Source organism: Eublepharis macularius, chromosome 12, assembly GCF_028583425.1.
Source record: "Eublepharis macularius isolate TG4126 chromosome 12, MPM_Emac_v1.0, whole genome shotgun sequence".
Taxonomy (NCBI): domain Eukaryota; kingdom Metazoa; phylum Chordata; class Lepidosauria; order Squamata; family Eublepharidae; genus Eublepharis; species Eublepharis macularius.
Window position 1 is genome coordinate 44,391,392 of NC_072801.1, and position 72,089 is coordinate 44,463,480.

General features: G+C 44.8%; 1 protein-coding gene across 2 annotated transcripts; it reads right to left on the bottom strand.

Annotated features, from left to right (window-relative positions):
* Positions 1 to 1,490: 1,490 nt before the first annotated feature.
* On the bottom strand, positions 1,491 to 13,698 carry PHB1 (prohibitin 1). 2 transcript variants are annotated; one of them, XM_054995602.1, is made up of 7 exons: positions 13,629 to 13,698; positions 11,302 to 11,447; positions 10,094 to 10,255; positions 8,461 to 8,603; positions 7,934 to 8,050; positions 4,048 to 4,143; positions 1,491 to 2,598 (listed from the first exon to the last, which is right to left on the bottom strand). In XM_054995602.1, the coding sequence occupies exons 2-7, from the start codon at positions 11,387 to 11,389 to the stop codon at positions 2,386 to 2,388; spliced, it is 819 nt and encodes a 272-aa protein (XP_054851577.1). In that variant the 5' UTR covers positions 11,390 to 11,447; positions 13,629 to 13,698; the 3' UTR covers positions 1,491 to 2,385. The 2 variants fall into 2 exon arrangements, with proteins under 2 accessions (XP_054851577.1, XP_054851578.1); XM_054995603.1 differs by having other exon boundaries at positions 13,616 to 13,687.
* Between the last annotated feature and the right edge of the window lie 58,391 nt (positions 13,699 to 72,089).

Consider the following 72,089-nt stretch of genomic DNA (forward strand, 5'->3'; position numbering starts at 1 on the left):
AATCTTTTTGCCACTCAGGCATTTTTAATTGCTGAACAGGAACAAAAACAAGCACGTTGCTTGAGTTAATGACAGTGTTGTGTGTGTATTTTCAGTACGCTTCTAGTTATCAGTGTCCCACGATTCCACTGGAGACAGAGAAAGACAGCAGTTTTCCCTCTTCCTTAACTACACTGCAGCCTTCAAGCCCGCATAGCTGCAGCTGTCCTACAATCATGGAAATAAACTTTGGAGCAGAAAACATCTCCAGGGAGAAGAGGCGTGGGGAAAAAAATCAATGGCCCTCATGTTCATAGGATGCAAGCTATAGGGCTCCATAAATGAAAATAGCCAGCAAGGATAATGAGAAAAGAACTTTTGAGAGTAGTACAGTTATCTCCAAATGAAATAGAAACTACTATGGTTACAGCATCTACCCAATGTCAGGCATAAGAGCTAAGCAGGAAGCATTCTCTACCACTGAATACAAGATGTTGCAGAGATCAGGTCAGATAGGCTATGTACTTGGAAGTCAACACCTGGGAAGCTTGCTCCAGAAAAAACAAACACTAAGATACTTTGTTTTCAACTGGGCTTTAGGACAGAATCAGTAATAACTTCACACTGGTTCAGTTCATATTAAATGCCAAGTAGTGGTGTAGAATTACACGAGCTTGTCCATTCCTCCCTGTGGTTCACTTCTACTCTCCCAGTTGCAGCAAACCACATTTTGTGGTTACATTATAACTTGAAAGCTATGGCTTGAGCTTGCCTTCCTAACATAATTGAAGCTCAAACCAATTTCCAGTTACAACTTGATGGGCAAGTCCAACACACTGTGCATCCATTCAGATAAAAAGATCAAACTTTGGTGAAAAAAAGGAACCACAATTTGCATGCTGGAAGGAAAGCAAGTGTGAGCCAGAAATTCAGACTTGATGGCTATGGTGTGGTTTGGCCATTGAGTAATAACTTGAGCCTCACACACACAAAAAACCCCACAAGGACAGAACTAACCAAGCCAGCCCATACTGTAAGAAATATGGGAGTTCTTTAGGTATTGTGATCCACTCTTTAAAGCACTTTAAATACTTCTTAAGCATCACTGCCTTCAAATAGAACTTCACCAAAAAGTCAAAAGCGGACAATACCTGCTGTGTAAATAATAAATACAAAAAATCTAGAATATGGTCAGTGTAATTGCATTTGAAGACCATGTGGCATAGGGAAAAAAGTGAACCTAGTTTCAAGGTTTACAGTGAAATCCAAACTTCTAAGTCAATGTGCTTAGAAGGGTGTAACTCTGCTTAGAATGGCTCTATTAGAGCTGGTGAGAGTTTCAGTGGTCAAGACATAAGCCTTCTTCTCATCTTAGCTTCTGATGCAAAATGCATGTCTGCGAACGTTCTCCAAGAATCCCAACCTCCTTCCTCTCATCTGACAGATGTAATTTCCACTAAAAAAACATTTACATTCATTAATAGTATAATTCTATAATAAATACAAAATCACAGTGTTAAGGGGGGATATTTTATTTGTTCATTTATCAAAGGTTAATACAATCTCCGTTTTTTGTATCTTCATTTCTAAGTGAACTTTTAAAGGTTTTTTTTTAAAAAAAAAACTTTATGAATGCTGTTGGCATCAGATTACCAGCAGAATAAACCTCTTGTACCTCTCTCAAGACCAGGAACTCCAGACTTATGAAACAAAAATTAGTCCTTTCCAGCAATGTGGGTGAGGCACAGTGAGGTGAGGGATGTCTGTCCCAGAGAAAGGAGAGACTTGTGGAAGAAACAGCAAAGCAGGAATTCCTCACATAGAACTGCCTTAGTCTCATCCTTATTCAACACAGAGCTGAAAACGGTATTAACCACCAGCCCTTTTGCCATTCAAAGGGGTGTCGTAATTAGAGCGAGAACTTCTTGAGCTGCTAAGAGAGACTGGTATGATGGTGAATTTGGCAGGAAAGCGGTGACACACTGGCTAGGGAAAAGCTCTCAAATTCTTTCCTGTCAACTGTGGGCCAGAGACGACCCAGTGCTGAATCACTTGAACCACAGTTCAGTTACCTTAAAATGAACTGGGTTTACAAAGCCTTGCTCACATTGGCCTTTTCTTGTTAGAATCCCATATGATAGACGATGCCCCCTCTCTTAGCCTACCAACTCCACCTCAGTCCTTTATAACTTCTGTTCTGAGTACTGATCTGGTAAAAGATACTCCATGGAGAGGGGAGAGAGAGGAATATCGATTGCCTTTATTAAATTAAGTGATTTTCTATTCAATTTCCATTTCATGTGTTTTCATCAACCCCAAATTGAGAAGCTTCAATGATTACTTGTGGCCAATCTTACTTTCAAAGGAACAATAGAAAAAAGGGTGGGAAAGGAACGCAGAGGGACCTTATTGGGGTAGCTGGAGAAGCATAGAATGTCCTGAAGGCAGGTAGGTGATATTGCGGGACCGTGAGAGCTGGTAAGCGATGTCTTCAGCTGCCTCGAGCTTGCGCAATTCAATAAGGCCGTCGCCTGCAGTGGCCAGTGAGTTTGCAATCAGCTCTGCTGCCTTCGAGTCCCCCTCAGCTGAGATGATTGCTGCTTTCTTCTGCTGCTCCGCCTGCAGAGAAAAATAGGTGGAAATGGAAACTGAGCTTGGCTGAAAAGAATGTGGCCAGTCAACAGAGCATCAACCTGTACTCCTCACCTCCACAGCCCAACAGCTCAGGTTCTAGGATCATGGAAAAGGACGCACACCCCTCAGAATCTAGAGGTACTGCAGTTTTACTTGTGAGAGAGTAAGTTTCAACCTTCGTGGCAAAGTAGTTAAAGGAGGGGGAGGGATAATGAAGGTTTTCTGAGAACCAATAGCATCTTTGACCCAATCTCCATGTGTGGAATAACCCCCATGAGAATTGTGCTGCTGCTTGCCATGCATATCCTTGCCAGAAATTCTTGGTGTGATGTGTTAAGGGAAATGTTAACATTTTGCTTAACATTCAACATAAAAAGTGATTACATAAATAATCACTTTTTATATCATTTGTGGACTTGAAGAAATCTTGCACAAACCTTGAAAGTAACTCTCTCTCCTCCCCCATGCAGCCGTCTCTCTCTCCCCATATACATGTATGCATGCCAATAGTAAGCAGCCTTTTAGTCTTCATAAAAGTTAAAAGAACACACTAATATTATGACACAAATAATACATTGTATTAGCTACGTTGGACTGACTGAAATCTGGCTCCTCCTGCCTTCACGTAACATCCCGTACTGTGACTAAGGAATGCAACCGTCCATTAACAGCCTCTATTGAAGAATATTATAAACATTTAAAATAAAAGTTGTTAACAAACTGGGCCTCCAAAGAACAAAATTCCACAATGTCATTCCACTACCGGGAATGACAGAATCCAGACCAGGACCCGACTAAGAGACTGCGGAGATAGCACAACAGCTAGGATCTGAAACCCTAAGCCCAGTCCCACCTGAGCCAGGTTGCTTAGTCCAGTGGTTCTCAACCAGTGGCATGCTCACCACTGGTGGGGACACAGGTTTTCAGAGCAATTACAAAGAACCTGCTTTCTCTTTCAATTCCCCATGTCCACCTACAGGAAAAATGTGCCAACTACTGCCAACCTTGCCTACCAGGGATTTTCTGAGATTTGGAGTCTCAGTTTTTCTCCTAACACCCTGGTTCTTCCTGCCAACTACCAAGTGTCTTTGATGTGTCACTTCCTCCAATCCTGCCTGCCAGGGATTAGCCACTTCGCTTCTGCAATTTTATATAACCTTATGTCTCGGGAAAAGCGGCCTTTTCGTTTTCTAACAGGGTGGGACCCAGATTCTTTGATAGAATGATTGTGGGACATAAGATATAGAAGGCTGAGCACCAGTAGCCTAGCCCATTTAAAACTTATTATGAGGGTAAATGCCAAAGACATCTTTGTACACTGTAGAAGGGTATGCTAGGGAAGCGATGAATTTCGGAGAATCGTGAAGTAATTGGTGCACTGGATACGTATTTGACATGCTTACTCAGGTCAAGTAGGAAAGACTGCATTCTCACCTTTTCCACAATGAACCTGGCCCGTTCTGCTTCTTGTTGGGCTACTTGTTTCATTTCTACTGCTTCCGTGAACTCCTTCCCAAAGGTTAGATGTGTCTTAAGAGGGGAAGAGGAACAAAAAAAAAGTTACAATAAAGGAATACTATCAACATCACATCAAAAGATGGAGAAACACAATCCATGTTACAAGTGCAGTTGCACCCCTGGAGCCACACACTGACAGGCAGGTCTTATTTATGCATCTGAGGCATGCAACGTGCACAGATGTGGATTTGGAATGCACTTTTATTTTTCCAAGACATTTGCAGAAGTGAACATGTTTGCTCACAAACACAATTAACTTACAGCAAATAACTCGGGACTCATTTCAAGACTGGGTGAGTAAACTCTTTTTGATAATTTTACTTCAAAATGTCTCAGACATTGCCTGAGGAACCTTCCATTAACCCACTATACTTCAAATGTCGCTTTAGACAAAATTTCAGCGACATCTTGTTTCTAAGCCCCAAATTTGCCCTCACAATCTAATACAGTATTACTGGAGGTAAAAAGGTAAAAGTAGTCCCCTGTGCAAGCACTGGGTCATTACTGACCCATGGGGGATGTCGCATCACGACGTTTTCTTGGCAGTCTTTTTGTTTTGGGGTGGTTTGCCTTTGCCTTCCCGTCATCTACACTTTACACCCAGGAAACTGGGTCCTCATTTTACCAACCTCAGAAGGATGGAAGGCTGAGTCAACCTTGAGCTGGCTACCTGAACCCGGCTTCTGCCAGGATCGAACACTGGTTGTGAGCAGAGCTTGGGCTGCTGTACTGCAGCTTACCACTCTGTGCCATTTATAATTTATGTGCTGGAGGTACATAAATTATAAATGGGAGCTTGGTGATTTTTTTTAAAAAAATGCACTGCCCTGTAAGAGGTTTGGGGCCACTGAGTTTACCAAATGATGGCTAAGGCTGTGGCCCAGCTGGATCCTTTAATAAGAAAGAGGGGATTCTGACATGAATTCTTCATGATGAAGGCTCAAACAGCTAGTGTTTATTGGTTACAGCCAAATCAAGATGTCTTTGATTTATCTCAGATTTGTATTCTAGACAGCTTGACCAAGACACGTTCATGACACATGGATTGGGGTGAGTGTGTGAAAGAAACTGCTATAGCCTAGTGGTTAAACGGTAGGGCTGTGAATCAGCACTTGGCTGACTGAGCTCAGTAGATAGCTTTGGCTAAGCCACTCCTCTTTGCCCCAGCTGTATTATGGGAATAATAATACATAATACATTGGCTTTGTTCACCACTCTGAATGAGGAACTAGTCTGCCTAGAAGAGTGCTATATAGCACAGTTATAATTGTTATTTTTATATTCAACAACTGTGGTTGCTTGCTAGATCTCATCATTCTTTGGACAAAAAACAGTGCAAAACCACAGTTGAGCTCTGAAAAAGGAAACATACTGCAATATGGATTTCTTTTTAAAGAATTACCAGCCAAAGAGATGAATCCAGCCAGCTTTTTCACTCACTTTTACCCAATTCTCCTCTTTACGACCATGTCCACCTCACACGGGCCTTTTGTTTGTGCAAGTCCTATGATTCCCAGTATAGCCTATTTGGCAGCCAAAGGGGATTCCTCCCCCTCCCCTGGATCCAACCCCAATGCTGCACTGTCCTCTCCATGGTGGAAACAAACTTGGAAGAACTCCCAGCACCTGAGAGCCCTGGTTCCTAATCCTTAGACTCTGGTAGCTTTAGTAAAGAGTCCAGTAGCACCTTTAAGACTAACAAATTTTACTGTAGCAGTAAAGTACAGTAAAGTTGGTTACTCTTAAAGGTGCTACAGGACTCTTTACTATTTTGCTACTACAGACTAACACGGCAAACTCTTCTGGATCTATGATAGCTTTAGAGCTCTGATTAAGACTGTTACCCAGGAATTTGAAACATGAAGGCAGCTTTGGGGAGGGGACTTTGCTCTCCACAATTTTTCATCATAACCAGCCGAGGGAACCCTTTAACTGTCCCCTTCCCAATCCTGTTCCGGGCATACTGTCAAAACCTCAGTGGCTGCCTATAAACTGAATCTTACTATTGCTTTAGTCAGACACAACCCTTTGGAGGGTTTCTCATAGCTATAAGGTTTGCCTTTTGCCCAGGGTACTAAATTTTATTTGCATCCTACTTTTCTATCACAAAGTTTTTAAAAGATTTTACAACACTTGAAGCATCTGAGCAATTCCCTCCTACCCCCCATATTAGTCCTCACCGATGAATAAATGTTGTTACCCCCATGGCATGCCAGGATTCTACAGCAGGTTATGATTCTCTTGCAGGCAGGTTGCCAGGGAAGGAGGAAGAACTGGCTGAGGTGGGGGAGAGGAGGCTCAATTGCAAATGTGGTTTGCTTCTGCATAACATGCAAAATGGCTGTGAAATATACCCTGTTGCTCAGTAACACTAAGGAGTTATAAACACGTTCAGTGTGAACTGACTGAGAATCCTGCATTTTATGCTTGGTGTGGGGAGTAGCATGGATACTTAGCAAGAGTGTCCTGAAAGCAGAGGACGTTTAGAAGTAGGTCTCACTCCCAAAAGCTTGGGAACCACTACTGTAGTTCCTTCTCCCCAAGACTTTTAACATCTTGAGCGCCAAGCAGGGATGGTCCAGCTCCAACTCTGCCTCTGATGGTGGCACCCGACATGTGCATAAAGAGCTTCCAGTTTTCAACCACTGCACTATAAAACCCTAGGAACCACTGTTACGTTACCAGGAGTTTCACAGTGAGAACCTTGGCATCTGTGGAAACTAAGGAATCTCTGAACATGTCCTGGGACTGAATTTGTATTGCAGGAATTTTTATCTGTCAACAAGGTGACTTTATGAGCCTGTACCCACTTTTGGAATTTTGAGGAGTGGGCACCACCCCAAAATGGCTGCTATGGGGGGCTGGGGCACAAAACGGGAGGAACCAAGGCAAAATCATCCTAAGAGGGAGCAGCTGTTTCAGAATGCGTGCTCTTTACAGATACAGAAATAATGCCTCCTGGTACTTCCAAAGCACTTTCTGCTTCAGCGAGGTGGAAGAATGCCAGGATTGATCCTTTGTTTCGGGGAACAAGGAAGGGGGTTCCCGGAAACTCACTGATGGGTGCCTTGGAACCCATAGGCACTACATTCTTACTGCCTTAAGAGAACCACTACACTTGAAAGACTTAAAAATATGTGCCAGAGGTTGTACAATATACACAAAATCAGAGGGTGGACTGAAAGGGACACACACATACAGAGGAGTGCTACAAGGGAAGGGATTACTCTTTTACTTCATTTATATCTCACTTCTTCCCCAATGGGGACCCAAAGTGGCTTACAACATTCTCCTTCCTCCATTTTGTTTTCACAACAATCACCCTGTGAAGTAGACTATGCTGAGATTGTGTGACTGGTTCGAGGTCACCCAGCAAACTCCCATGGCAAAGTAGGGATTCAAAACATGGACAGGCCCTCTAGCCGATACATTATGCTCGCTGCTATAAAGATTCTGTAAGATAAACAACCTATAAAAGGATTTTTAAAAGGGCATCCTACTCCAAGGGCAGCCTCCCAGGGGATATAACAATTTGACAGGGTGAGAGCAGAATGGAACAGGACCGCTAAACAAAAACATGACGTGTATTTGCATAACTGTTTTGGAAAAGAAAGACAACCAAGAATCTAGGAGATTCCGAGTTGCTCCACCGACTCCTGCTGCTTCAGTGCTCCTGCCTGCTCCGTTTGGGCCGGCTTGCTGCACGCTCTGCCAAACTGGGCACGCTCATTAACCCTTTCTTCCTCCTCACTTCTAATCCATTTCCTTTCAGCAAAGCTTCTGCAACCAGGAAGTCCCTTACCAAGGAAACGTCATCAAGGATAAGACCAAATGTTGCCGCTCTTTCTGTGAGGTCTTCGCTCACTTGTCTGGAAACCAGCTCCCTCTGTGTGATCAGCTCCCCAGCGTCAAAACGAGCCTGACACAAAGAAAATTGCAAAGACACACAAAAATAAACCACGGGGCTCCCACATCAAGACTGCACACAAGCCCAAAGGCACAGCAGCAAAACTTGAGTTTGGAGCATCTCATGGACATCGTTCTGGTCTGAATTAGGGCAGTTTTTCAAATTAACATTTGGGTGGGAGGTGTCTACTTCCAGAAGTGGTTTGGATTTGGTTCAGCAATGCCCCTTTCCTGCTCTGATGCAAGGTCTCTCAGCACATTATCATGGCGGGATTTGAACCTGGATCTCTCAGACCCTAGTCTAATACTTGACCCACTACACCACATTGACTCAGGTTAGCAGTGCCTGAGCTGCATGGAATCCTGTCCATTTCCATTCCACTGTCTGCCTCTTATGAGCCACGGCTGTCACCTGCCTCTTACCACCACAGACTTGAGGATTTCGGTTGTAATGGAAGGCAACACTCGTTCATCATAATCTTCACCAATGGTGGTGTAAATCCGAGGAAGCTGTGCAGCCACCGGCCTAAACAGGATCCGCAGTGTGATGTTCACGTTCTGTAGATCTATTAGAGAGGCAGGGAAGAGTTAGGGCAGGACTGTGCTTCTCAGGTTAAGGAGTAAGCAGCTCCAACTTGTCTCAAGTGATGCAGAGAAAAAATGAGGAAAAATTTGGCCATGGAATGGGAGAAAGGATTTCCTGGGTGATGCTTCCTTCAGAGGACGAGCATATCTGATCAGGCTTAAGACTTTTGTTCCCCACTCTCAGCAAAGTCAAATTCAAGCAGCCATCAGAACGAGAAAAGGGCACTTGGGAGAAGCATTCTGGACCCCTTGTTTTACCCTTTGTGCCTTACACAAATCCTTTCCATGTTGACTCACTTGCTGAGAAGACCCATCTGCAATGGAGCCCATGTGCATCTCAAAGGATTCTGGGACACTGCAAGGCACACTGGCGAGGTGCAAGAACTGCAAGTGTAAATGTTCCTAACACTCCCCAGCTATGGACTGGTGCAGCGGGCTGCAAGTGATGTCTTAAGGCAGTCTTATTGTGACTAATCTTCTCAATAACAGACCCCTGATGAGTACACAAGGAGACCCACAATTTGAAAATTAAAGCCCAGACTTTAGTTTTTAAACCCTTCAGCTGCTGTCAATCACATCTCTTCTCTCAGTGATAGCTTTGCTAAGCAAAAGACTGTGATTAACTCCCCTATTCTTTCCCACCCAGGGAGACACTTCCTCTAATGGCAAGTGTTTGCACCTCCAGAAGGCAGCTTTCCACACACACTGAGCAGGTTTCCAGATTTGCAAAAAACCTTGGCCAGCTCGGTGCATGAACACTTGCACATCCAGCCAACAGCACTTCTCAATAACCACTTGGAGGCTGAGCATCGCTGCTCAAAATGGTGTGTGTGGCTGAACAACTAGGAGGTTTATAGTTATTACTTCTGTTAACAGACCTTCAAAGGCACAGCTTGTCAGTTTTAAATTTCTCTTTCCCCAATATCCCACATTTAAGAAAAATTTCTCTTTCTCCACATGTAAGGATACTTGTTCCCCTCACTCTGTTCCAACTTCTGACGAGCCTCCTAGGACTCTGTGTGCATGTAACCATTTTTACCCTGTCTTCCTGTGTGTATGTGCATGCATTTTCCCCGTTTAATAGAAGTTTGTTCTTTGAATTTAAAGCCCCAGTCTCGTTTGTTAAATTGAAAGGGACCCCCTAAAAATTGATGAAAAAGATTCTGCAGTTACCAACCTCTCACATGGCCATCTTCCTTGCTTGCTAATCCCCCCACAAATTCTCTTACTTGCAAGGAGACCCATTCAGCTAACACACATCCCATATTTTTTTAAAATGCGCCTTTAATGGCTCAGGTCTTTTAACAGTGTTCACTGATATTGTTGCTTTCATGGCATCGATTATGGTAGCATTCCACCTCGAGCAGGTCTCTGCAGAGGCAGCACAGAAATGCCCTAAGTAAGAAATAAATAAATGCAAGTTCTAAGGACATAAAATGAACTGGACCCTGCCACTGCCCCGAGCACTCACCTTTGCTGCCAGTGATGACTGGAACGTTGCGGGGGCGAGAGCGGCAGTCAAAGATGATGGGCCTCTGTACCCAGGGAATGAGGAAGTGGGTCCCTTCATCCACCACTATATCCTGAACGCCCCGGAATCGGTCAAAGATGACTGCCCTGTGGCCTGCATCCACTAAAGAGGGCACACAGAAAAGAAATGTCAATGTTGCACTCTGAACACCCCCTGCCAAAAATAAGGAACACTGAGCCAAGTGAAGAGGTCATCTTCATACCAAGTGGAAGAGACATTCAATAATAAGAACATAAGCCCTGTTGAATCAGACAAGTGGTCCATCTAGTCTAGCATTCTGTCTCACACAGTGGCCAACCAATTACTCTGGAGGGCTAACATACAGGGCATAGAGGCCAAGTTCTTCCCCCGAAGTTGCCTCCTTGCACTGGTATTCAGAGGTTCACTGCCTCTGAATGTGGAGATTCCCTTTAGTCACCATGACTAGTAGTCACTGATGGACCTATCCTCCTTGCAGAAGCAGAGCCTCATGAGCAGGACTGGAGAGGCAGGCAAAGATGTCCTACAGCAGAGACCCATCAGAGCTAGAGACACAACATTCCCCCCCATGTACCTGAGATCGAGCTCTGTCCCTTCCCTTCCCACCCCAGCCCATTCAACAGCATTCTGATGGGCTCCAATGAGTCGGTGTCGCAGTTTTCCAGGATCTGGGAATGAAGGCCCAGCTACCTCCAAGTCGTTGTCCAGATGCAACACTCCCACCACACTTGGGAGAGAGGGTGTGGTTCCCAGATTTATGTTAGACAAATTCTCATTTATTTAACTTGTGAATTCCTTGGGGACAGAAGCAATCTGCATGTTGGCTGACTTCATTTATAGACCATTCTTCTCACAGACACTATTACAAGAATTAAAAACCAAAATTACAATAAACATCACCTGGCAAATTCCTACAGACATTAAAGCTTAGTTGACCTAAGCTTTAATGTCTGTAGGAATTTGCTAGACGATGTTTATTTTAATTTTGGTACTGCATGTACTATGTGACTGGAACTCCCAACATGTTATTTGGCCCTAAAAGGCACATGTGTGGAAAGAGATGGATTGGGGATTAGCATTCTGATGAAGATGGGAAGTCACAGTCAACCATAGGAGCCAGTTCTGTTCTACACAACAACTCAATATTCTAGAAGAAAAAGCTTTCTCACCATTATAAAGAGCAGAGTTGACAACCCCGCCAGCAACAGCCAGGCCCAGTCCTAGTTTTCCAACGGTTTCAAAGATCTTGGCAGCCATTGGGTCTGCTTCAGTCCTGTTCCTGCGCTTCAAGAAGTGTCACACCTACACCAACAGCCTAGAAAGATACAGGCAGCATTCACAATCTGAGGCAACAAAATGGCTTTGATGCAAAAGACTTGCAGATCAAAGTGCTGTTTTTTAGAACCAATTAGGTTTGGCTTAGGCTGTCATCCTTTGGCATCTGTGTGGGCAAAAGCCCAATGGAACTCAGTGGGCTATGCCGCTTCTACGTGTACATGTCCAAGATTGGGCTGTTAGCAGCACAGAATCAAGAGGACTGCAGGAGATATGAAATGCACAGCTACACTTGTGGAGAAAGGGCATTTGTGCTTGCTTGGGGTGTCAGGGGATTCATGTGGCACGCTCTTATGGGATGAACAGTGCACCTCCCACCCCCAAAGCAGACTTCTCCATCCCTAGTATATCAGATTCTGCAGTACCCTGGGCTTCAGCACATGGGTCAGGTGGATCCTCAGTTTAGTGTAGTGGTTAAGAGCACGGGACTCTAATCTGGAGAGCCGGGTTTGATTCCCCACTCCTCCACAAAGCCAGCTGGGTGACCTTGGGCGAGTCACAGTTCTCTTGAGCTCTCTTAGCCCCACCCACCTCACAGGGTGATTGTTGTGGGGTAATAATAACACTTTGTAAACTGCTCTGAGTGGGCATTAAGTTGTCCTGAAGGGCGGTATATAAATCGAATGTTATTATTATTATTGTTATTATTATTGGGTTACAAAAGTCTCCATAGAACTTTTCTGTTGTTGCTTTTTGGCAGGACCTGCTGCATCAAGCGCAATGGTGCCATCTCTGTTGCCTCTCCTCAATCACAAGCCAAGAAAAGCAACAGGATAGCAAGGCAAGGTCACTGAGCAGTGAAGAGCATTCCTCCATGGCTCTGACCCTTGGCTTGCTCCGCACTAGGATACACCTCCTGGTGTTTGGCTTGCATTTCCTGTCCTCAGCTGTCTTGGTCTGCTGCCTAAGGTTCTCCCCTTGGCACCATGAAGTCATAACTCTGCCTCCCCCCTATTTTTCTTTGTCTAGATGCAGGGGTTTCCCGATGTTGCTGTTTCAGGCAGCAAGTGATGCATATAGGTCAGAGCAATAGATTAGGACCTGGGAGCCCCACCTTCAAATCTCCACTCAGCCATGAAGTTTACCAGGGGACCTTGGGCCAGCCACTCTCCTTCAGCCTAACCTACCTTGCAGTGTTGTTGTGAGGATAATGAGGAAAAGGCCATGTACCTACCCTGAGCTCCAACCCTTTTCACATGAGCTTGAGGAATTCTGAGAGAACTTGACAGCACATTCTAGGGCACATGAAAAGCTCATGTGAGATCGGCCAGTTCTGCCTATCACATATCAACAGAGAAGGCACCCTAGAAGACACACAGTGCTCCTAAGCAACTTGAGCCTGAAGTGAAAGGGCAGAGGGCAGGAAGGCTTGGGGGAGACTTGATCATCTTACCACGAAAGGGCCTGGGTAAGTTTCCTGTTAGCCCCAATCTGAACACAACACTTCTTCCCCACTATCCTGTACTCCCCCCACCCCACCTTCCCTTCTCACAGACCTTTCCTTTCCCCCTCCTCCTGAGAACTCCCCGCTACTGCTCAACACATTATGACTCCTGGACTCATTTCTAGAAGCCACGAGATGTGCACTGTGAACCTTTCCTCCAGCCAGAATGTGGAAGGATCCAGGTAAGGTTGCCAACCTCCAGGTGGTGGCTGGACATCTCCCAGAATTATAACTCGATCTCCAGGCAACAGAGATCAGTTCCTCTGGAGGAAATGGCAAGTTTGAACGGTGGACTGTGTGACATCACGTCCCTGCTGAGCTCCCTGTCTTCCCAAATTCCACCTTCCCCAGGCTCCTCCCCCAAATCTTCAGGAATTCCTCAAGCGAGAGCTGGCAACCCTAGATCCAGACCTTTTTCCAGTCCTTGGACTTCCACGCCTCTCCTAAGAGCGTCCCCTGTGCTCCCCTTTCCACCCCACCTCTTCACTACCAGCTATTCACTACGGCTATTTTCACCTCCATTGGAGGCCAACGGTACATGGCGCTGCGCACTCTCACCTCTCCCTCCCGAGGGGGAGCTAGGACCTCCTTGCAGCCTCCACTCCCCGCCCTCTTTTACGGCTTTAAAAATAAATTCCTTGCACCCCTTTCTCCCATGCAGGGGCGGGGGGGGGACGGGAGAGCCGCCGCCCCTCCGGACTCACTTTCTTATCTCACCTCCTTTTGCAACGCTGACCTCCACATGAATCCCCAGCAAGCCACCCGGCCACACTGCGCTTGCGCACAGCTCATGTGCCTGAACCGCTCGACCATTGGCTCGCGGCCTCCTGCCGCAAAGCCCGACGGGATTCTTCGTTCTTCCCACGCACGGAACAAAAGGGACAGTGAGCGGCTGCGCAGACCGTCCGGGGATGTGACTGGAACTACAAGTCCCGAAAGGTCTTGTAAAGCAAGGCGTCATTCGGCAGGCTCTGTAATAGGGTGATAAACGTAATCGGTGTTATGACGGCCTTTGCCGATGGGAAGCCGAAGGAGCTAGGGCTGAACTCCGGGATCTCCCTTTAATACTAGGTATTAGCCCTGAAATGTAACACTGAAGATACGAAAGAGATCGAGAATCTTTGCACATGTATACGTATTGTGCTTTTTATTGTGTATTATTTATGGTTTTTATTATTTTGTTCCTTGCTGACTCCCAGATACATCTGCGAACTTCCTCCCCTAGAACGGCGGCTAAATTAGAAGTATAAAAGGGGGGGGGGGACAATAACAAAAGTATCTTCATCCTAGAAGAGAGTTGCTTTCTTAATTTCATTGATAATTTAAATTGCAAGCAATTTAGCTTTCAAGCATAAGTCCTTAAATATATATGTACTTGTCAGCGAAGAAACACTTTTGAATAAGAAGTGGTCTTTTTTCACTGGGTTTCAAAAGTAAGTTTTTAAAAAGCAGATTGATGAGTTATTTTAAGCTCTTGTTTTAGGGTTGCCAACCTCCAGGTAGGGACTGGAGCTCTCTCTGAATTATAACTAGTCTCCAGGCCACAGAGATTAGTTCTCCCTGGAGAAAATGGCTGCTTTGGAGGATGAGCTGTATGGCATTATACCACACTGAGGAATCTCCAGGAATTTCTCCAGCCTGCAGTCCTAAAGGGATTATAGGTGCATACATGCTGTCAAGTTGCAAGAGATTTATGGTGACCCCAGCAAGGAGCTTTAAAATCAAGTGACAAACAGAGGTGGTTTACCATTGCCTTCTTCTGCAGAGTCTTCCTTGGTGGTCCCCCCTCAGCTGCTGAGCTTCTGAGATATGACAATATCAGGCTATACTGTGCCACTTTCCCTCCCAAAAGGATTATAGGGATTTTAAAAGTAAAGAAAATGCACATAGCCATCATTTCAAGAATGGTCTGATGCGCACAGTATGCTAGGAACAGTTTATAAATCCTTGGGCAGTTGATTGCTTTTGTTTAAAATAAATTATAGAAACAAAGCCCTTCATGTAATTAATTTTAAGAAATTAATAATCAAGTAGGAATACAATGCCAGCCCTTTGTAGTTTGGGATTCCCTTTGATTAGAATAGATGATCCCATGAGTGCTTTTTAGAGCTCTGATAAAACATGGCTTTGTGGAATTAAAATATTGCTGTTATTTGTTTATAGCATCATCTCTGTACACAACACATTATATGCTAACATATGCCCTTTGCACACTAGGCTCTTTTAGCCATTTTGCTGCTGAGCACCAAAGGGAACAGAAACTGACAAGAACAAAAAAGTACTTCACAAGCTCACAGTTCATTCCCCCATCATTTGTGTAATCAGTCTTTCAATTAATCATTTACTGATCTCATTTTCTTTTTGCAATTCCATCATTAGCTAATGGAATTATGGAATGGAGGAACAATTTGGACATTCTGTCCCATCCCCTAAAGTCTTACCCTCAAGGATTCTATAAATTGTCAGGAGCTTGAGCAGGCTTTCCTCCTGTACCCCCACCCATGCTCTGTAATTGAATCTCAGCTGCTGTCAGTATTCTGTGCTTCCTGAAGTATAATCTGCCATAATGGCCGGGGGGGGGGGGGGGTTCCAGGGTGTGTGTGTGTCTTTTTCTTTCTGTTAATTTATGAAATCATGGTTTTTTCCCTACATGCCTGGGTCTTTTCCCAATATCTAGAGACCCCAGCCTTGTCTGTTGTTGGCCAGGATTTGATGCTTTCATGACTGGTGCATTTTATTTCTACTGTTTTATTTACTGTTTTGTTGTTACATACTATGATTGTCTACAAGGATGGGGGGGCAGTGGGCAAGAAACTGGGGGACGTTGTTCATCTCTGGGCTTTTGTAGTGCAGCTTTCTCATATACTAGAACTGAGTGGCAGTCAATGATGTTGATAGCCACCAATTCAGGGTGGACAAAAGGAAATATTTCTTCACCCAATAGGTAATAAAATCGTGCAGTTCACTCTTGTGGATGTAATGATGTCCTCTAGCATGTATGGCTTTTAAAAAGGATTAGAGAGGAGAGGAGGAAAGGTTCATCAAGGGCTGTTCTCCAATTACTTTACCTTGTAATCCACTTTCCTATTTTGTTTACAGTATACCTCCCCTAGATAGCTTGTTGTCTGCATTGTTCTCTAATTCTGTAATTCTAGTCTTATTGCATAATTCATTGATTGCACTGTGTATATCCTGTAATCTGCTTTGATTCTCAGTGAGAAAGGCAGACTATAAATAAAGTAGATAAAAAATGTCTGCAAAGCATGCACCCTCCAACTGGTCTAGGGGTTTCTTCCCACACAAGATGAACATTTCAAATGCATCAAGGCGGACTCCCAGAACCTGTTCATGCCAGAGTTTCGAAAATTTGATGCTATGATCATGAAGAAAATGTTCAGGGAGGAGGTGTGGCTCTCTGGTATAGTATGCAGAAGGTAAAGGGGTCAAGTAATAGGAAATATGAAAGGCCTCTACTTAAGACCCCGGAAAGCTGCTGCAGTCAGAGTAGAATACTGATCTTGAGAGACCAGATGTTTGACTCAGTACAAGTCAGCTTCATGTGCTGAGGTGGGGCTATGATTCAGCAGTAGAGCATCTGCTTTGCATGTCAAAGGCCCCTGGTTCAGCTCCTGGCATCTGTAGTCAAAAGAATCAGGTAGCAAGTGATGTGGGGGATCTCTGTTACAGCCCCTGGAGAGCAGCTGCCAATCAGAGTAGACAATATAGACCTTGACAGAACAATGGTCGGACTCAGAGTTTCTCTGCATGAGACATTTGACAAGTAAAGAATACATGTCGGGAAATGCAATGGTAGCCAGGAAGAGTGGTTTAAAAAGCAGAGTCAACAGCAGGGCAAAGGCTTTGCTATGCACTGGAGCTGTGTGAAAGGGCTGTGAAATGCCAGAAGGGAAAATTCAGCCCATTATAACTTCTCCAGGTCCAAGCCTGGCTCTGGAAGGCAGCTCCAGCCCATTTCCATTCCTTGCTGCCTTCTGGTTTCCATCCCACACAGTTTTAGACTGGAGAGGTGAAACTGACAGAGAGTTAGGGGAGGTGAAGATGAAATTAACAAAATCTCTGAGAAGTGATCTTCACCTGCTCTGTCTTTTAAAACTATGCTTCCCAGCTAACATTGCACCTCCCTACACGTAATAAACACGTGCTGAGTCGTCTCGGGTTGAGACACTCTCAGTATAAGTCAGCTTCACATGCTCACATGTGTATGAGTACAAACCTTTCCTTCTCCATTAACCACACTGATGAGGCACCCTGGAGGGGCACTCTGTGTCCGAGCTATGGATGTGTGTCAACGCAGTGTGCCTTGGACCACATTTATCTCTTCTGTTCAGCCAAGCAAGCCCCTTTCTGGCTCATTTCCCAGCAGACTGTGGCATCAGCCCATCCCCCCACCCCAAACATTAAGTGCTAACTAAGCAGGATCAGAGCAATTGGTCATTACTTTTTATCTCCTCCTCGTTCCATTAAATGCAAAAGAAAAAGGCACAAAATTGCTTTTCCTCCCTTTTATACGTTGCTGAGTAAGCAACATTTCTAGGAATAGAAGTATATTTGCGCTGAGACTGATAGACCTCGGAATCTGCTGACAGTACATCTTGAGAGAGGATAATACCTTCACCTGTCTAGCCATTGAATGAGGGAAAGTGATTGATTGGCCACTCTTTCGCTTCCGTGCTTTGTTTGTAGTAGGCCCCTGTCTGCATTCAAGAGATGCCCTTTCATCTGGAGGTCCTCATCCCTAATGCGAGTTCGTGTGTAGTCTGAACAATTGAAACTATCTTACACCAATCAGGACTATAGATCCATCTACTCCTGGCTTGCTTCAGTACTAACCACTTGATCTGGAATTATGCATTTACTCAACAAGAAATTCCATTGTGGGATTCACTGCCAGTGGATGTACTGATGGCCACGAGCCCAGGTGGCTTTAAAAGTGGGTTTGACAGATTCATGGAGAAGAGGTCCAATGGCTTTTAGCTGTGGAGACTAAAAGGAACCTCCATTTTTAGAGGAACAGATCTCTGAATACCAGAGATCTAGTAGGCAACATCTAGGGGAGAGCCTGTTTGTTGATCCTCCAGGGCAACTGGTCGGTCATTATATGAAAGAGGATGCTGCAGGAGTGGATGGACCACTAGTCTGATCCAGCAGGGCTCTTCTTAGGGATGTGATTTGGTGGTTCAGTTCAGATAACTGTTTTTCTGGATTTTTTTCTTCTCTTTTTGCATATCTGGTTCATGGTGATGTTTTTAATGGCAGCTCAGGTAAATCAGGATGTTGAGAAAAAAAGGAGAAAAGAATGTTTTTGCGACTATAAAAATGTTAATGGAATCTGAAAAAAACATTTAATGACTAACTAAAAATCACTTTAAAGATAACATTAACAGTAACAGACAATAAACCAAGCATGTTTCAGCAAAATTGCCTTCCTCAATGCTTAATGATCATAAATTGAACAGAACATACAAAATGCACATATAATCAAATGCACTGACCTTATTTATAAATGCTCCTGATCAGACAAAACAACTGGAATCTACAACTTGTAAAATAAATGAATTTTTTTTGAAATATTAAACTTATATGATCAAAGAAAGAAAGAATTATTGCTGAAAACAGACCTACTATGCGTTCAATAGTCTGTTCTTATGACACCAGATTTTTAGCTTAATCTGAAGTGCTCTATCAGAAATGTGTCACAAACCTAAAAAACATGTTCTTAAATAACCATAATAAAAATGATACAAAACCAGAATACCTGATCAGAATATATACTCAAAGCACAGGTCGATAAGTAACCAGCCTCATGAATCTTTCTATAGATGGCAAACAGCTATAGAAGAGTCAGAGCCGAACTAAACGTGATGAGTTACTAGAGTTCTACACGTGTCTGCTTAGTTCAAGGTTTGATGGGAAGTGTAGGAAGTGTAGGTCCTTGCAGCTTTAGGTTTAAGGGTTACAGAGTGGCAGGGAGGTAAGTGCAGGTGTGGGGCTCTTGCTGGGTGCTCCCCTTCCCCTCCGCTGTGTGTGTGTGTGGGGGTTTAGGGCCCCTCTCTTCCACCTTTCCCCGCACAGCAGACAGGGTGCCTGGCCACTGCTAGCAGGGCTTCGGGCAGGACTGGGCAAAGAGGTCAGCAGCAGACAGGGCGCCCAGAGCGTCTCTGCATCTCCCTCCCTTCTTGCCCAGCCCCCACCTGAAGTTGCATGCCCCAGAGCTTCATAGCCTGGCATCACTCTGCGAGGGCCACGTGAGTGGGGGGGAGAGATGAAGCAACACACAGCTTCAGGTGGGGACTGGGCAAGCGGGGGGGATTCCCCACCCGCTTGCCTGGCCCCTGCAGAGCGATGCCGGGCTATGCAGCTCTTGGCCGCGCTGCTTTGGGCAGGGCCCAAGTAAGCGGGGGGGGGGGGGAATGCAGTGACACTCTATGTGAGCGGGGAGAAAGGCACCCGGAGCATCACTACATCTTCCCTCCACTCACCTGGCTCCCACCTGAAGCCACACAGTCCGAAGCTGCATAGCCCAGCATCGCTGTGTGGGGGCTGGGCAAGCGGTGGGGGGAAGATGAAGCGATGCTCCAGGCGAGCAGGGGGAAAGGCAGAGTGACGCTGGGCTATGCAGCTCCAGGCCGTGCGGCTCCAGGCGGGAGCCAGGCAAGTGGGGGGGGGGAGATGCAGCGATGCTCCGGGCACCCTGTCTGCTGACCTCTCTGCCCGGTCCTGCCTGAAGCCCCATTAGCAGCTAGCAGCAGCCAGGCACCTCTGTCTGCTGTGCGTGGAATGGGGGGAAGAGAGGGGCTCTGAAACCCCCTCACACACACAGTGGAGGGGAAGGGGGGCGCCCGGCAAGAGCCCCACACCTGCACTTCCCTCCCTGCCACTCTGTAAACCTTAAACTTAAAGCTGCAAGGACCTACACTTCCCATCAAACCTTGAGCTAAGCAGACACGTGTAGAACTCTAGTAACTCGTCACGTTTAGTTTGGCTCTCAGTCTCTCAAGTTAAATTGCAAACATTTGTTTATGAAGTCACACTCTAGTGATTCATCATTAATTCAAAGCTAGTTATTTTTAAAGTGAAAGGCAATAGACATAAGACAGGCAAAAGTGACACACAATAAAATTTGTACATAACAGGCATCTGCTCAGTATCTTAATTCAAACCAATTTCTGCAATGTGAAAATCCAGTATGTTGCTCTTTTCTTCAACATATGATGGAGTTGGGTTCCCAAAGCTGATCTCTTTTTCAGCAGCCAGAACTGAAGCTCCCTGTCTGTGTTTCTGAAGGTAAAAAAGGAAAAGAAAGAAAAAGAGAGAGAAGCCTGTGGCCCCTTCTGTTTTCCTGCTTCCTTCTCTCTTCAGCCAGCCTATCTTTATCTCACCCCCCCCTCCCTGCCTTTCCCTCCCTGGCAGCCTCTAATTGGGAATTCAGTGGCCCAGTTGTGTAGTGCTGGCTGCTGGGCCAGGCTCAGTTGCATGGTAGGGAACATGCAAGAACTTGAGGAGGTGCACCTCCCTTTCACCAGGTAAGGTAAAGGTAGTCCCCTGTGCAAGTACCAAGTCATTACTGACCCATGGGGGATATCGCATCACGACGTTTTCTTGGCAGACTTTTTGTTATGGGGTGGTTTGCCATTGCCATCCCCAGTCATCTACACTTTACCCCAGGAAACTGGGTCCTCATTTTACCGACCTCAGAAGGATGGAAGGCTGAGTCAAACTTGAGCCCGGTTGAACTCGGCTTCCGCCAGGATCGAACTCAGTTCATGAGCAGAGCTTGGGCTGCAGTACTGCAGCTTACCTCTCTGCACTGCCATCACCCCGCCTTTCCCTCCCTGGCTTCCTCTTCTTGGGAATACTGTGGTCCAGTTTGTGGTGCTGGCTGCTGGGCCAGGCTCAGCCACTTCCCTTTCACCAAGCCCACATTATTTCCTCTTTCACTCATCTTGGCAAACCCCCCCCCATCCTCACCTTTCACTGCTTCTTTCTCTCCTCACCCATGAACCAACTTATCTTTTAATTGTCACCCCATCTTCAGCTATATTTATTTACTTCTTTTATACCCCACGTTTCTCCACAATGGGGACCCAAAGCAGCTTACATCATTCTCCTCTCCTCCATTTTATCCTCACAGCAACTTTCTGAGGTAAGTTAGGCTCAGCACATGTAACTGGCCCAAGGTCACCCAGTGGCCTTCCATGCTAAGGTAGTGATTCAGCCCTGGGTTTTCCAGATCCTAGTCTGAAACTCTAACCACTATACTACATTGGCTTTTGTGGGGTGGCTGCTGATGAACAGTAGTGAACAGCTGGGCTTGGGTGAGTCATGCAAGTTGTGTGGTAGCAAAAGTCACCCGGTGGTTGCTGCCAGGCCTGGTGCAATGAGTCTTCCTTCAAAAAGCCCCGTAACAGGCCTTGCACTCTCCTGCTGCCTTTTACTCACAGAAACCAAGTCTTGAAGGCTAGCAATATTGTTGTGGTTGCCCAGCAATGGCATGAAATGGAGGAGACGAGAATAATGTATGTCTCTTTAGGTCCCCATTGGGAAGAAAGACAGGATAGACACAGATGGATACTGAGGGTGTCTGCTTCTTAAAGCTATAGCTGCTGCTTTTATCATTGGGCTGGGAAGTTTAACTCCCAATGTGCCATGACCTCGATGACCCAGGTTAGTCCAGTCTTATCTGATATGGGAAGCTAAGCAGGGCCAGCCCTAGTTAGTTCTTGGATGGAGGACTGCCAAGGAAGTCCAGGGTTGCTACGCAGAGGCAGGCAATAGCAAACTACTTCTGATCATCTTTTGCCTTGAAAACTCTATGGGGTGGGTGGCATCTGTGACTTGATGGCACTTTCCAGTAGGGTTGCCAGGTACCTATAGGCTCCTGACCGGAAGAGGGTGACCCAGTACTCACTGGAGGCATTCACGCATGCACACGCCAAGGTCCTTCTGAAAGCAATGTCTTCGCAATGGCTGTGGGCGTGCCCATTTGGGGCCAAGATTGGCCCCCGCAAAGCATGGGAATATTCCTGTGGCTGGCAGCGATGTCATCACTTCAGGAAGTGACGTCATGGTGCCCCTCCAGAAATGCACCTGGTGTATGCTTGTCCAGTTTGCCTGCCAGTGGCAGGCAATCACCAAGCAGCTTACCACCTCCTGCTAATATTCAGTGATTGGCAGGCAACGGGGCAAACTGATGGGAGTTTGCTCACCACCGACAGGCACCTAGGAACCCTATTTTCCAACACCAACCCCCCTTTCCCCCCTAGATTTTAGATTTTTCTGTAAAGTTTGGGCTACTCTTCTGGTTTGTAAACTGATCTGTCTTGTTTGTTCATGGTTCCAGTCTCTAGATTTTAAGTATCCACAGATTTGGCCGTATTGGAAATTAGATATATTGATGAATCAGTATTCAGTTGAATACCTTCCCCATACATAGTCTCTTGTGGTTCCGGAAGTGGTGTGCACGCTTATGCCCTGAGCATGGTGTATGCTCCAGTATGCACAAAACCTTCATGCTTCTTCCCTGGTCCTTCAGAGCAAGAAATCTCTGATTTCTGGTTTCTCATGTTTTTAAATTGCACCATTTCAAGGGTTAGGGGTTTAATAAGGAGAGCATAGGATACAGCAGCCACATGTTTATCACAGTGGCTTTATATTTGTGGGAAATGATATTCATAACTACACATGAAAAATATGCAAATTACCGGCAGCCTCTATTGTTTGTCAAATACTTCTAAAGGAGCTCCTCATGATGAGCAAGTTGCCACCCGTGATTTTAAAAAACCCATGATTTGTGTCCCCCGCCCTGCATGTACTACTCCTGAACAGCCATTGGGAGGCGATATTGCCCTCTCTTGTAAGACTGATGAAAAATGTTCAACTTGGTTGAAAATCTGGAAGCAAGCATTTTGCTCATAGATTGTGTCCAAGGAGAAAGAAAAAAGGTAGCTTACATTCAGCTAAGCTTCTCTCTCAGCCCCTGCCACGGTCTCTGCACTATAGAAACCTCTCAAACACTTCCAGGTCCTCCCCCATGTTCTCTCCTGTCTCTAATTTGATATTCCAATGCATAGGGTCCTGCTTAAGACCCAATGCTGGTGATTTGTAAGAAAGCAGCTTGGATCTTGACATCCATCAGATATCAGATAAACATGAGAAGGACAAGAGGGGAGGGGGTGAGAGGAAGGGGGTGGGGAGAATCAGCCACTAATGGAGGGCTCTCCTCACTCAGTGGCGCAAGTGCTGATTTATGTACTTCTAAATAAATCATTTTTATTGCCGTCTCTTTGTCTTGCTGTCTTACATTTAACCCAAAGCATCAGTCAGCGACTGCGGAGGGTCTCTGCTTGTACCTGAGCTTCCAAGGCTGCCTCCCCCTCAACACAAGCTATTCTTGTCATGATCCTTTCCATCCTCTCAGTCTGGCCTTCCTTGCCTTCTCCCAGACACGGGTTCAGAAAGGCAGAAGTTGGATCCACAGTAGGTGTTCTATACTGAATCAGATTCTGCTGATGTGCTTTCTCGTATCTGGTGATACCCCCTCTGCTTTCAAGATACTTTAATGTGAAAATGGAGGCCAACATGAAAACGGAAAATAGGCCAACTTGATCACTGTATTCTAGGAGTCCCCCATCTTGGTAAGCCTGTGGGCACTTTTGAATTCTGAGGGTGGGGAGTGAGTTAGGAAGCCCAGGTTTCACATGACTGTAAGAAACCTCCTGGCTTAGTTCTCCATTTCCTGCCACTGCTTGACAGGTGGCAGATAGGGGAAGGAGGGGGTGATTTGGTATCCTGTCAATGTGCAACATCACTTCTGGTGCAAAACTCGAAGTTACATCATCACATCCAAGAGGTGCTCTAGGAATCACTCAAAACTCTGTGGTTTAAACCACAGAGGTTTGGGTGAATCCTAGGGCATCACTTGTCTCCCCAGAACTGTTTCTAGTGGCAAAAATGCTATGGAAGGGAAGCCTGAAGCCCCTTCCTTCCCTGCAACTTGTTTACAGCCAGATGGAGAAACAGAGAACTGTTAAAATGCAACTGTGAGTTGGGTTGGGATCCCCTGCCCCAACCTGTGGATTTTGTATTGTGCATTTTTGTCCTACCTTAGAGGTGGGTTACAAGATGAGGAGGGAGAGGGGAGAACAGGGTGTGTGTGGCCAATTTAGGATTGCAGTTGAATAAGGTGCTAAATGACCATGAAGTACAGTCTCTGTTACTATTAGTTACTCGGTAATGCTACCTATTTAGAAATATGCATGAAAAACAGAATATAGGCTTATCCAGTGGTGCCTGAGGGGCAGAGTCCTACATTTTATGTTGAGGAAGGGCAAAGTAGTTTGGAGTTGCTTTGCAGGTGAGTGCTCAAAACCACATGAAGTTTAGAAGTGAGTCTTCAAGAATCCTGAGAACCACTGAATTAAAGAAAGTTTAGTGTGCTTGCATTGATTTGTTAATTGATTAAATCTGCATTCAAAAGAAGGGAAAGGCATACCTTCTGGGTTTTTTTTAAAAGAGTGTGTTCAGCAAGTACCATCTGAAGGCAGAATTAGGCACTACTCTGGGGATCGCATCCTGGAACTCCAGATGTCTTGAATTTTCTTTAAAAATCTCCATGGGGGGTTAATATGCATTAGAGCTGCAGTGGTGGGGCAGAAGATGTAATCTTTTCACTCAAGACCTTTTCAATGCCTTGTGCAGCTTTTAATTGGATTTGAAAGCTTGTGTAGCATAAATTGTAAATTGCCTTTTGCTGATAGTGTAAAAGATGTGAGGGTAAAAGCCCTGTTCTGATTTTTATGCCCAAGCCTTGGATAATAAAGGTCAAATTAGACATTTGGGTTTTTAAAGAGTTGGGTGCAGCCTGCAGCCACACAGCCACTGAAGATAATGGTTTTTAAAAAAATAAAGCAGGATCCCCCTCCCCAAGATGCTGTGTGGCTCTGGGGAACCCAAAATTGGGGTGGGGGGAACTAGACCCAACTCTTTGAAAACCCATTATTTCTAGTTTGGCCCTAAGAGAACATATTGTCTGTGATCAACTTGATATGTGCGGTTGCCATGCTTGGTGAATAGGACAACATGCGGATTTTTCAGTCTCGATATTTCCAAATGCAGACCCTCAAAAATCTGGGTTTCCACTTGCGTATTTTGAAGCGGGAAAAGACATACATTGCCCTGTTCCCATAAAATGGCAACTGTGCATATTGAGATAACCATGCATATCGTGATCTCACTTTATGTGTGTTTGGATTGCCAAAATGATAACAACAGAACAGGATTATTATGTTTAATATGTTACTCAACCCAATTGTTGTTATGAACTACTGAACTGTTACATAAATTTCCGTTTAATTTCCATCTGGTAGCTGGCCACCCTGCCCCACGGGCTTGTTCAGGCTGAACGGGTGGTGCAATATGTGCGTGGCTGTTTTAAAATAATGTATTATTGCTTGATGATTTTATATTTTATGCTGCCATGTTTTATTATTTATTATATTGTTGTGGTCTGTTAAATGCCATGAGCAAGTCTATGGAGAAACAATATAAAGATGTACTAATTAATAAGAATAAATGGGTCAGTTCCAAAGATTTTGGTCCGCTAAAGAGGTCTTCCTCCAGTGTAAGGAAGAGGCCGGAAAGAAGAGCCATGCAGGTAGAAGAGGCATGCTCGACTCATGGAAGGCTTTTTGTGCATGAGGAAGGCTCCATAGTTATGGGAATTGAACTTTTTGGATCCATCCCATTAACAATTATAATAAAAAATCTGCCATGGAAAAATTGTCCCACAATGACACATGTGGGTCCCACAGCCCTAACTGTTGCAAATTGTAAAATCTCTAGGAGAAGAAGTATAAATGACAGCATTCTTTGCTCCCCTTTTCTCTGTGTGTGTTTTTAAATGTTACAATGGTTGAGGAGCTGAAAGGATGTCTGCCTGAACAGTCAGCCTTGCAGGAGATTAGTCATCCCGACCGAGTGGTGTTTTTGTGCCTGGGGGGCCAGAACAAAAGTTCCTTAGTTGCTGCTGCTGACACAGAAGGTGAACATGTAAGCATGAGAGCACTGCTAGCCCACCACTGGGATAGCTGAGCTGCACAAGGCAAGTCACCTCCACTGGGTGCTGGAAATCAGAAGTGCCCGGCGTGTGTTTAAGAGGGTTGTCATGTGAATTTTGTTGCCTCTGGCATGATACACCCATCAAAATCTCAGAAGGTGGGATGAATGGGCCATACATGTGAAAGAGAGCATTTGATGGGAGGGTGCTGTAAACAGGATGAGTCATCCCCTTGCACAGCTTCACTGGTGAAGAGCCATCTCAAACACATTCAAGAAAGCCAGTTCAAATGCAAGTGAGTATTGAATTTAGTTACACGCACATGACTTTTGCTCAACATTTATATAAAATTGGGAGGAGGGGAAAAGCAAACTCATTTATCAGTCAGTGAGTCAATTCAGAGCCAATGCGGTATACATGTGAGAAGCTTTACAGTGCAGAGCTGCAACCTCAAATCCATTGAAGTCAATGGATTTAGGAGGGTGTAACTCTCTGCATAGGACTGCACTGTTAAAGTGAAGCTCGAGGAGACCAGAATTCAAATCTCTGCTCAACAGTAAAACAATCTGGGTGATCTTTGGCCAGTTATTCTCTTTTGGCCTCACCTACCTCACAGGGTTGTTGTGAGGATATGCTGAACCTTCAGGGTAAGGGAGGATAAAAACATACAAGAGAGATCAATTCATATTTCTTGGGAATGCCACAACATGCACTTGGTAAAACCAGGGCTTAATTTGTACCAGGGCTGAGCCCCAGGACCAACCTTTTAAGAGTATGGTTCAGCCCTGGGATGTACATTTTATATAGGGAAAAGAAGAAATAAGCTCCCCTCAACATGTGCAGAGTGTCTTTCCCTCACTGCTAGATCTCCAGCACTGCATGAAGTTTGGCCCAGGGTGTCCTGAGAGAAAGGTGATTCAGAAAATGTGTATCTCTGAGGTTCTTGTGATGTTTTTCTAATGTGCATCAAGTGAGCCATAGCTGTGTGTCAGCTGCTCAGGGGATGGCATGGAACAGTGAAGATAACCTTCTTGGGTGATCTTTGAAAACATGGCAGCACAAAAGGGAGCAAAAGCACATTAAAAGATTTGTGCCATAATATTCACATTTTGTCATGAATTTCATCCGCAGTCAGGTGAAATCATACATATAACCTGATTCAGTTTTCTTTACTGTGGCCTGAAGTAGCAGGAGCTCAGGATACATGGTTCTCTCCCCTCCTCTATTTTATCCTCACAACAGCAACTCTTTGAGGTTGTTTAGGCTGAGGGAGGGTGACTGGCCCAGGGTCACCCAGCAAGCTTCTGTAGCACAATGAGGATTCGAACCTGGGTCTCCCAGATCCTAGTCTGTCATTCTAACTGTTACAGTGCAGAGATGCTGTTCCTGGTCTGCCATCAAATTTCAAATTTTGTGTGATTCAAAGCTGAATTAGTGGCATCCAAATTAGAATGCAACGATCCATTGAATACGGTATGATTTTTTTTTCATCTAGTAAGAGTGATGGGCAGGAAAGAAGTAGGAGAGGACATGCAAAGGATTGGGGGTGCTGAGGAGTCTCTGTTTGTGCCTTTTTGATATACTCCAATGAAAATACCATCCACATGAGGCTTTTGTTTTGAGGATGGAAGACTGCAAACCACCACCTTTGATGATAACATGTAGACTCCTAAAGCTTTGTTAAGTATGAACAACAGCACCATCTGCTGACAGTTGAAGAAACAGCCACACTACAAGCTTCAATGCCCTTGGGTGATGATCAGCTTATTCAACTGCACTTTGAACCCAATTGGCTGCTACTGAGCTCCCCCGCACCCAACCTTCACATTGCATTGCAAGAGGAATGCAAAGAGATTGGGGGTGGGTGGAAAGGAGAACATGGCCCCGCACGCCTCTGTGTTGGGGCAGGACATCGTTCCATTGTAGGGTCCCCACCTCACCCATGTTCTCCCTTCTCCAGGACTCCTACCCACCTTCCATCTGGTTCTGATAACAACTTCCCGACTTGCAGATCTTGTAAGATTCCCTACAGCCTATCTTTGTAAAGGTTATACATATTTAAAAGTTTGTGAGGAAGTGTTTTGGAGAAGAAAACAGCTGCTGTTATTTACAAACAGCCAGAGAGATTGTGGGTGGCCTCCAAGGGCAGCTGGTGGGAACATTCATGTCTTGAGCCAGTGCGGTATCTACAGAAAGCTACCCACATGCAGAGGATCTCGAGCCATAAGGGGTCTTTCCTCCATCTGAGATCCAAGAAATGACCTCCTTGTTCCTCTTGGTATAATACCCCCCTCCCCCAAGCAGGAGGACGGAGTTCATAGCCGATCTTACTTCTGGCTACAAACGCATTCCTAGTTGTTGTTTTTTAAAAAAAACACAATGTGTATGCACACCAAAATCCCTTGTTGCACTGTAGACCAGCTGCACAGAACAGATGTGTAGTAGCGTGGTTGGAAAAGGAGTTTGTGTTTCTGGCCAAGACTTTCCCCACATTCACAAAAGATCTTTTATGTCTTGACAGCTCTGGGAAGTGGGAACTTTAGAGGGAAAAGGAAGAGGAGGGAAAGGCGTTTACAGGTGTGCAGGATTGTTCTCGCATCCCCTCTCCTGAGGATGGAGGGAGGGAAGGAGGCCTTCGACGTCAGGAACAGAGGTACTGCAAAGGCCGCTAATAATCCATTCACTGGAAAAAAAGGAGGAAGAGGTGAGGGGACAGAATCCTCAAGGGGGCCAACCTGGGTGGAGGAAAGGGAAAGACAGCTAATGATGCCAGAGCTTGTTCTCATAAAAAGGAAAATACGAATCACTAGGGGCTCCTGATTAGGGTGTTTCAGAGGTCGGATACTGTAATGGACCGTCCCTCTGGGATGAGTTGTGGACCTCTAAAGCCATGTGGTGTTGATCTCATTCGGATAAATGACACATGGGAGAAAGAAGATAAGGCCAATGTGTGGAAATGGGATGGGTGTCAGTGAGAATGTAGTGGTGTGTAGTGGATAGAATATCAGGCTAGGATCTGGGAAACCCAGCTGCAAATTTCCACTCGGCCATAGAATTTCATTAGGTGACCGTGAGTCAATCATTCTCTACCTAACCTACTTCATGGGATTGTTGTGAGGGTACAATGGAGGGAGAACCGTGTAAGCTACCCTTCTTGGCTGAAGAAAGGGATGACAGTGGATTACGTAAATAAGTGACTTTGCACACTGTAGAGAAATGCATTTCATTACAAGGTTTTGGCTTTAGTATTTTAATAATTCCATCATTACTAACAACAATATGATTCCCTCATAGTATGTGTTATTCTTCTATGCATTATTTTTTACATATGATTGACTTGTTTGTAGTGCACGACTGATTGAAGATTGCAACAAATAAACTGAATTCTTAATTCCACGAGGTTTGGGCTCTGCAAAACCCACGCATTTAGTTTTAAAAGTTTGTCAAAGTTAACAGATGACAGGCAGGAGAGGGGAAGTCAGTTGTTCCCAAGTATCATCCATATAGTCAACGGCTTTAACAAGTACTGAGCCATCAAACTCTGCAAATACAAATGGCTACCCTGGCCAAAGGCTATTAAATGGCTACCTCACAGCATAGTGGTGAAGTGGCTTGGCTGTGAATCAGCACTCTACTGGTTCGACTCTCACTATTGCCATGAGCTCAGTAGGTGGCCCTGGCTAAGCCACTCCTCTCAGCCCCAGCTCTCCAGCTGTATTGTAGGGATAATAATAACTTGGACCCTGTTGGGGTACTAATCTGTCTAGAATAGCAGTATATAAGAACAATTGTTGTTGTTATTTACCTGCTACCCAGAAGGTGACAGAGACTTGGAAGGCAGGAGCTGGCTGGGCAGAGAGAAGAGATAAAATCTCTTGCACAGAGGGAGAGGGGTCCATTTTGGCTGATTCCATCTGCGGGAAGCAGCTCTCATCTTGATGACCACTATGCCATGCCACCAGGTGGAGACTCGAGATACCCTAGACGCCTCAGAGGGCTGAAACAGAGTGGGGCTGTTCTGCCATGCACACCACCAAACCAGCACCCTTTCTAGTTGTTTTAATGTAGAATTACAATGCTGCTGAGACTGCCCCACCCCCAGTATTGACATTGGCAGTGCTTATCTGGTATATATTGTTGTGTATTCTCTGAGTTCCTAAGATGTGAGATGCCGTCATCAAGAGAGAAATCATACAGTTTTCCTCTCTTTTCTCTCCAGTTTCCATAAAGAGGTGCTTTGACTGTTGATTATTATAGCTGTTCTTTTTCCATAATTTGGATGGGTCTTGGGGTCCTTCTGCCTCTGCAATTCAAAAAGGGTTTATTATGGTCACAAGACCAGCCAAGTAAAATACAGATAAAAAGAACAGTTTTTAAATACTTAAAATGGGTAAATACTTAAAAGATAAAATCATATATATGTATATATATCTAACAGTAAAAACTCACTTCGTTAATTCACTTCCCCGCAATTGACGTTTCCTTTGTCAAATGATACCGCTTTCTGAGTGCTGTCACACAGAATTTTGCAACTGCGTAAGATACAGTTCTCTGGCTATCCTCTAAAAGATATACCTGAAGGGTTTCAGGACTAAAATCCATGTAATACTCGAATGGTTTAAATCTATAAAGTAGTGGGATAATTAATTGTATCCTTTCTTCTTGATAGAATTCGCAGTGCAAAAGTATGTGTGTGATATTTTCGACCACTTTGTTTGAACAAGGACAACACCGCTGCTGCAAAGGCAGGCGGGAGAATCTCCCATACAAAACTGCAGAGGGGAATGCATCAAATCATGCTCTAGAGAAGGCCCATCTACATCTTTCATTTGTAAAGTCTGAAAGATATAGGGATATGGTGTAACTCAGTCCTTTTTTAAAGCTCTTATAGATTAGAGGAAGCATTGCCTCATCATTTTGGGACCTCTGCAATTCAAAGGCAGCGTTCAAGCATTATGACCAAGCCCTAATTAGTTTTGATGTCAGAATGTGACAAACCAAAGTTTGTTTTTAGCACCAAATTAGGATTTCAGTCCAGGGTTTGTGATTGTCTTCTTGACCACAGTTTGTAACAAATTGTGGTGAGTAGTGACAGATGGATTCAGAAACCACAGTTTGATCAGTAACACCTTCCTTACTCATCTTGTCACACAGGTAATAATATGGGAATAATGTCCTTATAGTGGGGGGGGGGGGGGCAGACAAGAAGTAATAATTAATTTACCCACAAGCTGGAACTTGTTAACTTTTCTCTGGTAGACTAAACATGCATGATTTAAAAATATGAAGGTCTATCCCTGAATTTTTCTCACAAGAGGATCTCCTATCACAGCTCAACAAGTGGGAGTAAAGCATATAATTAACATCCATCTGCTATTCTGAATTTCTGACCAGACAAAGAGAAGCAGCATAAGTCCAACGAGTGTTCCCGTTTTGAAATGAAGAGCAAATGGATAAGGCCCTCTGGTGCGTCACTCCGCAGCTGGCTTCTTAGGAGTTCACAACACTATTGCTGTCTTCAGGCCATTCCTCCACCACAAGTTCCTTCTCCATGTTGGCACCTTGACAACAGTGAGAATTGCCACATGTTCCTCAGTCACCGCCAGGTCACCATCTGGTGACGCGTTCCAGAGAGCAAGATGGTTATGATTTCTGAACTGGCTGAGCAGGAGGCTTAGAGGCCCCCCAAATGGTGTCATTGTCTGAGGAATGTCTCGAGAGTGAGTTCAGCCAAGGCTGACGCCTAACTCATTTTTTTCTCTTCATGACCATCAGACTAGGACATTGTGTTTGTGTGTTAGACAGGGACCTTGTCTCTCTCCCACATTTCTACAAATTAGGTAGTGTTGGGGGCATTGTTGAAGGTGGAATGTTTCAGTTGAATTCTGGGTCAGCATTTCCTTTACCCTTTTCATAACAGTACCATGACCAGTTCAAGGCATTTGAATGCCTGAGGCAGAAAATCATAACAACTCCCTTTCTCCCACTAAAGAATCTAGGACATGAAGTCATAGCCTTCATGACTATGTGAAGAAATGCTCCTGCACATATGAATGGGAGTGGCAAAAAGCGCATTCACATGCCACTTACGTTGCCCATGTGGTACTTATGACCATTGTCAGGCTGGATGCAGGGACTGACACTACAGACTACCTGCAAATCCCACATAAGGTTGCCCGCTCACCTTGGGAAATACCTGGAGATTTGGGGGTGGAACTGGAGAGTGTGGGTTTGAGGATGGGAGGGAACTTAGCAGGGTATAATGCCATAGGGTCCATCTTCCAAAGCAGCTATTGTCTCCAGGGTGACTGAACTCTGTGGCTGGAGATCCACCTGGAGGCTCTCTAATACCACATCCCGGCAGAAGACCGACGGTTAAGCTTCGGAGATCTCTGGGTCTGCTGCTTCTCTTCTTTGCAGTGGATGTTGGCTTGCCTGCCCTCCTTGTGCAATGGATGAAAGTGAGGATGAGGAGAAGCTGATTCTGTTCATCTCACCTTATCCCTTTGAGTGGTAGTGGAGGTTGGGCCCAGAAGCAGAAGCAAATAAGTGGGGCATGCCAAGGAGCAGGGTCGCACTCATGGTTGGGGGCGGGGGCAGAGACACTGAGGGAATCGCTTCCAAGAGGCTTCCAAAACCTGGCAATTATGTTCCAGGTGGATATTCCTTATAGTGTGTGTTTGCATGGAAAGCCTGCTCAACAAGCTTCAGAACATATGTGTGAGTGTTCAGAGATGGGTCTTAGCTCAGTGGGAGGGAATCTGCTTTGCATGCAGAAGGTCCCAGTTTCAATCCCCAGCATCTCCAGGTTGAAAGGACCAGGTGATATGAAAGACCCCTACTTGAGACCCTGGGGAGCTGCTGCCAGTCAGAATAAACAATACTGATCTTGACAGTTCATAGGTCTAACTCAATATAAGGCAGCATCTAGTGTTCACTGTCACCTGTCCTGCACTTCCTAGGTCTTTATGCTGCCTGTGGGATATAACCAGATCAAAGGGCCCTGCTGCTTTGGGCACTAAATGCCAAGCAGTGATGCCCTTATAAAATCTTCTTTACAAAAACATTGAGCATTGGGACTCTTTAAGCATGAGGACGAGGCTCAAGCGGGAAGAGTTTTATGATCTCCTGCGGGCTCTGCATGAAGCAGCGCTGATGACAAGTACAATTTATGGCATTTCCCAGCCTGCCTCACACTCTCCAGGGGACAGTGTGGGCCACTTGGATCCGGGCTGAGAGTTTCAATTACAGACAGTACCACCACCACCCCCTCCACCCGATCTGAGCTGACTGAGTGGCTTGATGTTGCTGAGAGCAGATTCCCCAGGCAGTTGCTAATTAGCTGCTCTGAACAATTGATGAGCTGCTAATTGCTGCTCCACTCAGGGTGAAATCTGGGGCTTTACTGCAATGCTTTCTGCAAAAAACCAGCAAGTGTGTCCTCACCCCATGATAAGCTTCCCTGCTTGCTGTGCTTGTGGATTTCATATTTCCCACCTGTCTTTGCAACCCCCCTCCCTAAAAATTACTTCCTGGGGTTCACAGATAGAGTTGTGGGAGCTGATGCACCAAAGAATACACCAATGTGAAAATTGCTGTGAGTTATGAGGCTTTAGCTACAAGCCAGAGAAACAACCCTGCTATCCTCCCCTCCCTACTTTCCAGCAATTTATCAGCCTGCTCACCTTGCACAAAACTAGGGCCTTTGGCTCATGGTGATTCCCACTGACTTCTGGTGGGGCTGCCCTGCATGAGGCTAGTTTCAATTCACTCGGGCCAGCCCCCAAGCCATCAGCCCACCAGGACTTTCCCCAATGAGCTTAATGGCCAATCTGCCCCTGAAAACTGGATGTTCGCGTTTTATGTGATTCTGATCCTTTTCTCTTTCTATCAGCAGCTCTGAAAGTTTTTACAGCTCCATGAACATTATTTCATCAAAATGGGGCCTTGGCTTGCTAAAGTTGGAGAACCACTGAGCTAAAGTTACATTCCTTACCTGCCAGGATTGCTGGTCCCCGGTTGGGGCGGGAGATTGTTCCCAGCCTCCATCCCCCCCCCACTCCCCTGGTTGGTGTGTGGGGGGGGGAGGCAGGGGGACAGGCCTCCTGGGGTAAGGTACCGGTGCAGCACCATAACATCACGTCTAGGAGTGACATCAATGTGCACACTGTGGGAGTGCTCCCACACATTTGGGCCCCAAATGGGCCGATTCTTTAAGAAGTGGCCTGTCGCGAAGTGTGGGAGTACTCCTGTGGCCTGCACGATGATGTTGTTAATCAAGGTGAGTGGCGGGTCCCCCTTCCCACCAGGAGTGTAAGGGGACCTGGCAACCCTATTACCTGCTCATTGGCACACACCTGCATCACATGCAAAAGGGCTCTGGCTTGATTTCCTGCATCTCCAGTTAAAGGACCGCATGTGCAAGGAAAGCCCTTCTTTTCTAGGAAACCCTGGAGAGCTGCTGTCAATCAGTGCAGACAATACTGAATCAAATGCATGGGCAGCTTTCCTCTGTCCTATTGCTTTTGCGATGTTCAGTGCACTGTCTCTTTGCTGATATTTTGTCCTCAAGGCAACCGTATGTCAGCTTGCCAAGATTCTAGTTCTATAGAGGAACTGAAACTGTGAGTGACTTTTCCAAAGCTGCCCAATTAACTCCATGGGCTGATTTGGATTTGAACCCAGGCCTTGGGGCTGAAGATCCAACGCTCTTTACAGAAATGCTGCATGGCATGGTTCTGCAGATGGTCACAGCTGCCTAGGGAACAAAGACGTAAATCCTCTGCTAAGTCAGGATTTGAGAATAGCAAATGACGCTGACTCAAGATAGAGGACTCTCTATCAGCTTCCACAGACACATGCTGGACTATAGCTTTGTCTGCGGGTGAATTTGCCTTCTTCCCCCTCCCCATCTTCCTCCTTGCTGAACGTCATTGAGAGTTTTGACTGTTTAATGAGGCTGAAGGACTGCTTAGGAAAGACAGGAAAAGAATCACGTGAGCCAAACATTTCACTTTCAAATCAAGCTGCTGAAACATTTGTTTATTCAGCAAAGATGGTCATGAGATCATTTTGCAACCAATAGTCAGATGGCCAACATTTTTTCTTTTCTTTTGCTTTCTTTTGCAAAGATTATAAGCTCCAAACCATATTCACTTTCTTGACTCAACTGAGCTGCTATTTGGTCCATTGAAGAAACTTAATGTGGACTGGTGGACTATACATGACTTTCACCAGTGAGGTAAACAGTGGCTGCCTCAGACTGTTTCAGGTTGAGAAAACTGCATTTGAGCCAGGGCAAAAATTTATGCTGGCATGTCACAGTCCTGATCTGCATCATGTTCCCCACATGCCTGAGAATAAAGTTTTTTAAAACTCGGAAAGTTCCAAAAGCAGAACTCACAGTGTATTTCACTTGGCAAAGCCTGGGGCAGACACGTAAACTGTGTTATGTCTAGATAGGTTCTTATTTAATTCCTTCTCTGACTGGAGCAGCAGCAGCCTGGTTACGTATCTAGGTCTCTACCCTGTACTGGAAGTGTTGTTGGTCTAGCCTAGGCTTGGGATTTGCCTTCCTGTTGTGGATAATCCCTGGCCTTTGGCCCCAATTTCACACCCAGGAGAAAAAATGGCTGGAAAACAGCTTCCATAGTGACACTCTAGAAATTTCCCCATGTCTCTGTGGTCTTCATCATAGAAATTAAGGGAAATTCCTACAGCACCACCTGGAAATGATGTCACATCCTCCCCAGGCACTGGCCTCAAAATCTCCCAGCATTTGCTGAGGTAGTGCTGGCAATCGCAGTCTAGCTCTGGCTGTTTCAGAGCATCAGCGGGTCACCTGGATCTGATTCAAACAGCTCCTGGCAATGTCAGCTTACAGTCCATCCTGGGCCTACTACTCAGATGAGACTGCCAAGAGCAAGCCTAGGCTGCAGGAGGGATCCAGCTGCCTACCAAAGGAGGAAAGTTCATTGATCCAGTTTTGTGAATGGTATCATATGCATTGTGGGAGTTTTTAGTACATGACGATGTTTATTGATGGCAGCAGGTGCTGGGTGGGAAGGCAGGGAAGAGTGCCAAAGCAGTTAAATATGACCATACCTTTCTCAAATAGTGTATTTGCTTTCTATGAGCGCAAAGGGAGGGTGTGTGAAGCAGACCCCCACATCCTCGGAACAAGAACTCAGGGCTGACTCTCTGCATATCTGCATCAATTGTGGCTACTGTGTTGGGGGCACATTTTGTGATCCCATCAGAAAGCAGCCTCTGAGGTGTTAAAAAGAAAGCAGAAGCAAGATGTTCAAATACCTCAGAAACATATAGGTCACCCTAAACTCTTTCAGCCTGACAAAGGTTGCAGTTTTACCTAGGCAAAACAAAGAGCGTTTAGAGTTATTTAAGCAGTTTATACAATACTGGGGGGAAGGCTAAAAATCACATGCAGTGATGAGCATTGCATTTCCATAAGGTGGAAATTTGCAGTTGGATGACAGGGGTCTATTTTCCCCTGTTTTTTAAATGTTTATGGAATACTTTCTGTTGTTTTGGTCACAGTTCTGATTTGTAAGAAGTCATTAAAACTATTTTAAAAATTTCAGAAAACTGCACTTTTCCAAAAGCATCTGGGCCTGCTCACCCAAGAAGGAGTGTCTTTGTTGTCCTCCCCACTGGCTCATATTGCTGGCAGTGGGCATTGGGCTAGCCCTCTTGCTCCTTCTTTAACTTCTAACATAGTAGGTTTGTAAGGTTGAGCCATTCTGCATTTCAGAAATCTACATGGACTTTCCCCAGTGGCTGACAATGGGATTTCCAAGAGATGACGACTTGTAGAACTAAAAGAAAAGCCTGAATCAGGGCTCTGTGTGGGAATCGGGTATATTGTCAAAGATCCATTCCGAGATGAGGGCAGAGCCATCAACTGGGCAAAGCCATGGCCTCCGAGCCAAGAAGCACCCCATTGTATTTCCTTGCTGGGAGTCCAGAACCGTTCAGACTCCTTTCTGTGAACGGAGCAAGCCTGCTAAAGAGAACAAAAGAGACCCTTCTTCCTCAACCCACCCCAGTCAGTTGCCCAAAGACAATGGTGTCCAAAGTCCACCCCCGAGGAAAATTTATGGCATGAAATTTGCAAACTCTGGAGAATTTGAAGTGCTTGTCACCGAGTGACCCCAGAGATCTTGTCAGCTATAAAGACAGCCATTGATCTCTTCTAATCTCTCATAGGGAATCCTTAGAGTCACTGTGTTTAGCTGTGGCTGCAGGATGGAAGAGGAGATAGTGGAGCCAAGATGTCTCAAAATGGCTGTTCTTTTAATGTTAAACTTATCAAGGAGGCAGGCTGAAACTAGTCTTAACATTAGGGCTTATCTCCTATAGAAATGACTTTCTTACAAGCCATGAGAGCCCATGGGTTAGATTGACCGCTTTTTCACTCAACCTTGCCCAGTTCTGGTCCTACTATAGCTCTCATCCCACAAAGCTTTTGCACATGGAGATCCCAGGATTCCTAGAATCATAGAGTAGAATCATAGAATTGTGAGAGGCCTTACAGACCATCTAGTTCAAACCCCTGCCCAATGCAGGAACAGCCTAAAGCATCCAAGTCTTTTAGGGTAGGCCACTGTCTCTTTTCATCAGCAGAAAATCTGGTTGGATCCAACACCAAGTTTCTCTGGATTTAAAGCGTAGTCCAATAAACATTAGAAAGCACTATACCTCCCTAGACCCATCACCTGTCCTTAGTGATTGTCTTCCGAGATTTTCAACTGTCAGACCAATGCATATTTTGCATACACAACTGCTGGGTAATCTGTTGAAAAGTAAGAACCTTTGGCAGTCACCAGCCCATTCCATCCTAGTCCACAAAACTTGTTCTGGTTTTTTTAAAAAAAAAAATTAGAAAAGATTGTGAATGTCACCTCCATATGGGTATTGGGTACAGTTAGGGCTGCCAGATGGGGTTTGTCCTAATACAGGACCCTAGGGAGAGGTGGGGGGGGGGTTACCTTTTGCACGCATGCGCTCCCAGGCAGCATGATGACATCACTGTAGGAAGTGACATCATCCCACTGACCACCCCACTTCCAGACACCACTCTTAGGTGGCATTGCAGGAGGCCACCTGGATGCCCAGGCCAGCTGGCCACTCCTGGGCAGCATCACACCACTGCAGGAGGCTGCCCTGGAGCCTGGGTGGCTGGCCACTTTCTTGGCCGAGTGGCAGTGCCATGGAGCTGCAGGAGGCTCGGTGGCTGGGCTGGGCAACCAATGAGGGAGGGCCCAGGCCCTGGGCAGGTATCCAATATTTGGGGAACTTTTTTCTTGCACACTTTCCAAAAATACCAGACTGTCTGGGCCAAAACCAGACACCTGGCAACCCTAAGTACAGTAGCCAATGCTGGTTTGGGAAATTTCTGGAGATTAGGGAGTGGTGCCTGGGGAGGGCAGAGTATGGGGAAGGAAGGGAGCACAGCAGAGATGTGATGCCAGATGAGTACAACCTTCAAAGCTGCCATCTCCCCCAGGAAATTGATCTATGTCATCTAGAGATTGGTTGCAATTCTGGGAGAACTCCCTCTAGTTTGAAGGACAAGAGTGAACTGCTGAAAGATGCCACAAAATATTGAGAGGCTGCAAGCCAAACTTGCTATGACAGGGGCAGCTGTATCTTCTGCATATGCAAAGGTGTTGCCTCCTGGTGTGTTTTCAAGTATCTCTTGCCCCAAGAAAGTAAAAGAGAGCCAGGATCTGATGCCTGGGTTAGAAAAAAAGATGCCATTTTGTTTCAGTTTCCACAGAAAGAGAATAGTTTTCTCCCTGCATGGCTGCTTGATGTTTGTATTATGCTGTTTTTATGCCCTAGCTTGTTTTCAATTGCTTTCTCTAATGGCTGTGTCTTGTTTTTAAAGGTTGTATTTTAATGGTTTTGTTTTATTGTTTTTTGTTGTGGTGGTTTGTTTTGCCTGTTAGGAACTGTGAACAGGTCTCTGGAGATGAGCATATATTTTTTCCAAGCAAAGAAACAAATGGGGAAATTAGAAACACAGCCAAAACAGGAAGGGGGCAATGGGCAAAGTCTGATTTCCTTATCTAGAACACAGAAAATGGATTTTTGTTTTTGCCTACATGGTTTTGTGTATGCCCCCCTTCCACACTGAAATATTTATCCAGTTTTCTATCAGACTTTTAGTTGGTGGGGAACTCACAGCTCAACAAGTTATCACATGGCTGGAGCTGTAGAGGAACCTACAACCAATAACTTAAAAAAACAATCAACATGTCTCCCCCTGTCCTGTTCTCTGCATGGTCAAGTCATGAAGACTCCGGCTGGACCTGGTTGCTGTGATCAGGCTTTGAGTAGCAGCTGGAAAACTGGAATCTTGCTGCAGAGACCTGTCCAGGATTAGCACAATCATGGTTGGAGTGCTTTTGACCAGCATTGGTTGGAACTCAACAGAATGGTGCCAAATTGCCAGCCCAGTTCCGTACAATGCCAGGAGCATATGGGATGTGTATGTGTGGAGACGAGCAAAATGGTGTTGTGCACTGCCACTTCCAGCCCCGAACCTATAAACAATGTAATCATGTTACATGAGACTCTAGGACTGGGGAAATTCTAGAGTATCACATGTCATGGTGATATCACTTCTGGGCTCCACCTGGAAGTGGTGGCACATTGCATGATGCTGCCCCCCCTTTTGATCCTGCATCTCAGCTGTATGGAGCGGGGGGCGGGGGGTGGGGCAGAGCTTGGGGGCAGCAGGTTGCTCACCTTGGTGGGTAATTTGGCATCTCTAGAGCCACTGTTCCCAGTCCTTTCTGTAGGGAAAGCTAGGTCCCTGAGCCTACCAAGACTTAAGGAGTGGCAGCTTAGTCCTGTGTGTAGTTAGAGAGAGAAAAGCCCTGAGCTGCCAGATAAGTGATCCTCCAAGCTTTAACCCTGACTCTATACCTCCTTTGCTCCTGGGGTAGACTGTGAGGAGATTGGTGGTAGAAAGGATAGGGCTGCTGGGCCAAGTTTGGCAACCAGTGGGAAAGTAGGAGAAGGAGAAAAATAAAAATTAGGGTCTAGCCTAGTTGCTGGCATGTCACTTCTGGGGTGCAACCCATAAGTGACCAGGGGTAGTTCTAGGAATCAGAAAACTCTATGGTTTCACCATAGACTTTCCAGCAATTCCTAGATTCATTCTTAGATTCCTAGATTCATTATCACTTCCCAGTTATTCTCAGGAGAGATGTGCCAGCAGGCAGTTTGGAGCCTTATTTTTATTTATTTTTCTCCAGCCACTGCTCCAAGCAACAGAGTAAATGACCTGGAGAGTGCCTGCCATGTGGGCAAATGATAAGCCTAAGAAAGGACCACTCAAATCTCTTGATCTGCCCAGGGCTTTGGCTGTTTTATGGGAGATGGCTCCTGATCCACTGGTTTGGACAGAGAGATTGCAGGGTCTTCTTCTGAAGATTGGGGAGGGGGCAAGGAGTCTGAAATGGGCCTATAAAGGTCTCATCTCCTTTCATGGAGTCTCCATCATCCTTTGACAATGATGGGTGTGGGCAGCCCATCACAACTCTCTCCAAATGATACAGGGAGAGTGGAACCCCAGTGTTAGCAACAGCCAAGTTGATACATCTATTAATGGGTAGGGCTGCCAGCTCCATGTTGGGAAATTCCTGGAGATTTTGTTGGCAGAGCCTGGAGAATGTGGGGTTTGGGGAGGGGCCTTAGCAAGATATAATGCCATTTCTCCAGGGGAACTGATCTGTGGCTTGGAGATCAGTTGTAATTCTAGGAGCTCTCCAGCCACTAAGTATGGGACATGGGTTGAGGAGGACCCATGAGGCCTGCTGTAGAATTATCAGGTGATAAAATTATCAAGTGATAATTTTCTTAGCTCGGATTTGTTTGCAATTAAAAAAAAATCTGTTGCTTTCTCCTCCATTGTTCTCAGTTATGAGTACAGACATGAAGACTGAGCAGAAGTCTTCCAATGAGAGCAAATAGCAGTTGGGGCTATTTTAGGACATGAAAATGGCAGCAGAGTGGTGGTGGTGGTGGTGGGGACACTACCTGTGTGCTACAATTATTTTCAGAATGAGGCCCATGTGTGCTTGGGAGGAACAGAATTGCGGTTGCTTGAACGATACAAAGTCCTCATTGAGGCTATGTGGACTGGAGGATCTTTTCACATGGAGGTTTTCCCATGGTTTGGGCACTAAACTGCTGCAGCTTCTCTCCTCGCTGCCTCCTTTTTGTTGTCTTTCTGTGTTTCCCTCCTCTGTACTTTCTCAAATCACCTTTGATCTGATCCAGGAAAGCACAGAAAAATGAACAAAAAAAACCCATGAAAGCACAAAAAAAGTTGTGAGGAAGTGTGGACAGAAATAACTGTAACAAAACCCAGCCTTCATGTGAAAGACCCCTTTGTATCATGTGACTTGACCCATAACTGTTTGACCTAGGGTTGCCAGCTCCAAGTTGGGAAATTCCTGGAGATCTGGGGGGTGAAACCTGGAGAAACCTGGAGAAAGTGGGTTTTGGGGAGGGAAAGGACCTTGGCATGGCATAATTCCATAGCGTCCACCCCCAAAAGTAGCCATTTTCTCTAGGTGAACTGATCTCTGTGGCCTGGAGACCAGTTGTAATTCAGGGAGATCTCCAGCCACTACCTGGAGGCTGGCAACCATAGTTTGACCACTATATCACGGTGGCCCTGAGGATCTAGCTACACATTACGATTTTGTACTTTTAGAATTTTTAGATTCAAGGATTCTGTGCATTTGCAGTTCTAAAATGGTGCTAATAACTTGGCTGCCAGACTGTTCCTGCTGAAGAAAATGACACGGGAGCGGGAGGGGAGACAGGGTCCTTTTCTCTCTCCCCCCCCCCCCATTCCACAATCCTAAACTGAACTGGGCCTCTGCAAACTTTTCAAATGCCATTGAAAGCTCTCAGATGTTGTATGGCTGCAGGGAGAATGAGTCGGTTCCAGCAGGTCTTATTCAAAATCATAATGTGTAGCTTGGCCCTTATGATCTGTGTACTGCTGAGCGACACATGGCAATTCTTGCATTCCATTTCCAAAGGGAAGATCTGGAAAAACAAATTCTTCCCAATAGCACACAGAGACAGTATTCAGCCCTTCTATGATTCTGCTCCCTTCCCTGCTCTCCCAAGTGGCTTCGGCAACTTCTTTTGTTCCACAGCAGTTAAAAATAGCTTCCTGGCAGTGGTGGCTTGGGGAGGGGGGGAGATGGTGAGTGTTGTTTTGAATCGTTGGCATTCAGGAGGCCTACTGTGATTCAAGCTGTCGCTTGCGCAGCAATTACACGAAGCCATTCATTGAAGAATGGGAACAGCGGCCCAGTTGGACCCAGGAAGCTGATAGAGCTGGCATCTGCAGTGCTCTTCTAAAATAAAAGGGTCAAGGGGGATGAAAATCCAGACGGAGCATAGTTTGAAACCAATCACAGCCAACGAAGCAAGGACTGCCTGGCTCTTGACAACGTCCAGCCTTTTCTCAGCTTCTGCTGATGGGCAGCCTTGAGTCATAGCTGCACCAGAGACACATGAATCCCCTCTTTTTCACAGGCTTTCTTCTCCTTCTCAAAGGTCACATGAAGCTGCTTTATATGGGATTAGGGCATTGGAATATTGCCAGCAGCCCTCCTGGGTCTCAAGGAAATGTTTTTTAAATCACCTGCTATCTAAGGTTGCCGTTCCCCCACTGGGGGCACAGGATTCCCTGCTCCCACCCACCACTCACTTGGCTGGGAGGGGGGAAGGGGAAGGCAGGGGAGCAGGCCTCCCGGGCACACTCCAAGGTCAGCACAACAGTGTCAGAACAATAAGATGAGTGCTGGTCCCACCCCCCACCCCCCTTGCTGGGAAGGTGAGGGAACCTGGCAACCCAACTGCTGTCTGACTCTTTCAACTGGAGATGCTGGGGATTGAACCTGGGACCTTCTGCATGCAAAGCAGATATTCTGCCATCCAGGCACAGCCATCCCTGCAAATCCAACCCAACTTGGCTTGTACTTACAATTTATCAGTTTCAACATTCTAATCCTCTGTACCCTTCATCCTCCTCCTCCTCCTCCTCCTCATCTTCTTGCCTGCTTCACATTCTGTCACAGGGAGACTGGTTTTTTGTCCTCAGTTCTTCTGGATTTGTGTCATATCTATCTATCTATCTATCTATCTATCTATCTATCTATCTATCTATCTATCTATCTATCTATCTATCTATCTATCTATCTATCTATCTATCTATCTATCTATCTATCTATCTATCTATCTATCTATCTATCTATCTATCTATCTATGCACATACTTATGTACATACTTCATTTATACCCTGCCTTTCTTCTCAATGGGGATGCAAACTGGCTTACATCGTCCTCTTCCATTTTATCCTCACAATAATCCTGTGAGGTAGGTTAGGCTGAGCATGTGTGACTGGCCTAAGAATATCCATCAGGCTTCCATGGCAGAGTGGGGCTTCAATCCTGGGCGTGGCTCACTGGCTTCTAATGCTTAGAACTTCATCTTCCCATTCCTATGCATTCCTTTAAGCCCTTTAAGCCCTAGCTATATCTCTACCACTATATGAATCAACCCCAACTGCTTCCCTTTGCAGCCAAAGCCTCTTGCAATCATTACAGTTTTGGTGCTCCAACCTTACTTGATGATAGCATGTATGACCCAAGATGCACAGTTGTCATTTTGCACAAACAGGGCACCATGTGCATTTTCACAGCTTTCATAGGCATGCGCTTGCACCAGCGAGTCATCTGGGGTTTCAGATCACATGCACCTGAAGCTAGAAAAGATTCATGTTACTGTTTTCACACAAAACAGCAGCCATGCATATCGAGTGAATTGCATAAAACATGATCTCCCCTTACATGCGGAAATTATAGTGACTGGAAAGGGCTGAAGCTGCTGCTCTGCTTTCACACAAAACTGCCCGTATCCACACAAACAGGAGTGCAGTGCCCCTTGCACTTGGGCTGAGTATGGGCCAAACTACAAGTGACGAATGACACTTGAACGGCAAGTGGATTGAGTGGAGAGCAAGTGGAGGGCAAGTGAACAGGGAGGAATACACTTGCCGTTCAAGTGTCATTTGTCACTTGTAGTTTGGCCCATATGTGAATGATCGAACATTGTTAGGCAAACAGCAAATTTTACTGACGTTGCATCAACTTTGGCTTCGCCCGTGGATGCAGCTCCCTGCAGCCTGGCCTCCTGGCTCTCACCCAGGGGTGCACATCTGGGTGTCATGTCGGGGTCACTCCCTAAACGGGGCTCCATCACAGGCCTTGAGGCATTTACATTTAGTGCAGGTTTTGAGTAGCATTTCTTTTTCTCATCAGTGGAAAAGTTGGCTGGATCCACCTCTTGGAACTTGAAATCCTTTGCTGGAGGTGCCAGGGACTGAGCCTGGATCATACTGTGAGCAAAGCACGTGCTCTGTACTACTGAGCCACGGCCATTCCCCTCCTCTGGCTGCCGCAGCAAAGAACCTCCATGTGAATACCAAACAACTTCATTATGTGCAGACTTCTGGGAATGGTTGCTCATCTTCTTCATGATGGGATTAATGTTGAATCTGAAGCCATCTATAAAAGGTACAAACCTTTCTTTTAACAACCAGAAGAAATTTGCTTGCCTGGATCCTGAACCCACCAACTTGCTTTTTCTCCTGGTGAAACACAGCTTCCTAGGGAAGCAGATTCTGCAAAGTATCTCATGAACGCACATATTTATGTTCACTTCGGATAGCCAGCAGCCCAGCGTTCGAGCCTTTAGTGCTTACATTAACCGGCAGGAGTTTATTGTCCATAATCCTCCTCATAATCCCCTTCCTGATCAATGTGCTCGTTGCCTTTTTCTTTTCTTTTAAAAGTTGGAGTTAACAACCATTTTGCTATTTAACAGCTGGGGCAGGGCAATTAATGAGCAAAGCCCACTGGTTGTTAACTGCAGTAATGACTAATTTCCAGACCCTGCAGACATGGAAAAGTCCCAGTTTACAATGGCAAGCACAGAAGTTGTGTTTAAGACAACGGACTGCTGCCATTGCTTTGGTGGAGATGTTTCTCCCCCTGCCGAAGGCTTTGTTGGTCTTGTTGAGGAATGCACTTTGCTATACCTTCTGGCTTCCAAGCCTTAAAAAAACAAAAAGGGGAAGGGAAGAGGCGTACTTGATTAGAGACAATGAGAACAAGCAGAGCCCCAGTGGCCCTGTTAGTCCTTCAAGGGCTTGCTTCAGGTCTGACTGGTGGCTGCATGGTTTGAAGATGAAAAGATAACAGGCTTGTCATTTGCTCACCCAGGCTTGCCAGTTCCAGGCTGGGAAATTCCTGGAGAGAGTGTGGGTTGAAGGGAGTGACCTCAACAGGATATAATGCCATAGGGTCCACCCTCCAAAGCAGCCATTTTCTCCATCGGAAGTGATCTCTATAGCCTGGAAATCATTCCTGGAGGTCTCCACTCTAGCCACCACTTGGAGTCTGGCAACCATATCACCCACTGCAGGTACACCCATGTTCCGAGCCCCAATGTCCCACCCTTGAGAAATCCTCCTCCTAGCCTGTAGGTTTGGATTTTCTTCCCCAGTCTGCAATGAGAGCTGCTGGGCTGTCCCACTCTCATCTTCCCTTCTCTCAACCCCTACATGCTTTCTCCATCCTGCCAGTGGGTTCAATGGATATGGTTTGCAGAAGGATCAAGTGAATATTGCTCATGTGGTCTGGAGTGAATGTTGCTTATGCCCCCAGGGGACCTCCTGAGAATGGAGAGCCTTGTGGAGTGGCTTCTGCAAACTTGCTTCATGGAGAGTTTGCACACACATATTTAATTATTGCAAACCAGGTGATACTACATCAAATCATTTATAGGACATAGAGTTGACCTATTCTCAACCACACAGTTCTGAAGACACGTAACACGGTTCTGGGGGTGAAGTGAAGCATTTTCATTTTTGTATTTTTTTCAAATATCAAAATATCAAATCAAAATAAAATTTACTTAAACATCAAAATTAAGTTCACATCCAAAGTCAGCAATATAAGGTGGTTTACAGTGTGATATTTAGGCTTGTTTATTTTTGCACAAATACTGAATTCTTAACTGAATTTGGATATTTGGAACTTTTGGTGATATTTCAAATTTTTTGTTTATTTATTCCATGGTTTTTCATGGAACCCCTGATGATGTCTCGAGGAATTCCTGGCTAGGAAACCGCCGCCTTATGATGAAGCATATTAGAGGAGGATGGAGAGCCTGCATTGACTGCGGAATGAAGGATATACATATTAAAAAATACAATATTTAGGAATATGAGAAAGACAAATTAAAATGGATGCATTTGGGATTTGTGCACATTTTGGGTCACATGTCCACCCCCCGCCCCCCGGTGCTGCATCATCTCTGAGCCTCGTTGAGGTTTCTTTGTTTTTTTAACTTCTCATATCTGCTATTTTCATGTCCCCTGAGAAACAGAAATTGCTTTTTGGCAGCAAGTACCTGCAATTAAAACTTTCATTGTCTGCTCGGCTCTGTTTTCATTCAGCAATCAAGTAATGAATAAATATTAATGGGAAGAACTCATCCGGCTCGTTTGGAATAAAGAACTCCAATCACTAATATGTGGGCCTAAGGAAAGGAAAGGAAAGAACATGCACTGATGACTTCTCCAGGGACCAAGTGTTGATAGGACCAAGGTCTAGATGAGACTCCAAGAGTAGCAGATGTTGCGATCACACATGCTAGAAGCCTGGCAACTGTGCATATTGGGAACATGGGCTACTTGCAATAATCATGATAAGCTGAGAGGTCTCAGATGCTTCACTAATGAGTTAGGGACCATAGACTTCACCACTATGTTGCCTTACATATTATCTGTTGTTTTAAATATGTACGCCTATGTACCACCTGCGCTTCATGTTGTTTAATGTCAGACCTAGAACTGATTATGTTCTGTTTCAGCATTTCTTCAACTCTGTGTTGGAGTCTTGCTAATGCTACGTCTTTGTAAACTTGTATTTATTTACTCTATGGCATTATTTGTGGAAATGTCCTTGATCCTGATGTACTAATCTCACACTGGCCCTTTTCACACTGCTTACCTGCTGCCGGAACGTCGTGAAATATCGCGCAAGAAACGTGGAAGATAGCATTTTCTTGTGAGAGTTTTGCACAACATCGCGCAAAATTCTCTCAAGAAGACCCTATCTTCCGCAGGTTTTGCGTGATATTTTGCGACGTTCCAGCGGCAGGTAAGTAGTGTGAAAAGGGCCACTGTGTAATCCCCCTTGAGTTTCAGTGAGAAAGGCGACCTATAAATGACATAAATAAAATAAATACATGTGGTTAGTTGCCTTATTGTTTGAAAGGGCAATGTGTGCACTTTGCAGTTGCATACAGCTTTGGTACACACAAACTGATGCTGAATTTTTTCAAAGTTCTGGTTTGCATGTACTAAAGATTATGTGCATGCAAAATATTGTTCTGGATGACTCTGGTCAGGCCTGATTCAGACATAGGCATGCACTTAAGATGCCCTAGGCATCAAGTTAACTTTGCTTTATTGGATCATTACTCTGGCAAGAGGTATACCTCAACAATTTTTCTCGTTCCTTTTGGGTATTGTAGACGTTAAAACATTACTAGAGAAACTTGCCTCCATTTTGTCTTTTTATTAAAACATAATTATTTACACTTCTAACAGCGATTCAGTTAAAAGTATATAATAATACTATCCATTGATTTTACATAGATCATTAAATGAGAGTGATTACTTTGGTTTACCAAAAGTAAACAGATTATAGGATATGAGCATCTCATTTCCTGTAATCTGCTTACTTTTGGTAAAGCAAAAGATGCCCCAGATCAATTCAGTTTCTCATATTTATAAGTTTCCAAAGTTATCTTCCAATGATAGCTTGGTGTCCCACCTGACAGAGCTCACATTCTTGGCTAACCAATTACCATACAAAATTATCTATATTCAAATATAAAATATATATAAATAAATCTTTACTGGATTCGACTGATCCGGCCTTTGACTCAACAGAGGCCTGTTTCCGCTGCTCTGTGTGGTACATAGACATGGGCACGAACAGCATTACGAACAGGAAAAACCCACGAACAGCCCAATCTGCTGTTCTCGAACAAGCTGTTCGTGAGGCCCCAACCTAAACGAACAGGTGGTCGTTAAAAGCCTTGTTCGTTGCCTTTGGCAGCCATTCAGCAAGCCAGACAGTCTGGTGCCTGCTGCAATCAATGTCCTTGGCAACCAGAGGGAGGGAGGGACTGACTTCCTGTTTGGGATCCATGGAGGTCTAACGCAGCTCCACTTGCGGAGCTGACCGGACTGCCGTTTTAACCGGCCGGCGGGGTGAAAATAGCCCGCGGCCGACTGCTCTCAGGCGGGGAGCAGGCAAAGAACGCTCAAGACCCTAGGGTGAGCTAGATCTCGGACGAGGGGGGGCTCTACACAACGGGTCCCCTCCCAATCCTTGAGGTCCCACCTTGCGACGGGTCGGCTATAATCTCTGCGGCAGTTTTGGGGCCAATTCGGCTGGCATAAGACCTACATACCCAAGCATCGATTGGGGGAAGAAGCTGAGAGGAGAACTTAAAATCGAAACAGCGATTACAACCCGAGAAAAGTGAAGAGAAGGTAAAGATCATTATCTTCTGAGACGGGACAGATTGATAAAAACAGAGAGGAAAAAAAGTAGATTTTTAAACTGCAACAGACTAGTGAAAAGGAGGGGAAGACTCGGCAGGAATTGAATTTAAAAAGAGACTAAGTTTAAAGAAGTTATTAAAGAAATGGGACTATTGTTTTGAATACCTGTGGCTTTGGAGCTGTGAGAAAAAGACACCATCGCGAGATCTGCTGTGGGAAGACGGGAGACAGGAAGTGCGTAATAACAATAGAGTGGCTGGAGAGAAGCGGCCCTTGCTGGAGGGCAGGAAGTAGGGAATCGCCATTTTTGAAAGGGGAAGGGTCGCGGCTTCAGCGGAAGAGGAAGTAGGCCATCTTGGATTACAAAATCATAGAGAAACCATAGAGAAAAGACGCCCGACATTTTGGACTCTTTAAAATTTAATTTTTATAAGAAGACCGGGACATTTAAAATAGAAAAACGTTAAATTTTACGCCACGGAGTTAAGGAAGAGAGCGGATTCGTGGGAGCGAGCTAAAGCAAGCCCCACGATGTCAAAAAAAGAGTGGCAATCGGCAATAGAAAACCTGGATAAAAACCTGGACAAAAAACTTTTAGATATGATTAAAGAACTTAAGGACACGAAATTGGAGCTGATAAAAGAGGTTAAAGAGGTTACACAGACAGTAAAATCGGAGCTGTCAGAAGTGAAAAAAGGTATGGAAACAATACGAAGTGAATTACAAGGAACGCAGCAGAGAGTTAAAACAGTAGAAGACGCGATGGAGAATTTAGCAGACACGCAACAAACAGAGATGAGATTGGTGAAGGGGAGAATGTCAGTTGCAGAAACTAAACATATGGAGAAGCAGCTACGTTTTCGTGGCTTGCCAGAAGTGGAAGGAAAGTCAGCGCAAGAACAGATGACTGAGGTGTTGGCTGAGTACCTGGGGAAGGAGGAGGAGGAAGTTGTGGCTATCCTAGATGTGGCATACCGTGTGAATTCGAGAATAGCAACCCAGAGGAAACTACCAAGAGATGTGATTGTGCAGTTTACAACACGAAATATGAGAGGATTGTGACAAAACAGTTTCAAGATCCATTGGAGATTGATGGCAAGACGATTATTATAATGAAGGAACTGCCCAGATCAGTGTTACTGGACCGGAAAAAATATAAAGTGCTAATTCAGATTTTGAAGGACATGAAAATCAGGTACAGATGGGAGTTACCGGAAGGAGTGTCCTTTGAGTTTGGAGGGGCCAAAAAACGCATCAGATCTGAGCGAGAGATGGAGCGATTTATTAAGGACAATGAAAAAGACTTACCAACAAGATTATGAGTATGGAGTGTAAAGTATTATCTTGGAATGTAAATGGACTAAACTCACCGAATAAGAGGAAAAATACTTTTCACTGGCTACTAAAACAAAAATGTGACATTGTTTGTTTGCAAGAGACCCATACCAGAAAGCAGGATGTAAAATATTTAAAATCTGGAAAACTGGGCAAAGAATATGTAGCGGCCTCCAACAAGAAAAAAAGAGGAGTGGTGTTGTACATAAAAGAGGAGCTACAGCCAAAATTTGTTATGAGAGATGTGGAAGCTAGATTTGTAGCAGTGGAATGTATTTGGAATTTAAAGAGAGTGTTGGTAGTCGGACTTTATGCACCTAACGGTGCAAAAGAAAGCTTCTTTGAGGATTTAAGGAAGCATTTAGACGATCTTGCATATGACCAGATAATTCTTGCTGGAGACTTCAATGGAGTGACAGACTTGGAACTAGACAAAAAGACTACAACGGCACAAAAGAAAAGAGGACTATTACCAAAGCTTTTTTTTGAGTTGATTCAACAAGAGACTCTTGAAGATGTATGGAGGAGAGAATATCCTAAAAGCAGACAGTTTACTTTTTATTCTGCAAGGCATTCTACATTATCAAGAATTGATACGATCTGGGCCTCAAAAGACTTAGCATTATGGACTAAGGAGGTAGAAATAATGCCTATGGTAGGCTCAGATCACAACCCAATTATGTGGAAATTTGGAAAAAAGAGAAAAAGGAAAGCATGGAGAATAAATGAGGACTTGTTACAGGAAAGAGAGAATATGGAAATACTGAGAAGAGAGACAAAGTTTTTTATACAATACAACGTGAATAAAGAAGTACCAACCAATAAAGTTTGGGATGCTTACAAGGCGGTTGTAAGGGGCATACTAATGGACTTAAATGGTAGAGCAAGAAAGAAGAAAGAGGAGAAAAGACAAGAGATTGAGGAGAAAATAAAAGCCAAAGAAATACAGCTAAAAAAGAGACCAGGGAAAAAGAAGGTATACCAGGAAATTAAAATACTTCAAGAACAGCTAACAGCAATGAGCAATAAAGAATTGGAGTGGAATCTCAAAAGACTGAATCAAAAAGCGTTTGAGGGTGCTAATAAACCTGGGAAGTACCTGGCATGGCAATTGAAGAAGAAAAGGGAAAAGAAGATAATAAATAAAATTTGCGAAGATAACAAAACGTATTTGGAGCAGGCTACCATTAGTAGAGCCTTTTATAAATTTTACGCTAAGCTGTATAATAAAAAAGAAGTAAACAAAGAATCAATAGCGTCATATTTGGAGAAAACCAAACCAGAAATCTCGGAAGCTTGGAGAAATAAGTTGAATAGTGAAGTAACTGACGAGGAAATAAGTAAGGCAATACAATCTGCAAATCTAGGAAAGGCGCCAGGGCCAGATGGACTTACGGCTAAATTCTATAAGACAATGGCTAATGAACTGGCACCATTCCTAAAAGAGGTGATGAATGGGGTTTTAAGGGATCAAAGGATTCCAGAAACTTGGAGTGAAGCGAATATATCATTGATCCCAAAAGAGGGCCAAGACCTGACTAATGTGAAAAATTATAGACCTATATCGCTACTCAACAATGACTATAAAATTTTTGCGAAGATATTGGCGGAGAGATTGAAGGGGTGGCTCTCGGAAGTCATAGAGGAGGAACAAGCAGGCTTTTTGCCAGACAGACAAATAAGAGACAACTTAAGGACAGTGATCAATGCTATTGAATATTATGACAAGCGTGACAAAGAGGTTGGTTTCTTCTTTGTAGACGCTGAAAAAGCGTTTGACAATTTAAACTGGGACTTTATGTTTGCCACTATGGAAAAGCTACAATTGGGAGAAAGATTCATCAGAGCAATTAAGGAAATTTATAGAGACCAGACTGCAGCAATCGTGGTGAATGATGAATTGACCAAGAAATTGACGATAAGTAAAGGAACAAGACAAGGTTGCCCGTTATCTCCATTGTTGTTTATTTTAGTATTGGAGATTCTGATGATACAAATACGTCAAGATGATGAAATTCGTGGAATAAAAATAAAGGACTATTCATACATGGTCAGAGCATTTGCGGATGACATAATGTTAATTGTAGAGGACCCATTGGAGAACATGCCAAGAGTGATAGATGATCAAGGAGTTTGGAGACTTGGCAGGTTTCTTCATTAACAAAAAGAAGTCAAAGATATTATGCAAAAATATGACTAAGCAGAAACAACAATTGTTAATGGAAACAACGGATTGTGAAGTAACAAGTAAAGTGAAATATTTGGGAGTCGAATTAACTGCAAAGAACATAGATCTATTCAAAAACAATTATGAAAAACTATGGACTCAGATAGAGAGAGACTTGATTAAATGGAATAGATTGAATTTGTCATGGTTGGGCAGGATTGCAGCAGTTAAGATGAATGTGTTACCAAGAGTAATGTTTTTGCTACAGACAATACCAATCATCAGAGACTCCAAACAATTTGAAAAATGGCAGAGGAAAATATCAGATTTTGTTTGGGCAGGCAAGAAGCCTCGAGTGAAAGTGAAAGTTTTACAAGATGCAAAGGAAAGAGGCGGAATGCAACTGCCCAATCTGAGACTTTATCATGATGCAATCTGCCTAGTTTGGTTGAAAGAATGGATGACATTAAAGAACAAGAAACTATTAGCCCTAGAGGGATATAAAAAAATATTTGGATGGCACGCATATTTATGGCATGACAAAGTAAAGGTCAACTCGATGTTCCTGCATCACTTTGTTCGGAGAAGTCTATACATAATCTGGAAGAAGTACAGAATTTATCTACAAGAAGGAACCCCTTTGTGGGTGGTTCCATATGAGGTGATAGACCCGAGAGCTGTTGATAATGAACAACAATGTTTAACGTATAAAGAAATAACTAAAACTGAAGCATCCAAACTTAGAATAAAGACACAAGAGGAACTATCACCTAACTACGATTGGTTCCAGTATAGACAGATCAGAGACTTATATAATTCGGACTCTTTAAAGGGAGGTATACGAATAGAGAATTCGGAACTAGAGCAGACCCTTCTTAAAGATGATAATAAAAGAATATCCAAGGTATACCAAGTACTGTTGAAGTGGTATACCGAGGATGAGATAGTTAAAACACAAATGGTGAAATGGGCTATAAACTTTAATAAAGAAATAACAATGGAGGCATGGGAATACTTGTGGAAAACTACAATGAAGACAACGACATGTATTAATATCAAAGAGAACATTTACAAAATGATCTATCGTTGGTACATGACACCAAAGAAGATTGCGCTAGGGAATTTGAATACTTCTAATAAATGCTGGAAATGTAAGAAGCATGAGGGCTCCCTCTATCATATGTGGTGGTCGTGTGAGGTAGCCAGGCAGTACTGGGGAGAAATAATAAGAGAAATGAGTGAAATTTTACAATTTCAAATTAATAAGAACCCAGAACTCCTGCTACTGAACTTGGGAATGGAGGGAATTCCAGCCCAACACAGGACGTTGATATTTTATATGACAGCAGCAGCTAGACTTTTGTATGCGCAAAAATGGAAAGTACAAGAAGTGCCAACTATTGAAGATTGGACTTACAAATTGCTGTATATGGCTGAAATGGACAAGATGACAAGAAAACTGAGAGATCTGGACTCAGGGCAGTTCAACACAGACTGGGATAAGCTGAAACAATACCTGGAGAAGAAATGGGAGGTGGGAGGAAAACTGTGGCAGTTTGAGAACTACTGAAGTATTGAAGTAGAGGGGGGAGACTTTACCGGGGGGAGAAGAGATAAATGTGAATTAATAAGCAGTCAGATTAATAGATTGACATATATATAGATATATATAGGTTAGCAAACAGAACATAGAGAAAATAATTAATTATAAGGACTAAATATAAGGAGCGATTAACTAACAATATTTTCTTTTTTTTCTGACAAGTTTTGTACCAAACTGAATGTCTGAAGATATAGATGGGTCAAATTGATTGACTACGTGAGGAGAGATATATAGAACTATTATAAAAAGATAGAATGAGTAATATATAGAGAGAATAAGTCAAATTGTTTGATATAAACGAATGTATGATCTATATGGTTTATGATATATAGAAATACCTGAAATTGAAAAATTGGGATAAATTGTTTATCTAAGATGGAAACAAAGGCTTACAGTTTGGGCATATAATGTTAAAAATAGTTAAGGATGTACTGCTTAGAATAATGGAGAATATATATTTGTTTTAGATAGAGGAAGCTAATAAAAGTAAGGGAAAGGGGACAAAGGGTTGGAAAGCTGTTGGAAGTCAACAAAAAGGGGGGGGAAGGGAGGGGGTTAGAGATGAAAAAATTGGGGAAAATTGAATGTAAATGTGGAAATAATGGATTCTAACCCAATAAAAAATTTTCAAAAAAAAAAAAAAAAGAGGGAGGGAGGGACTGAACTCTGTCTGAACTCCTTCTGTCTTTCCTTCTGGCTTTAACCTCCCCTGCCGCCTGCCAGCTGATAGTTTAAAGGGATCTTTAAAGGGCCAGGTAAGTGGGTTTGAGGGGAGGGGGGGCTAAATGGCGGGGTTGGGGGTGGTTCTGGCCCCCATGAACAATGAACATGTCCGGGAACAGTCCATGTTTGTCCTTGTTCATTGTTCGTTGTTCGTGGATGGCACCGAACAATGAAAAGGGTGTTCAGGGTTTTTTCCCATTCGTACCCATGTCTAGTGGTATACTGTAAGGCAATGCTGTACGTATGTAGTAGGACCATCTTTTTTTACAGAGGGATCCACCATGCTGGTCCAATATGGCCAGTGGTTAGAGTTGCCAATCTCCAGGTGTAGCCTGGTGTTTTCCCAGAATTTCAACTGATTTCCAAAGAGATCAGTTCCCCTGAACAAAATGGCAGCCTCAGAGGACTGACTCTATGTTATACCATATACTATAGGTAAAATTCCCCTCCAAAAATTCTCCCCCCTTCACAGGCACAACCCTCAAATCCCAAGGAAGTTCACAGGCTGGAATCGGCCCACAGGTGAATACTGTAGCTTCTTAGGGAAGGAGGCCTGGAGCCATATGGTAGAAAGGAAGACAGCAGAGAGAAAGGCCTCCAGATCTGGATAATGTCCCTCTTCTCTCTCCTTTCCTTTAATGCCACTTCCAGATCCGTATCGTCTTTTTTAACAAAGTTGCCTCCTCTGCAGACCTGGCCTGTGGTCTGAAATTTGCTGTGCTCCAGACCGGTTCTGCTCCGAGGAAGGCCGTAATGGCTGGTAATTGCTTGCCAACAGTAGTGCGGAGGCCAAGAATTGAAAAGCCAAACTGCAGGTGTCTGCCCTCCACATCACATCACACCCTCTCTTGATTCCCCCCACCCACACTCTTCTCCATTTCAGGGTTCTCCCACTCCATTATCTCCTCTCTCCATTCAACTGCTAATCGCTCTCCCATTCAAAGAGCTGTTTCTCATTTAGAAGCAATTACAGCATGCATCTGGGCCCCTCTTATGCACCCCCACTCCCCACCACCCAAGCAAACAAAGTTAGGAACAGAGTATGTTGCATTTACTTTGGGGGACAGAGCACTGGCTACATAATAGAAATAGTTGAAATAGCAGAAGGCCATAGAGGAATGATTTCCAAACACCCTGGTCTTTCCAGCACTGCCCAGGAAAAAGAATGGGCATTCAGCTCTGCCGCAGATTAACTGCTAGAAACAAGGTAGGTGTTGCAAGAGGTCAGCTGCAAGTCAGCAAGTGACTGATGTGGTTTTGTTGAAAAGATCAGAGACTTACCAATGTATATATGTCTCTGATGAAGGGAGCTTGACTCTCAAAAGCTCATACCCTGGAAATCTAGTTAGTCTTTAAGATGCTACTGGACCTGACTCTTGCTCTTCCACTACAACCAATTTGTCTACTCTCCTGAAACTATGTATATATGTATGTATGAATGTGTGCATGCATACAACCATGTATGTATGTTTGTATGCATGTACTTCATTTATACCCTGTCTTTATCTTCAGTGGGGACCCAGAGCAGCTTACATTGTTCTTCTCTGTTCCATTTTAACCTCACAACAACTCTGCAGGGTAGGTTAAGCTAAGTGTGTGATTGGTCACCATGCAAGCTTCTATGGCAGAATAGGGATTCAAACTTGGTTTTCCTAGAGCACATACTACCCAGCTGCTCAAAGATTAAGATTTCCACCCATCCCTTTCTTAGAAACTAAATAGATCCATTTTTCAACAAGCAGAAATAACATTAACTGCAAAATATGTCTTACAATACATCAGCTGCAAACCAGTGAAGGATTTGTGTATGCCAAAACGATCTGAAGCAGTGGGAGGGGGGGGGGGTTAGAAGAAGAATGGACAAAAGATGGTATCTTTTTTCTAAGATAGTAGAGAAACTGATTTACAAATCATAGAATACACAGGCTGGGGCTGGAGTTAGGCTTGCCATTTAGCTGCTGGCAGTGAGCAATCCTCTACCCCTGCCCTCAGTAGTTTGAAGAATTGGGGGGATGGGGAAGAATGGTGTTGATGGTGATGCTCTAGGAATTTCACCTAATCTCTATGAAATTCCTTGATCACCACCTGGAAATGATGTCACTTCCTCCCAAAACTCCACCCTCCCCATGGACTACCCTTAAAATCTCAAGGTATTTGTCAGCACAGGGCTGGGAACCCTAGCGGGTATGACACATGAGGTGAGTTCTTATCAGTTCCTGTGTGTTCACTTCAGAATGTGACTCTTTTACACATGAAAAAAGGGCTTCAGCCTCTGCCCTGTGAAATTTTCCTGACCTCAAGGTTTGTTTGTTTTGCAGGGAGGTGCTTTTTGGCCTTTTGTGGAAACCAATGAGTATAGACATGGCATTCCCCAACAGGAGAAATAACATACCCCCAGAAGCATTGCAAGTTTGAAAAACAGTACTCTGTGTGTGCTGAAGCCCCTTCTTCACATGCACCACACTTTTGATCAAAATCAGGCACCATGAACATGGGATTTAAAAAGAACGCACAACTCATGCTTAACTGTTATACAGGACACAGGATTGGGATCCACAAATAGAACCTGTATACTCTATAATGTGTGAACTGATGAGTTGCAAGTTCTCTTCAGTTCCTGCATGCATAGTGCCCAATATGGAGTGCGACTGTGGGGCACACAGGGAAGAGGCTTCAGCCTTCCCCCAGGCACATTTCCTGACCTGAAATGCGGGGGGGGGGGGGGAGGTGCTATTTAGCCCATAGGGAAAACCCACAAGTGCACATGTGTGAGAGAGAAAGGGAATGAAATAAATGAGGGAAGAATTTTTTTAAAGCCAGAAACAATGACCCTACTGCAAAAACAATCTGTTGAGTTTCTCCCCGGCACACATGTTATAAAGTGCCCTGGTTATCACATCGAGGCTTTTCTGGGATTTATTAGCATTAACCTCACAATTGCCTGGAGGCAAGTAGCACAGCCCTTCAGTCTTTAGGTGCATCGGCAATTAAGAATGCTGCTGATGCATGCAGCTGTTATCTGGGACTTGGTCAAAAAGCTCACAGGAAGTGCCTCTAAGGTCTATTGAGGAAATGACAGACAAGAAAGGGGGGGGCCAGGAAAAGCTCAGGTTGACCTTGGAAAATGCTCCACTTTGGAATTCTGGGCAACATAGTTAGAGGGAACCTTTGATCTTTAAGGCCACTGTGAGTAATACCAGTCACAAGCACTGTGATAAAACTGAAGTTATATTACAGCAGTGTGCTGATTGATTGATTGATTGATTGATTGATTGATTGATTGATTGATTGATTGATTGACTGACTGGATTTTTAGTCTGCCCTCCCCACAAGCAGGCTCAGGGCGAGTTATAATCATACAATTACAACAAATAAAACCAATAAAATACAACTCAGTACCAACATGGATTTCAGCATTCCAGTTGGTACACCCTTCCCCCTTTCCCTGCCCACCATACACAAGGGAAGAAAAGAGTGGAAGTGTGGGTTGGTGAACCTCTAACTCCTCAAGCAAGAGGAGGCAGATGGACCATATGCTCTCCCCCACTGACAGGAGACCAGCAGGGAGGCTAATTAGATGGATCCAGTGCTGGCCTCAGCCATATGCCTGGTGGAACATCTCTGTCTTACAGGCCCGCCGAAAAGATACAAGATCTTGGCGGGCCCGAGTGTCTTCCAACAGAGAGTTCCACCAGGTTGGGGCCAGGACAGAAAATGCCCTGGCCATGGTTGAGGCCTGTCGAACCTTCCTGGGGCCAGGGACTACCAGTAGGCGTATATTTGCAGATCTAAGAGCTCTCCGAGGTACATATGGGGAGAGGCTGTACATGGAGCTGCCTTTGAAAACTTCAACCAGTACTGAATGCAGTAACCAGAGTTTTATCTGGAACTTGCTGTGGGAAATCATTGTATAGGAGCAATTACATTGGCTCCCAGTTTGTTTCCAGGCCCCATTTAAAGTGTTGGTGTTGTTTTTTAAAAGCTTAATGACCAGGGTACCCTTTGCTCTTATGAGCCAGCCCATAGACAAGATCTTCAAGGGTTGGTCTTCTATGTGTGTCACTCCCCCATGAGTTGAGATTGAAGGGCACTTTGCCATTGTGCCCCTCCAAGCTTTGGAACTCCCTCCCCCTGGACACCCAGCTTGCCCTCTTACTGGTGGCCTTCCAGAGATCTATAAAGACAATGTTCTTTTTGAGGACATTTGAGAGGAAAGTCCCCCAAAGCTTTGCTTTTTAGTTCTGTTGAGTATACTGAATACGACTCTTATTATTGTTCTTTAAAGTTGTATGTCTTTGGTGGTGGCGGGGAGGGTGTTGCCATTTTGGGGTTGTGGCTTTTTGTTGATTTCATTTGTTATTCATTTGCATGATTCGCCCTGTTAATTTTTACCATTAACTCTATTTTATATTGTTTTATTTTCATTTCTGTTGTAAGCAGCCGTGAGTAGTTTATTATAGAAGGGCAAATATATATATATATATGTTTTAGTAAATAAATATGGCAATGTGAGGATGCCATTTAAGAAGAAGGGAACACCCCCCCCCCCATTTCAAATTACATACGATTATCCTTCTGGAATACTTGTATTTCTGGCCAACTTGTTGGTTCTACACTATGAGTAACTATTGTATGAAATAACTAAATGTGCTTAAATACTACGTATGCATGAAAAAGCCACCAAGCTCTTTGCTCAGTCTGTCCTATATCAATACAAATTGTAACATTTATTATTAACTGAAGAACACGTACTTAGTTAATTTTTCTTCTGCCCTTCTTTCAAGGAGCTCAAGGATGCCTTCATTGCCCTCCCATCTCCGTTTTAACCCAACAACAGTGACCTTTATTCTGCGAGGGGATAGTAACTTGGATTTCCTAGGTCCTCATCTCACTCTAACCACTAACACTACAGTGACTAAAAAGGAAACAAAGATAATAGAATGTTCACTGATGTTCTTGCACTTTACTCTTGAACATGTTTGGGGCTGAGAATCCTGGTTCCCCACACCCAAACTGCTGAAATCTTTTCCCCACATTGCAAATCCTGAAATGGGGCAATGACTACTAAAGAAAGTCATTCTAGACATGTGTGTGGAGGGAATAATATATGACTACTCAATGACAAAGGAAATGCACTCTGGGCACTCTTGAAGCATTTTTCGTGACTATCCTATATTCCAGCTTGTATGTCTTGGCATTCAAAACTAGACTCGAAAGGTGAGCCATAGCTGAAATAAGCCTGCTATAGCCCCGTGAAGGTTTTCAAGGTGATTGAATGCAGTTAGTGCTTCCAACTCTGGCTTGGGAAATTCTTGGAAGGAGAAGCTTTGGGAGGGGAGAGAAATAAGCAGGGATGTGATATCATACAGTCTGACTTCTCTGAAGCTGCCATCCAGGGGAACTGCTCTCTGTAGTCTGGAGATCAGTTGTAACCCTAGAGGTAGGGATTCTTAACATTTCTTTAGCTATAAATTATTGGTCTAGTGCCAAACAAAGGAAATGAATTTTGAGATGTCATAATGGCCACAAGTATAAGAAGATTTTTAAAAAAATTGAATTAAACATGGAAGTGAATAATGACTATTTGATGAGATATTTTGGAATGGAATTTCCACACTTGAATTCCAGGTATTCCTGATTACCAGACGCAGGGGAAGGATAATAAGTGGTTCTCTCTATTGTTCTTTTGCACACAATTATCGAGTATGTCGTGCTACTGCAGTTTCTGGATACACTGATACTTTATTGTGACCAGCCGGCTATGTGCAGCTGCTGGCATACACAGGATTAAAGTTTCTTCAAAAGTCATTCAAGTATACGCATACTTTTTGAAAGAGCCAAGATTTTGCACTTGGCAACAGCTGCGTATGACCAGCCAGCCATGGGCAGGAAGCCAACATTATTCGCTGGCTTCCAGGCAGGCAGCCAATGATCACATGATTTGGCCTTTTGGCCACTATGGGGTTTGAAGAGCATTTTGGGGGGGAATAGTTGTGTTCCCAATTGAGAGATCCAGGGCTTTTTTTCTGGGAAAAGAGGTGGTGGAACTCAGTGGGTTGCCCTTGGAGAAAATGGTCACATGGCTGGTGGCCCTGCCCCCTGATCTCCAGACAGAAGGGAGTTTAGATGCCCTCTGCCCCGCTCGGCGGTGCAGAGGACAATCTAAGCTGCCCCCTGTCTGGAGATCAGGAGGCAGGGCCACCAGCCATGTGAACATTTTCAAGAGGTTCCGGAACTCCGTTCCACCGCATTCCCGCTGAGAAAAAGCCCTGGAGAGATCAGAAAAGGACACAGTAGAAGGCAGCTGTTTCTCAAGTATGCCTTTTAAGATCTTTAAGGCCCAAGCATCCATCACTTGACTCGGGGTCAGGGTCCTCAGTTTCAAAGGAGAGAAGTTCAGCAAGCACTCCATTCTCCTCCTCACTCCTTCTATGTCAGCTTTTGTGTAGGCAGCTCAGGAGCCAGTGAGGGAGTTCTCCTGGGTCTTCACCTGCTCACGTTTAAATAGACCCTCACAAGCGCTGCCTCCTCAACCTTTCCCAAGACAACCAGAGCATCTCCAGGCTTCTAGTCCTGCTGCCTTGGTTACCGTGGTGACCAGTTTACTATGCTAGCATTGCCTATTCTGGGTTGGGATGTTTGGGCGGGTGGAGGCTGAGCAGGATAGAGTTTGGGAAGGGACCTCAGCAGTGTATAATGCCATAGATGTCATCCTCCAAAGCAGCCATTTTCTCCAGGGGAACTGACTTGTGTTGTCTGCAGATCAGTTGAAATTCCAGGAGATCTCCAGGCCCCACCTGGAGGTTGGCAAAACTACCACTGCCTGCCCTGCAGCCAGACTCTATTAGAAATGGGGCTGCTGCCATGGCAACTAATTCCATTTCCCTTGTAGTGCCATGGTTTGGCACTCTGATCTCAGATCTGCACCAGGCTGCTGCCTCACCTGTTCCTTTGCAGTTCGCCCAGCTTTGGCCTTTGAGGCGAACAAAAGCCCAGGGCTCTCATTCCTATACGAAAGCCAAGAGGATGTAGGAGGCCTGTAGAAATGAGCCATCATTGTAGGGTCATTTGATAGCTGAAACTTTTTGTGCATGATGATGTGCTAAATATAGCTTGGGGGCATGGACTCAATTGGTCTTTGTGTGTACATATAGATATGTGTAGACCATGTTCCAGAACGTCTAAATTTCTAGTCAGTCCTACATGCCTAAAGTCTGCAGTGAAGTTTAATGGCTGTTTAGATTGCCACTTTCCTGGCCTTAGATTTCATATTCTCTCTAAAATGTGGGAAAACGCAAACCACAAGTGATTGTAATTAAATAAGGGAAACAAAACCCTAATGAATAAGTAGGGTTTAGAAAAAAGTTTTTTTTATTTTCAGTGTTGCTCTGAGTTTCAACAAAACCCTGGAAGCAAATGCCGTATATCTGTGTGAATGGCAAAGAAGCAGTTGCTTTTCTCGAACATAATTTGACATGAGGTGGCAGCTGCTGGGAAATGAAACCAACCTGCTTCAAGTCAGAAGAACCCAGATCACAGTGAGAAGCAGCAAGTGGTGTTTCAAAACTTCTGGAAGGGGCATGAGGCTTAGAATTTGGCAAACTTGTAGGTAAGAGGAGGATCTTCCACAGCTTGAGCCTCCCAGAATGCTTCCCTCTGCTCTGTTCATGGCCTTGCTCATTGAATTTGGTGTATGCAAGCAGGGCCAATGCCAGAAATCAGCATCCTTGGTAGCTGCTAAGATTGCCAACTTACACTTGGAAAATACCTGGACATTTGGGGATGGAGCTTTGGAGAGCAGGGTGGGCAGGGAAGCACTTTAGCAGGGTATAATGCCAAAGAGTCCACCCTCCAAACAGTCCACCCCCTCCAGGGGAACTGCTTTCTGTTGGCTGAAGATTGCATATAAGTCCGGGAGATGTCCAGCCCCCACCTGGAGGCTGGCAACCGTATGAGAGTCTCAGGAAGGCCCACTGCTGATTGGCCCTTGCACACAGCAGCAACCACTGCTACAGTAGAGTTGCCCACTCAAGGTTGGGAAATTCCTTGAGATTTGGAGCTGGAGCTTGTGGAGTACATGGTTTGGTGAGAGGACAGACCTCAGCAGCAATGTCACAGAGTCCACCCTCCCAAGCAAACATTTTCTCCAGAGGAACAGATATCGAAAGTCTGGAGATCAGTTGTAATTCCAGAAGATCTCCAGTCCCCACTTGGTGGTTGGCAGCCCTCTGCTGCAGCCTGCTCAGTTGGGCAGCAGGACTGAGCAACTTGAGGGGATTATGGACCCCCTCCAAGCCCATCCCAGTGAGCTAGCCGGAGAAGCAGCACATTCTCTTTCTCTGCAGGGCAGTGGCTGCTGATCCTCTGTGCTATTGTCACTGCCCACTTGCTAGGCAAAGACAAGCGAACAACAGTTAGGGTTGCCAGGTGCCCACCGATGGCAGGCAGACTCCTAACAGTTTGTGCCTCTGTCCCATGATCACCAAGGCTGGCCATGGGGGCAGGCATAGAAATGGGTGTGAATGTGCTCATGTTGCCAGCAGCTGATGATGCCACTTCCAGTGTGGCCTGCAAGTGACAGAGAGCCAAGCTACACGTGATGAATGACACTTGAACGGCAAGTGAACAGACTCACATATGGTTGTTGGGGGTTTTCCGGGCTGTATTGCCGTGGTCTTGGCATTGTAGTTCCTGACGTTTCGCCAGCAGCTGTGGCTGGCATCTTCAGAGGTGTAGCACCAAAAGACAGAGATCTCTGTCTTTTGGTGCTACACCTCTGAAGATGCCAGCCACAGCTGCTGGCGAAACGTCAGGAACTACAATGCCAAGACCACGGCAATACAGCCCGGAAAACCCCCAACAACCATCGTTCTCCGGCCGTGAAAGCCTTCGACAATACATTAGACTCACATATATTCCTCCGTTCATTTGCACTCCACTTGCGCTCCACTTGATCACCACATGATCACTACGTGATCAAGTGGAGCGCAAGTGAACAGGGAGTAATACATGTGAGGGCCAAGCTACACATGACGAATGACACTTGAACGGCAAGTGTATTTCTCCCTGTTTACTTGCCCTCCACTCAATCCACTTGCCGTTCAAGTGTCATTCGTCATGTGTAGCTTGGCCCAAAGTCTGTTCACTTGCTGTTCAAGTGTCATTCGTCACTTGTTGCTTGGCCCAGAGTCACTTTAAAATCTGGCCCAAAATATATGAATCAGTGAAGGCACCATACAGCAACTACAGTTGCCACCTGCTTTCTGTCTGAAGGAGAAAGGGGACAGCTGTGTGGAGAAAGGGGAAGTGATGCTTAGTGACTGTAAGCTTAGCAGTGGCTGCATGCTTAGTGGTAGAAGGCCATTATAGGTCATCTTGCCCTGGTCCCCTCCCAAACCCTGGAGCCAGCCCCACATACATGATATCATTAACAGGGTGCTCTCAATGGGTCTCAGAGATTGCTCATGGGCTGGGTGCATCAAAGGTGGTGGTCTCTAAGGTATATGAGGCTTTAGCTATGTGGGATTTATAAATAATAAGCAGCACCTAGAAGTAGGGTTGCCATGCTTAAGCCTGCAAAGCCGGAGACGTTTGGGGAGTAGGGAGTGGGGAATGGGGAGGGGATATGTTGCCTGATAAAACCCTGAAAGTGACATCACCATGTTGGGCAATGGTCTAAGAATTTCCCCAATCTCTTTGGTAAATGCCATAGAGATTGGAAAAATTCTGAGAGCATTGTGCAAAGTGGTGACCACACTGAGTGGCAGGGAGGGACAGGAGCGTGGGTGTGGGACAGTGGGCATCCTGGCCACTCTACCCTGAAGAGAACTAGGAGTCAGTGCAGGATCATTTGTATAATGTACTCCAGGATCCCATACTTCTTTGGAGGAAGGCTGCGGCAATGTGTTGCATCTGAAGTTTCTGGATCGTTTTCAAGCACAGCACAGCTCTAGCACAGAGTACATTACAGCAGTTTAGTCTTGAGATGTCAAGATGGTTCAGTGTACTGATGGGATCCTGAGGAGGAGACATGTGGCTAAAATAAAGACTAGGTTAGGGATATGAAGAGGCCGTGATCAGAGAGAATGCTTCTTCAGGGCTTCCATCCCATTCTGTTCAAGCAAACAGGAGCCTGCCAGCTGCATGTATTGGGAGCGCAACCCACACAGCCACTGTCTCACATGGACAATGTGTGGATTGTCTTGGAAAATCAACATGTTGTCCAGTCGATACAAGATGTCGACTATGTGGCTTGTGCTCCTGGTAATGTACAATTTGTAGGCTCCTGGTTTGCATGAATAGAATGGAACGGAATGTCTGCAGAGTAGGAATCTTTCACCTAATTTGAAAGTTTCCCAGACATACACTGCTTCTTTAGGTACAATATACCACCAAGCAAACACAAGGCTAAATGCTAAACAATAGCTGAGGGGTTTTTTGCAAGGAAATTTTTGTTTTTGCTTCCTGTCTCCGACCTGGTGGGTCTCCAAATGAACGGCGCACCTCTCATCCAACTCTTACTGTAATGCTCCCGGCACAAACGGAATTGCCATTAGACGAGCATCTCTCTGAGCACACAGCCAGCCAGAGCTTTGAGTGAAGCCAGTAATAAATATAACATGAACGCAAACGCCATTGATCTGAAATTGTCCTTGCCCACCACGTTCATTTGTGCTTTTTAATGGATCACTTTTTGCTCCTCGAAGGCAGTCGCAGCTGTCTGAGACAGAGAGAGCGAGAGACCCCTTTAATAATTGGTTTTCAAAATATGCTGCTATTTGGGGGCATTGCAGGCAGAACAACAAAAGCCATTGTCTAGTCGACAAATGAACTAGAAGAGCGAATTGCTTCTGCACCCAAAGCTGTCATCTTTGATTGAAAGAGAAAGACTCTCAATATTACTAGGAAATGCTGCATCAAGGGACAGCTGCTGAACCTGCCGGGAAGACTTTTAAAAACCAGTTTGCTGTTGGCTCCATCTAAATTACATTCAGTGATGTTCCCTCCAGGACAAGATCTGAAAAGCAGCTCCTCCATCCATGGATTTCATCTTGGAGCTAGGGCTTAGAACCTGGTCTCATTGTCAGAACTCAGCTCTGTGGTACGTGAAATCACGAAATGAGTCCATGTGCAAAGGGCTTCCCTCCACCATCAAGTTACTATGAAGAGTTCGCACAGATCAAGGATTTAAGGAAGAACTTCTATTTCCTATTTATTTATTTATTTATTTAAAACATTGATATGCTGCCTTTTCACATAAGTAGGGTCCCCAAGGCGATGAACATCACGGAATTAGAAGCTTTACAACATTAAAACATAGATGCAGAGGAGTTAGCCATGTTAGTCTGTGGTAGCAAAATCAAAAAGAGTCCAGTAGCACCTTTAAGACTAACCAATTTTATTGTAGCATAAGCTTTCGAGAATCAAGTTCTCTTCGTCAGATGCCTGATACAGAGACTGGTCAAATATAGAAGAGGAGGAGAGAGAAGAGGCAATTAGGGGGAGGAAGGGGGAGGGTGCAATCAAAACATTCCTTTGCTAGTATATGTAAATATCTCCTTTTAGTGTGTGTATCAGTTGGCTTCAAAGGAGTTTGCCCTGTTAGTTTGTAGCAGCCAAACAGCTAGACCATCCAATGCAGTATGAGCCTTCGATAACCACAGCTCTCGCTGCCAGATGCATCTGACAAAGAGATCTGTGGTTCCCGAAAGCCCACGCCAGGCTTGGCTGCCTCCCCTTGGATTTTGTTTTTGAAAGGTTTCTGTTGAACTACAGCGACCTTTAAGTCCTTGATGGAATGTCCTGGTAGATTGAAGTGTTCTCCCACTGGTTTCTGGACGTTGCCATTTCTAATGTCAGATTTGTGTCCATTTATTCTTTTGCGTAGAGGTTGGCTGGTTTGTCCAATGTACAGAGCAGAAGGACATTGTTGGCACATGAGGGCATATATCATATTGGAGGATGAGCAGCTGTAAGAGCCAGACACAGTGTAGTTGATGCCATTGGGTCCTGTAATAGTATTCCCTGAGTAGATATAGGGGCAGAGCTGGCATCTGGGTCTGTTGCAGGGCCTGGTACCTGTGCTGGTGACTCTGCTGGCTGATTCATGGTTGTGAGTGAGAAGTCGTTTAAGGTTGGGGGGCTGTCTGTAGGCAAGGAAAGGTCTTCCACCCAGGGCTTCTGAGAGAGAGGTATCATTTTCCAGGATGGGTTGTAGCTCACTGATGATACGTTGGATGGGTTTGAGCTGGGAGCTATAGGTGACAACCAGTGGCGTTCTGTTGTTAGTTCCTTTAGGTTTGTCCTGGAGTAGACTGTTTCTGGGTACTAGTCTGGCCCTGTTGATTTGTTTCTTCATTTCATTTGGTGGGTACTGTAGTCCCAAAAATGCTTGTTGTAAATCTCTTAACTGTGAGTCTTGGTCGAGAGCATTGGAGCAGATACGGTTGTAACGTAAGGCTTGGCTGTAGACAATAGACCGAGTGGTATGTTTAGGGTGGTAGCTGGAGGCATGTAGATATGAGTATCGGTCTGTTGGTTTCTGGTATAAGGTGGTATTTATTTGTCCATTATGTAGTTGTACAGTGGTGTCCAGGAAGTGTACCTGTTGTGTACACTTGTTGTGTTAGCATATTGTGGTGCCATGCGTGTGCCCATGGCTGTGCCATTAATCTGTAGATATAAGTTGTCACCAAATTTGAAGTAATTGTGAGTGAGTACGAAGTGACAAAGTTCAGTGGCGAGGTGTGCTGTGGTTTTGTCCGGGATAGTATTCCCTATGGCTAGTAGTCCATCTACATGTGGGATATTGGTGTATAAAGCCTCCACATCCATGGTTGCTAGGATGGTGTCATCAGGTAGGTTGTCAATGGACTGTATTTTCCTGAGGAAGTCAGTGGTGTCCCGTAAATAGCTGGGTGTGCTGGTGGCATAGGGCCTGAGGATAGAGTCCATGTATCCTGAGACTCCTACCGTGATAGTGTCTCTTCCTGAGACGATGGGACGTCCTCGGTTACCCGGTTTATGGATTTTGGGTAGTAGGTAGAATTTTCCTGGCTGTGGTTCCTGGGGTGTGTCCGTATGGATGCATTCTTGTATGTCCACGGGAAGAGTCTTTAATATTTTATTGAGTTCTCTTTTATATTGCTCCGTAGGATCATGCTAACATATTCATGGCGGACTTGTAACAACGCTTCCTCAGCTCCCATCCACTGGAACCACTACTATACTTAAGATTCCTGGATGACATCTTCATCATTTGGACCCATGGGAAGGAAGCTCTTGAGAGATTTCATCAGGACTTCAATAACTTTCACCCTACTATCAACCTAAGCCTGCACCACTCTACACAACAGGTACACTTCCTGAACACCACTGTACAACTACATAATGGACGAATAAATACCACCTTATACCGGAAACCAACAGACCGATACTCATATCTACATGCCTCCAGCTACCACCCTAAACATACCACTCGGTCTATTGTCTACAGCCAAGCCTTACGTTACAACCGTATCTGCTCCAATGCTCTCGACCGAGACTCACAGTTAAGAGATTTACAACAAGCATTTTTGGGACTACAGTACCCACCAAATGAAGTGAAGAAACAAATCAACAGGGCCTGACTAGTACCCAGAAACAGTCTACTCCAGGACAAACCTAAAGGAACTAACAACAGAACGCCACTGGTTGTCACCTATAGCTCCCAGCTCAAACCCATCCAACGTATCATCAGTGAGCTACAACCCATCCTGGAAAATGATACCTTTCTCTCAGAAGCCCTGGGTGGAAGACCTCTCCTTGCCTACAGACAGCCCCCCAACCTTAAACAACTTCTCACTTACAATCATGAATCGGCCAGCAGAGTCACCAGCACAGGTACCAGGCCCTGCAACAGACCCAGATGCCAGCTCTGCCCCTATATCTACCCAGGGAATACAATTACAGGACCCAATGGCATCAACTACACTGTGTCTGGCTCTTACAGCTGCTCATCCTCCAATATGATATATGCCCTCATGTGCCAACAATGTCCTTCTGCTCTGTACATTGGACAAACCAGCCAACCTCTACGCAAAAGAATAAATGGACACAAATCTGACATTAGAAATGGCAACGTCCAGAAACCAGTGGGAGAACACTTCAATCTACCAGGACATTCCATCAAGGACTTAAAGGTCGCTGTAGTTCAACAGAAACCTTTCAAAAACAAAATCCAAGGGGAGGCTGCTGAACTGGAATTCATATGCAAATTTGACTCTGTCAAGCTGGGACTGAATAGGGACTATGAATGGTTATCACATTACCACAGGTAACAGATTTCCTTTACAGAGGTGGGGTCTGGGGGAGCTCAGTGGCACCTGGCGTGGGCTTTCGGGAACCACAGATCTCTTTGTCAGATGCATCTGGCAGGGAGAGCTGTGGTTATCGAAGGCTCATACTGCATTGGAATTGGATGGTCTAGCTGTTTGGCTGCTACAAACTAACAGGGCAAACTCCTTTGAAGCCAACTGATACACACACCAAAAGGAGATGTTTACATATACTAGCAAAGGAATGTTTTGATTGCTCCCTCCCCCTCCCCCCCTAATTGCCGCCTCTCTTCTCTCTCCTGCTCTTCTGTATTTGGCCAGTATCTGTATCAGGCATCTGACGAAGAGAACTTGATTCTCGAAAGCTTATGCTACAATAAAATTGGTTAGTCTTAAAGGTGCTACTGGACTCTTTTTAACATTAAAACAGTATTTAATGTTATATATATGTATATATAAATGTTTAACAGTGCAATATATTTAACAGTGCAATTTCCTGGAATTTCCCAATGCAGAGTTGGCAACCCTACGCAGTCCTCTGTATTAGCAGCAGCAATCAATGAAAAGCCTCAACTCCTTGCCATATTGCCATATTGAAGCAGTCATAGTAATGACGTCTGTGATATATCTAAACAAGACTGCCGGGAGCAATTAACAGTGCAATCCTAAGCAGGCTTCAGTGGACTTAGAAGAGTGCAGCTCTGCTCAGGATTGTCCTGTTTGGTGCTGCAGTTTGAACTCCAGATGTATAATTTGACCATGCCGGGGGGGGGGGGGGCGGGATGGAGAAAGGCATTATAGACTAGGACAATGGTGCTCATAAAGGGAAGGTTTAAATCCCCCACTGTTTTTTTTCTTGATGGAAAATACCCCCAAACCCTTTTAAGCTTGGGGTGGGTCTTATCTAATGGGCAACAGGGGCAGCTGCCCCAGCCCCCCCTGACTGCCTATGGCCTTCCTCTGAAAAGGAGAGGGGAAAGAAGAAGAAGAGTGGGCTCCTGCTGTGAGGTGCACCTGCTCTGTCTTGGGCTCAGGCTTTCAGTGGCGCAGTGGCTTCTTCCCACCTTTCATGGGGTGAAGGCCACTCTTTGCTTGGTTCCAGAAAAGGAGACCAGTGGGGGTGGGGGTGGCCATGATTCTGGAGCCCCATCTTGGACTTTTCCCCAAGGCCCCAGAATCATTAAGCCCACCCGTGGTTCTAAGAGTGAGAAAAAAACATACATATATTGAAGGAACATTTTATCTACTGAGGCTTAAAACAGTCATTTCTTTCATGCTAGGAGAAAAGAGTTAGAGCCCCCCTTCCCCACCATGGCGCTGGGGACATGAGTGAATCTTTTTAGGGCCAAATTATACACCTACAACTCTCAGATGTCATGTGAAATTTGGTCCTAATTTGGGATGAAAAGGGCACAGTCCATACCATTCTTTCTATTCTTCTTAGTAGTATGTGTTCTTTCTTTGCAAAAACAATCAAATTGCTGGTTGGCTACTGGCTGCATGTATGTTGGACGAATAAAGTGTCCATTGTTTACATAAGAAGATCTGCACTATGAATTCTGATCCCCACATTTCTGCATAGACTCTTTCTCACATGAAAAGCCATAAAAAGATAAAAAGATCAAAGTTGGTAAGGACTGTACAGGATGGGATAAAGAAAAAAAAGATTGATTATATAACACTGCCAGCATGTGTGGTTCTTCAAAAACTAAAATCAACTGGGGGAGGTGGGTGTGTATCTGTGTGTGTGTGTCTGGAGTGAAGACAGGCACCTTCCCCAAAGAAAATACAACCTGAATTACAGTGTAGGTGTTGCCTGAGTCTATATGGAATGTTTGGCTGCACTTCCAAAATGGGATGCAAAATTTAGCTTTGGAACTATCACTGTCTTATAATAGAGTGGGCTGGTCTCTGTGCTGATTACAAAAGCTTGAGCAAGGGACAAGAAAGGGATTTTGTACATACTTGGGGGACTTACAAAGGATGCTGAAAAATATGTCGCTGATTAGCCAATAACCTGATGAGGACTTCATATGCTCCGGGAGGCACAGAATGTTGAAAGCAGTTGAGAATGAAACGGAGGGATGGGAAAATTAGCCAGCTCAAGGCTGTGAGAGCTTAGAGAATCTTGGTAGCAGGCAATGCAGGGAGTGGGTGATCTCTAAATGTTTGCCGTTCCCTTGCAGGCCACCAGCTTTTATCTATAAAAATAGGAGGCTTTGTTCTCTCTACTAGCAGAATCTCATTTGGGTCAAAGCAAGGCAGAAGTTCTCTTGTCTGTTTAGGAATCAGGACCTCCTTTTTATCTCTGCAGTTTGATTGACAGGAGTGAAGATATCCGGGATGGGTAGCTGGTTGCCATGGAAATACGCAAAGAGGGTCAGAAAGAGGTCTGGGATGTTTCAGTCTTCCTGTAATATCCTTAATTGCTCATTTATTTAGTGCAATTAGTCCCAGGTGCTTGTTCTCCTTTGCCTGACCCCAGACGGAGTTCCATTTGCAACCTTGCTGTGCTATTCCAAGATGTTCCATCGATTTCCTCTATTCTCCTCCAACCCCTTCAAGATGTCTGTTGAGTGATTGATAATGTAGGCATCAAACAGTATGGGCAAGGTGTGGGTCCTCCTGCTATGTCTAATATCCTGAATATTGAGGGTGCAAACTGATTCAAAGAACTGAATCAAACTTTAATCAAAGATCCAGAATGCACATGGTAAAGTAGGAAAATCACAAGCATTGTGGAAAAGGCTGTTCTGGAGTAATCCTTAGCTTGTAGGGACCAACAACTCTGCAAACAGAATTTCTGGACTTGCTCCTGCACCATTCACTGCAGCCTGACACGTACCTTAACTTTCTGCAGGATAGAAAAAAAAGTATTTTCCAACAAGTAGCAAATCGCTGAAGTGGCCTAAAGGTTACTGGGTGCACGGTCCTACCCAAAGCAATGTTTCAGCCCACCTGAGACTGTTTTTTAAAAGCAAACTTCGGTTGTGACATGATAGTTTCCACTGAAAAACAGGCACTCAATTCTGGAACAGGAAAATTTCAGGTAAAACAAACTAACAGCTATGCCTGTTAACATGGGGACAGGGGACTTAAAAGGGATGGTTTAGCCTGGGGGCTATATCTTCAGGTCACAGTGTCCCTGTTCTCAATTCCCCCAGTATAAATTGTTAGGGAAGAGTTTTCTGGCCATACCCAGAAAAGTTGCAGTCATGCCTGATGCTGATTACAGCTGAGAGAGATGTGCTCTAATGT

Excerpts from the sequence above, each read along its gene's own strand:
- PHB1 (XM_054995602.1), bottom strand. The coding sequence starts at position 11,389 with ATGGCTGCCAAGATCTTTGAAACCGTTGGAAAACTAGGACTGGGCCTG. Across the intron at positions 4,144-7,933 it reads TCCTTGATGACGTTTCCTTG|ACACATCTAACCTTTGGGAA; the intron begins GTAAGGGACTTC and ends TCCCCTCTTAAG. Across the intron at positions 2,599-4,047 it reads CCAGGTTCATTGTGGAAAAG|GCGGAGCAGCAGAAGAAAGC; the intron begins GTGAGAATGCAG and ends TTTTCTCTGCAG.